General features: G+C 48.1%; 1 long non-coding RNA gene across 2 annotated transcripts in view; it reads left to right on the forward strand.

Moving 5' to 3' along the window:
* Nucleotides 1-906, forward strand: part of LOC144510156 (uncharacterized) — a 183,053-nt gene extending 182,147 nt beyond the window's left edge. For both annotated transcript variants that reach the window (XR_013500578.1, XR_013500579.1), the window contains exon 4: nt 828-906. This is a non-coding gene — a long non-coding RNA (uncharacterized LOC144510156). The remainder of the gene's footprint in view (nt 1-827) is intronic.
* Nucleotides 907-72,089: the final 71,183 nt, after the last annotated feature.

Here is a 72,089-nt window from a genome sequence, read left to right on the forward strand (position 1 = left end):
TGACCTCAGACTTTTGTATCTTTTTCCCGACGGAAGAAGGTGGAAGAGAGAATGTCCGGGGTGCGTGGGGTCCTTAATTATGCTGGCTGCTTTCCCGAGGCAGCGGGAAGTGTAGACGGCGCCAATGGATGGGAGGCTGGTTTGAGTGATGGATTGGGCTACGCTCACAATCCTTTGTAGTTTCTTGCAGTCTTGGGCAGAGCAGGAACAAAGAACAAAGCAAATTACAGCACAGGGACAGGCCCTTCGGCCCTCCAAGCCTGCACCGACCATGCTGCCCGACTGAACTAAAACCCCCTACCCTTCCGGGGACCCTATCCCTCTATCCCCATCCTATTCATGTATTTGTCCAGACACCCCTTAAAAGTCACTATCGTGTCTGCTTCCACTACCTCCCCCGGCAGCGAGTTCCAGGCACCCACCATCCTCTGTGTAAAAAACGTATCTCATACATCCATACAGTCCAAAGATGTGCGGGTTAGGTTGATTGGCCAGGTTAAAAATTGCCCCTTAGAGTTCTGAGATGCGTAGGTTAGCGGGATTAGCGGGTAAATATGTGGGGGCAGGGCCTGGGTGGGATTGTGGTCAGTGCAGACTCGATGGGCCGAATGGCCTCCTTCTGCACTGTAGGGTTTCTATGATTCTATGATGATCTCCTTTAGACCTTGCCCCTCGCATCTTAAATCAATGCCCCCTACTAACTGAGGAGCCACACCAAGCTGTGATACATCCTGAAAGGATGCTTTCCTGGTGCATCTGTAAAAACTGTTCGAATATTTGCCCTTTCTATTAATTATGTCCAATTCCCCTGATCCTTTTTTTTCCAGGCGTGGGGTAGCAAAGGCAATGCTGGATAAATGCCGCCAGGGACACCTTGGAGAGAATTGTAACGGAGGCACACGGACTTTTGAAGTCAAGGTCTTTCCGTTTTGTCATCCAGAGTATGTCTGAAGCTAACCTTGACCCAGGCAAGCGATGCCAAACTTTCCTTTTGATGAGCCCTTGTATTTGAAGCCCTGAGTACATGTCGCTTGCAGGAAATTGTCTTACATCTTTCATAGCTGCAGATACTTCCTTTAAGTGCTTCATGCAATATTGTTGCCTGGAAGTTAAACTCCTTTGACAATAACAGAACAAGACAGCAAAAGGTTTAAGTACAAAAGGAAGGCAGGCAGCATGACTTCCCAATGCGCCGACAGAATGTGTAAGCAATCTGAACAGAAATACTGTCAAATCTGGACTGAATAATTAATGTACCTGCCAATGCAAAGTAAATGCATGTTACAACTGAGGGGTGTGGGAATCTTCTGTGTTTCACCCATGGAATTCTGGAAGGTAAGAGTTGAGATGAAGCACAACAGGACCAATGTCCTTGACCCGCTCCCCACCCCCTTTAATTTTTTCTGACCCATGAGAGAGGGGTGACTCTTATTGGCCAGAGCTGTCAACGATGCCATGTTTTCCCCGTGGCTCGGATGATCTAATGGATCTCTGGGCTCTCATCCAAGCCTCATTATGTATTCTTGGTGAACAGCCCGGATACCTGAAACACCAGAGCCCCAGGGGAACAAATTGCTTGATTGACAACTTTTGAGTCTCTGATCTCTTCTGTCAATTTCACCGTGTTTTTAGGCAGGGAAGATAGGGATGCGGACCGTGTAGAGGCCAAAACTCTTTAATTTAGGAAGGTGTCTGGTGTCTGCACAGGCTTGGTGGGCTGAAGGGCCTGTTCCTATGCTGCACTGTTCTTTGTTCTTTATTTACTCAAGATAAAGCGGTTTCAAGTGCTTGCACTGTCAGCTGCTGTGTTCCGACTACCATGGCAACTTCCTTTGGAACTATTTGGTGGGAGGTTTGCTCTGCATCTAGTTTGTGCTTGATGAAGGAGTGCACCTCCATTCTCCATCTAGCCCATGCTGTACCTGACCCAACATGTCACTGTCACCTCAGCTGAAGGAGACTTACATGGAGGTTCATCATGCAGAATCATTCAAAATTCTATTTTGATTTTGAGGAGGAACACATGTGCCGGAACAATGATATTTTGAAGCCTGGGGGTAAGTTGTGCCTCACCTGTTCACCATTTTTCTGCAGTGCTCAGTTTTTTTTTCCCCCGTGTGAATTTACTCTTTTTAATAAATCCAGCTGGTAATTTAGCCTGATTTACATGGAATGCTTTTCCAGCATCAGAGAGGCTTGTCCTACAAGGAGGTATACTGAATCCAGTCACTCCACATCATGGATACAAGTTAACCGTTAATATGCTGCTTGCATGATTTTTTTTGGAGGTGGTAGTGGCAGCTGCTCATTGGTCCAATCTTCAGATGGGGTCAGCGGGGTGATGAGTGGAAAGGTTAGAATCAGGCTGGGGATACTGATACTGAGGCTGATACTCCTTTCCTTTGACAATTTGTTCCTGTGATGCTGCTGTACCATTAAGGAATGTTTTTTTTAAATCATGTTCTCTGCAGTTAAACAGCTTTGTGTTTTTTTCATTATTGCCGGGCTGTCTGGTTACAACTCTTTTTATTGATGATTCAATGGCTTAAATAGGCTTTTGTTTATTTTTACTCTGGGCCTCAGGTAATTTCTGGGATCTTTCATGACCTTGCACTGTTATGGGGAAGATTGATTGACAAGTCAAGGTCAGGTGGTTCCTCCCCAGAAAAATCTAAGGATTCATTTTCAGTTTTATTTAGAAGAGGGTGGACATCAAACTGGAAAGCAGCATTTCTCTCTCCCTCTCCTTGGTTTTGGGAATTCTGCTGTTAGCTGGAAGCAAGGTTCCTGGCCTTCCTGGAGCAGAAAACCTGCTGTTGGTGGTTGAGTCTCTCTCTTTTGGTAAGTTGTTCTGACTCCAAGCTTGTCTGTTTGTGTCTCAAGAGAACTGCAGTGTCCACCCAAAGGACTAAGTTCCAACATCACATGAGCATTTGTATTTTCTGTGTTAAACCTGTGGCATGGGTTTCGGGTAGGGAGGTTTGTTTGATTGGAACTGAAATAACTCCACGGAGGCGAAAGTCCCGTCACCAAGCTTCTTTATTTACAATCTATAACCAATATACAAAGCTAGTACTCCCGGTAGCTTCCTGCTATGGCAGGCTGAGAGACTGACACAGCTGCTTTAAATAGGGAGCATGAGGCTCCCTGATTTGGACCATCAATTAGGAGGTAGTTCGTACTCTAACAAGCCAACCTCATTCGTTGGCTGAAGTCGTCACAGGAACTTTTCATGTACTTGTCAAGTTTATACAATATCATGGTTGTTTTGTTCTTGTTTGTAATTGGTAAAAGCTATTGCTAATTTTCTTTCTATACATGTTAACTGTATTCTTAAATAACCTTAAAAGCTCCCGAGTGGGTCAGTTGAATCCTACCTGAAGTGAAGCATCTCATGCTCACCCTATCCAGATTCAAATTGTAAAACTTATGATCCAGGTGGACTTCATAAAACACTTTGGAGTTTCTGACCTGAGTTATAACAATTGGGGCACTTTAGCGGGATTGAAGTCAACAGTTCTTGATTGATTTGGGAATATTAGACTCAAAGACAATGAGTGGACGGTATATTTGTGTTTTCTTTTCAGGCCCTGTACTCAGGGTTAAATAGGGAGTGCCTTGTGGAATAATGGCTCTTTCAGAGGCTAAGAAGTTTCTGGGTGTGGAAGGAGGCACGCAAGGTGGTTTACAAAAGATGACTAAAACCAAGCTTTTGGGAGTTGGCAGAAAACGTTGCAGTTGACATTACCTGACGGCGTAAGGAAAGGGGGAGATAATTGTGGTGATAGCTCAGCATTTAGAATCGTCAGAATCATTGGAAATGGCGAGAATTCAATTGTGAATGAAACAGCTTGAACGTGAACGAGAATTAAAGCAACTTGAATTTGAAATAAAGGAGAGAGAGAGAGACAGAGAGTAGCGAAAGAAAGGGAGGCCATTGTAACTGAAAAGGCCAGAGAAAGGGAGGAAAAAAAAGCACAAGAAATGCAACTGCTTGACTTGCAGACAAGGGATAAAGAAAGGGAAAGGACAGCCCCAGCAGAAGAGAGAGAAAAAGAGAGAGAAATTGAACTTCGGAAACTGGCAATAAAAAGTGAATGTCAGTTTAAAATGGCGGGGGTAAAAGGAAGAGTACAGGTTGAATATAGTGATGAGGGAAAGGAACAAACCAAGAGCTTCATAGTCAAAGGCTTGGTGGGGATCTATTTAGATATGTCCCAGCGTTCTGCAGAGTGCACACTCCTTGAGTGTGAATGTGGGTGGTGAATAGAAGCTGCCTTTCCATTTGTAGTGAAGCAGATCTCCTCCGGCCTGGACATTTCAGGAGAGGTCCTTGTGTGGCAGCATTGGCTTCACCCCACACTCTCTCTCTTTCTCTCTCTCCCTTCCGTCCATCTCACCAGTTTAGGGTTGCCAAGATCACTAACTTCAGCAGGAGTCCCACTGGAAAATTGAGCTCGGATCCAGGAAGCAACCCAGGGTCTTGGCATGAGTTCCCGCTCTAGTCAATTCACTTTCCAGTTGTGTATGTGGAAGGCAATGCCGCATGTACACATATGGACATAAATATACATGTACACACATAAATGGGTCATTTTCTGGTTGGCAAGATGTACCAGTGATGTGCCACAGTCCATCAGTGATCTGATCTCACTTTTTACAATGTGTTTAGATGTCTTAGTTGAAGAGACCAAAGGTCTAGTTGCTAAATTGGCCAATGCTACAAAGATAGGCAGGAGAGTAAATTGTGAAGAAGACATAAGGAGGCAACAAAGGGATGTAGAAAGGTGAAGTGAATGCGCGAAGATCTGGGGTACAGAGTGGGGAAAATGTGAAACTGTCCGTTTTGGCAGGAAGAGTGAAAAAGAGGCATATTATCTCAATGGTGAGAGACTGCAGAGCTCTGAGATGCAGAGGGATCTGGGCGTCCAAGTGCATGAATCGTCGAGGGTACAGTAAGTAATGAGGGAAGCGAATAGAATGTTATAATTTATTGCCGGGGGGTGGGGGGGGATTGAATACAAAAGTAAGGCGGTTATGCTTCAGTTATACAGGGTTTAGTTGAGACCATCGCCGGAATTCTACCGCCTCACCCGTCATGGATTCGGAGTGGGCGAGGGGTGGACAAATCTCTGTTAACCTCGGGTGGGAATTACCAGTCTCGCACAAGCAAGGCTGGAAAATCCTGCCCCATATCTGGAGTACTGCGTACAGTGCTGCTTGTTTAAGGAAGAATGTAAATGTGTTGGAAACACTTCAGAGGAGGTTCACAATATCTGGATTGGGCTGGTCGTCCAGTGAGGAAGGTTGGACAGGCTGGGCTTGTATCTGTTCGGGTTTAGAAGAGTAAGAGGCGATTTAGTGAAATGTATGCAACAGGGTGGATGTGGGAAGGATGTTTCCTCTTGTTGGAGAACCTCGAACTCGGGGGTCACCATTTAAAAATAAAGGGTCGGGCTGTACGGTCGGTGCAGGCTTGGAGGGCCGAAGGGCCTGTCCCTGTGCTGTAATTTTCTTTGTTCTGTTGTGGGGAAATCACCACTCGGAGTCAGATTTAAAGATTCAACATGCAGTTTATTGGACAAAACTTTGGGAGAAGCGCTGGGCTCTCCGCAGTGCATGCAGTCACCTTCTCAACTTTAAAATGGCAGCTGAGCTTCTTTTATACATTTTCAAATCGTGGACAAGTGCAGACATTAGCAGTTAGCACATCGTTATACATTTAGGAGAGTAGACAAGTACGGAACTTAGCAGTTATCACATCATTATACATTTATGCTCCCCCATCAACGACTGATCTCGTTACCAAAACTCATTGTTTTGGTTTTGCTTTATCTCAAGCTAAGGTGATCATCTGGGCCTCAAGGTCTGATTTATTTCCTGTAGTAATTAGACACTTACAGGATTTAGCTCGTTGTGCAATGTCTGTGCCTAAGTCAGCACATCTTAATGTCTTTTCACAGAGTCCATTTTGTGCCAGGTAACCACCTTGTATCTTTTATTTTCCAGTTTACTCCAAAAGATCAAGGAGTGAACTAATAGAGATGTAAGAGATGATTAAGTTTTATTCTATTTAAGACAGAGGTATGGATAATTTTTTTTCTTTCAGTGGGTCATGAGTCTCTGGAACTTTCTGACTAAAAAGGTGATGGAAGCACAGTCCTTGGGTGGGATTTTCTCATCCCGCCCACCATGGTAATTGTAGTGGGTGGGGAGCAGGCCATGCAAAGGTCGTTGACCTCGGGCGGGAATTTTTGACCTTGTGGGGTGAGCCCAGCTGGAAAATCTCACCCTTCGAGCCAGATAGATTCTTGATAAGACCATAAGACATTGGAGCATAAGAACATAAGAACATAAGAAATAGGAGCAGGAGTAGGCCATCTAGCCCCTCGAGCCTGCCCCGCCATTCAACAAGATCATGGCTGATCTGAAGCGAATCAGTTCCACTTACCCGCCTGCTCCCCATAACCCTTAATTCCCTTATCGATCAGAAAACTATCTACCCGTGATTTAAACATATTCAACGAGGTAGCCTCCACCACTTTAATGGGCAGAGAATTCCAGAGATTCACTACCCTCTGAGAGAAGAAGTTCCCTCTGAACTCTGTTCTGAACCGGCCCCCACTTATTTTGAGGCTAAGACCTCTAGTTCTGGTTTCCCTTCTAAGTGGAAAGAATCTCTCTACCTCTACCCTATCCAGCCCCTTCATTATCTTATATGTCTCGATAAAACCACCCCTCAGCCTTCTAAACTCCAACGAGTACAGACCCAATCTGCTCAATCTCTCCTCATAAGCTACACCCCTCATCTCCGGTATCAACCTGGTGAACCTTCTCTGCACTCCCTCCAAGGCCAATACATCCTTTCGCAAATAAGGGGACCAAAACTGCACACACACTACTCCAGTTGCAGCCTCACCAGTGCCTTGTATAGTTGCAGCAAGACCTCCCTGCTTTTATATTCTATCCCCCTCGCGATAAAGGCCAACATTCCATTCGCCTTCTTGATCACCTGCTGCACTGCAGACTGAGTTTTTGCGATTCATGCACAAGGACCCCCAGGTCCCTCTGCACAGTAGCATGATGTAATTTTTCTCCATTTAAATAATATTCCAATTCACTATTATTTCTTCCAAAGTGGATAACCTCACATTTGCCAACGTTATATTCCATCTGCCAGATCCTCGCCCACTCGCTCAGCCTATCCAAATCTCTCTGCAGACTTTCCGCATCCTCCACGCAATTCGCTTTCCCACTCATCTTCGTGTCATCAGCAAACTTTGATACCCTACACTTGGTCCCCTCCTCCAGATCATCTATTTAAATGGTAAACAGTTGAGGCCCCAGCACCGATCCCTGCGGCACGCCACAGGCCACCAACTGCCAACCAGAAAAGCACCCATTTATTCCAACTCTCTGCTTCCTGTTGGATAGCCAATCCCCAATCCACGCCAACACCTTACCCCCAACTCCGTGTACCCCAATCTTCTGCAGCAACCTTTTGTGAGGCACCTTATCGAACGCCTTCTGGAAATCTAAAAACACCACATCCACCGGTTCCCCTCTGTCAACCGCACTAGTCACATCTTCATAAAAATCCAGTAAATTCGTCAAACACGACTTTCCCTTCATGAATCCATGCTGCGTCTGCTTGATCGAACCATTCTTATCCAGGTGCTCTGCTATTTCCTCTTTAATGATGGACTCCAGCATCTTCCCAACTACGGACGTTAAGCTAACCGGCCTGTAGTTACCCGCCTTTTGTCTACTTCCTTTTTTAAACAGCGGCGCGTTACAGTAGCTGTTTTCCAATCAGCGGGCTCGAGGGGCCGATTGGCCTTCTCCTGCCCCCTCATTCACGCGACAAATCTTTTCACTGACAAATAATGTAACATTCGGGGAGTACGCCAATTGCCGAACTGTGTTTCATGACTGCTTTAGTCTTAAAGTCTTGAACATTTGACATCCGCTCATCAGTTACCTAGTTGCTGAAACGGCGGGGGGTTAAATCGAATAGTGACATTTAATTCTGAGCAGTCTCTTTAATATCGCTGGTGTGACCATGGAGACTGTGCGAGGCTGAGGAACGGAATTATAACTTTGCATGGCCTTCAGAACAAATTGAAAACATGTATCTATCTGTCGCCCCCCCCCCCCACCTCCCCACCATCCTCGCCAATCGAGTTGATTTGTATCGTTGGAAAAGTGTCAGGTGTGATTCTTTGCCTTCCAGCACCATTCTCTTGAAATCTCTTGTGACTCCATTGAAACCTACTTTCCAGACAAAAGCCGCTCTTCAAAAGGTCACGACAAGGATTTTAATTTAACCTCGGCTGTTTATGCGATGCTGAAGATCTGGCGCATGATTAAGTGGCTAATATTCTTTGTGTACTTTCTCTGTAATCATCTAAAAAAAAAGGCCAACGATGCTCAGAAATGACAAGCGGCGGTTTCCTTGACAAAACGAGTGCTGACATCTCCAGATTGCTCAAAGCCCCGGGTTGCGACAGTTGTGACTTTGAATGACTTTTAACGTCCGTCTTCTCAAAACATGCCCCCCCCGCCACCCCCCACCCCTCCCGTCTTTATTCATGCCTCTGGATATTCAAGTGGCGCTCAGAGTCTTTGGCCGGAATTTTGCCGGCACGCCAGCCTCGATTCCGGGGGCGGGTGAACGGCATTCTCCCGTTGGCCTCGGGCGCGATCGTACGAACCTCGGCTCAGTTGCAATGCCTGATGCGGATGAAGGAAGGAACATAGCGACGCCGCACCCCCTGCCCCAGCTCCACCCGCCCCCCTCCCCCCCAACCTCACCCCATCCCCTCGCAATTCTCCATCGTGAGCCAAGTACCGACAGACATCACAACTGCGGTGCGCAGATAAGTTACCCCAACCTTTGCACATCAAGCAAGCGGTTATTTATTTAGGGCGGCACGGTGGCACAGTGGGTTAGCACTGCTGCCTCACAGCTCCAGGGACCCGGGTTCGATTCTCGGCTCGGGTCACTGGCTGTGTGGAGTCTGCACGTTCTCCCCGTGTCTGCCTGGGTTTCCTCCGGGTGCTCCGGTTTCCTCCCACACTCCAAAGCTGTGCAGGTTAGGTGCATTAGCCGTGCTAAATTGCCCCTTAGTGTCCTGGGATGTGTAGGTCAGAGGGATTAGCGGGGTAAATATGTGGGGTGACGGGGATAGGGCCTGGGTGGGATTGTTGTCAGTGCAGACTTGATGGGCCGAATGGCCTCCTTCTGCACTGTGGGGATTCTATGATTTATCCATTCCAAAGAATGGTTTTAGTGGCTGTCCACAACTGGGTGTGATAATCCCCCCCCAGGACTGACATAGGGAATCCCTGATTGACCTCCTAGTTGGACTCATACAATACGAGTTCCCATGGTAATAGGTACTTTTCTAACCAGGAGGAATTCGTATCCTGAGTCCTTTATGAAGCAGACCCTGGAGCGGGTCCATTATTCTATCATCCCGGATGGAACTTGTGTACGTGTACCACAGGCTTGTGGTTTAACTTTTACTTGGTCAGATTGTTCCTTCCTGAGTTGCTACACCGGGCAAGTTGGCCAACAGCTCAGAGATGGGTTGCATGCTACCTGTTGCGCCAACTGCAGTTTGAGTTGCCTTGACCTTTGAGGTGAAACATTGGCCCACTTGCAGAGTTCTCTCGCCACTTCTCAAGATGCTGTCCACAGAAGCGGTGGAACATTTGGCAAAGTGGGTTAGCGCTGCTGCCTCACAGCGCCGGGGGGCCCGGATTCCATTCCCGGCTCGGGTCACTGTCTGTGCGGAGTCTGCACGTTGTCTGCGTGGGTTTCCTCCGGGTGCTCCGGTTTCCTCCCGCAGTCCGAAAGACGTGCTGGTTAGGGTGCATTGGCCATTCTAAATTCTCCCTCAGTGTTACCCGAACAGGCGCCGGAGAGTGGCGACTAGGGGGATTTTCACAGTAACTTCATTGCAGTGTTAATGTAAGCCACTTGTGACACAAATAAATAAACTTTAACATTGAGGTCAATGATTCTTCTGACAATTGTCATTCCCATTTTCTGATTGCTTCTGTGGCCTATTTTTATGTTGTGCCTCTGTGATTGTGTGAAAGCACTCGGTCCTAGGAATATGTCTATCCTATTGGGCGCTGTGTTATTTTTCAATCATGGGGGATCCCTGTTCTAATTTAACAAGGCACTGTCAGTTGCTGTGAATCCCATGCCCACTCTGTGGGAACAATTTCAACCCACTTTTTTCGCACATTATGAGGAGCTGACTGCACTGTACCTAAAATTAAACATGTATCAGCCTGAAAAGCACAGGAAGTAGTCTCACAACACCACGTTAAAGTCCAACAGGTTTATTTGGTAGCACGAGCTTTTGGAGCGCCGCTCCTTCACTCACCTGACGATGAAGGAGCGGCGCTCCGAAAGCTCATGCTATCAGATAAACCTGTTGGACTTTAACCTGGTGTTGTGAGACTACTTATTGTGCCCACCCTAGTCCAACGCCGGCAACTCCACATCAAGCCTAAAAAGCACCAAGTTCCGGTTTGATGATGTGATGCTTGCTGCAGCGTCCATAGAAATATAACCACTTCCATTGAAATGGACACAATGACTGTATGCAGACAGGGCCATCAAACATACAAAATGTAGCATTGGGCCACGATCTTCGGGGAGGGTGTCAAAGGAATGTCTTAAAGAAAGGGTAAGGAAGAATCTGTGCCGCCTCTTTACCAGCCCTCCTGCCCCCAGAGCCAATTTCCATTTGCTTACTTTTCGAACGCCCCCATTGAATCTCCTCTGAGCCTTCTCTGCTCTAAAGAATCCCAGCCGCTCTGGATCTCCACTGCATCACTGAAGTCCGTCACATCTGATACCGTATTGGGTAAATCTCCCTCTTGCATCCTGTCTCCTTCACAAAGTGAGAAGAACATGATTGCTTGGGTGAGGTGCCACGGCCTGCCAGTGAACATGGAACTTATCTCCGCTGTGGATGAAGGGGTGAATCAGAGACTCACAGAATCCCTACAGTGCAGAAGGAGGCCATTCGGCCCATCAAGTCTGCACTGACCACAATCCCACCCAGGCCCTATCCCCATAACCCCGTGCATTTACCCTGTTAGTCCCCCTGACACCAAGGGGCAATGTGGCAAGGCCAATCCACCTAACCAGCACACCTTTAGACTGTGGGAGGAAACCAGAGCACCCGGAGGAAACCCACGCAGACGTGAGGAGAACGTGCAGACTCCACACAGACAGTGACCCAAGGCCAGAATTGAACCCGGGTCCCTGGCGCTGCGAGGCAGCAGTGCTAACCACATGTGCCACCGTGCCGCCCGGGAGGGAGGAAATTGGAGAAGGTACAATCTGCGTGTGGAACAGTGTCTGAAGCCAGTCTCCTGATACTGTGTGCATTTTGTTTTAAAACTACATGCATGACCTGCAGGATTCTGGGGAGCAGGCTGTTATATAGTGTCTCCCTCGGCCAGTGATATGAGTGGCACTGAAGTGGCGTGGATCAATACCGTGATATTCTGAGCCCTGAGCATTGTTCCCAATTCTTGATGTCAATGGAGTGGAACTTAATAAAATCACTGCAGGGAGAAAACTATACAAAGTGCACGAATAATGGATGAATGAACAGTATCGGTCAGAGCACAGATATCTTCATCAGGAGACCTGAGGTTTGTATGGAACCTCAGCTGAATATAAACCTTACTTTGTCCTTATGATAGGAACTCCAAGGGTGGGACTCCTGTGGGTGGATTCTCTCGATCGTTCATTGTAACTTCCATGAAAGATAATGTGAGGTGTAAGTTACAGAGATAGAATCTCTCAGCGCAAAAAGGAGGCCATTCAGCCCATCAGTCTGTTGGCAGATCTTTGAAAGAACTGTCCAGTGGGCGGCACGGTGACACAGTGGTTAGCATTGCTGCCTCACAGCGCCAGGAGCCCGGGTTCGATTCCCGGATTGGGCGGAGACTGCGCGTTCTCCCCGTGTCTGCGTGGGTTTCCTCCGGGTGCTCCGGTTTCCTCCTACAGTCTGGAAGATGTGCTGGTTAGGTGCATTGGCCGTGCTAAATTCTCCCTCAGTGTACCCGAACAGGCGCCGGAGTGTGGCAACTAGGGGATTTTCATAGTGTTAATGTAAGCCTACCTGTGACACTAATAAATAAACTTGAAACTTCAATGAGCTTTACCCCCTTGTTCTTTCCTCATAATTCTGCATTTTGATTTTCATTTTCAATTTCAGGATCTTCTGGTTCAGAGGCAGGGATTCTAACCCACTGCACCACAAGACCATCTTCTCTAAAAGAATATGCTTGCCAATTCAGCAAGTGTTTAACTATTTAAGTGCTGTGACTGTTAAAAAACACATACAGACAGGTTTCCAACTCACTCTGCATAGACCATGGGAGCGTTCCACTCTGCTCATTCATGCATGTGCTCTACCCAAACGCAGGTCCGTGGCTCAGTGCTTGTTGATGCTTCCCGTTCCTCAGACATTTCCACAGCTGTGGTGCCTTTCAATCTCAAGGCACAGAACAAGGAGGCAGGTCCCAAGCCTGCCTCGGAGCCTCGAACCCACGCTGTTGGCACCCTTCTGAACCAGGTGCTAGCCAACTGAGCTAAACCGACCCCAGTCCCGTTCTATGTGACTCATTCTGGCTTTTTCTTTATTCATTCATGGGACATGGGTGCCACTGTCGCCCATTGGGAAGTAGCCCATTGCCCTTGAGAGGTTGGTGGTGAGCTGCCTTCTTGACCCAAGGCGGGAATTGAACCCGGGTCCATGGCGCTGTGAGGCAGCAGTGCTAACCACTGTGCCATCCTGCCGCCCTAAAGGGAGGGAATTCCAGGATTTTGACCCAGCGACTGTGAAGGAATGGCGATATATTTCCAAGTCAGGATGTTGAGTGGCTTGGAGGGGAGCTTGCAGGTGGTGGTGGTCCCATGTATCTGTTGCCCTGCATTCAAGTGACCTTGGGTTTGGAAGGTGCTGTCTAAGGGTCTTTGGTGAATTTCAAGTGTCAAATTGCTGCTGCAGGAGTGTAGCATTTTTATCTCATTGTCCCAGAACTCGAGTTTCTGTTTCTAACAACCTGTGCCGACGTACCTTCCCAAAATGTCTGGTGCTGCTCCTGAGCCAGGTACCTGCTGTGGCTCTTGTTGAGATGTTGGGTGTTTTGTAGTTTATCTGGTGGCATAATATCTGCTGTGGAGGTTTCCTTCTATCCATAGGTAACTCTGGTCTAACAAGGCTGGGTTCCTTCAAAGCTTCTTTATTTACACTACAGTGAGCTAGAAATCATACAATCCCTACAGTGCAGAAGGAGGCCATTCGGCCCATCGAATCTGCACCGACAACAATCCCACCCCAGACCCTATCCCCGTAACCCCACACATTTACCCCGCTAATCCCTCTAACCTACGTATCCTGGGACACCAAGGGGCAATTTAGCACAGCCAATCCACCTAACCTACACATCTTTGGGAGGAAACCGGAGCACCCGGAGGAAACCCACGCAGACATGGGGACAACGTGCAGACTCCAAACAGACAGTGACCCAAGCTGGGAATCGAACTGAGGTCTCTGAAGCTGTGAGGCAGCAGTGCCAACCCACTGTGCCACCGTGGTCTTGAGAACAGACCATTCCATCAGCTCTCCACAGTCTTTCTTGTACATGATAGCTGATGTCACTGTTCTGTCACGATACACATCACAATCTCATTGCCACAACTACCAACTCATTATATTACATTGGCCGCACTCACCTGATCAATTCCTGGTTTTGATGCTGCAGAGCTGAGATCTGGCTGGAATAGAACCTGGTTCTGGCCCCCACAGAGATGTCAGAGCTTGGGTTGACAGGGTCAGGAAGTACCTCTCTTGAGATCTGACCACAGGGCTGAGCTCTTCATGGTGGCTGAGAGGGAACTGTGGTCATTATTGCGGTGTAAAAGTGACGCACAGCAAGCAGACACCAGGAGGGCAGAGGAAGCCCTCCAAGGACACCTCTCAAAGTCTCCCTAACAAAGTGTACCAAAAGCCCAACAACAGGGAATCCCTGGTCCAAGGCTTGCCAGAGGTGGAGGAAAGGAAGGAGCTGAACACCTCGAGGTTCATCAACAAGAGCAAGCTGAAGCCAAGAGCCAACAGCGAAAAGAGCGCGTGGCACCCCACCCACCCCTTCCTCCTTTGGCCCCACCTGTGACAGAGACTGTAATCTACAAACTGGACTCCCCAGTCACCTGAGAACGTGGACACAAGCCACCCTCGACTCTGAGGGACTGCCTGAGAAGAAGAAGAACCTGACACAAGCTAAACCAGGATGTTGCCTGGTCTCGAGGGTGCCGGCTATGAGGAGAGGTTAAATAAACTAGGATTGTTTTCACTGGAAAGACAGAGGCTGAGGGGCGACCTGATAGAGGTCTACAAAATGATGAGAGGCACAGACAGGATGGATAGTCAGAGGCTTTTTCCAAAGGTGGAAGTGTCAATTACAAGGGGGCACAGGTTCAAGGTGAGAGGGAGAAAGTTTAAGGGAGATGTGCGGGGGGGGAAGTTTTTCACGCAGAGAGTGGTAGGTGCCTGGAACACGCTGCCAGAGGAGGTGGTGGAAGCAGGAACATTAGTGACATTTAAGAGGCATCTGGATGGGTCCATGAATAGGGAGGGAATAGAGAGATACGGACTGAGTAAGGGCAGAAGGGTTTTATTTTAGTTTAGTTGGGGCATCATGATCGGCAGGGGCTTGGAGGGCTGTTCCTGTTATGTTCCTTTCTTTAATTACAGCAAATTACTGTGGATGCTGGAATCTGAAACCAAAAAAGAAAATGCTGGAAAATCTCAGCAGGTCTGGCAGCGTCTGTAAGGAGAGAAAAGAGCTGACGTTTCGAGTCCAGATGATCCTTTGTCAAAGCTAAAAGATATAGAAAGTGGGAGATATTTGTACTGTGGGGTGAGGGGATGGAAGATGAGTCATAGCCACAGCAACAAGGGGAAAAGGCTGCTAATGGCAGCCCATCGAGAGAATAGAAGGTACTTTTCTATGTTTGTTGTTCTTTGATCTTGGGGGTTTGAAGGAATTAGGTGCGAAAGAGCTACGCAACCCAAGCTTTCGCCTTAACTGCCATTCTGCAAAATACGCAACTTTCGTCTTTTAGCCTAACCAGCTGCAGGTGTAGAAATGTACTCATCACCCAGGAGCCACAAAGGGACCCGATAATCTGCCTAAACATCTGTAGTTCAGAAAATCAGAGCTGTTTCTCTCGGAGATAATATTTCCCCTGCAGTGATTTCTCTTCCTATAACACCGCGCTTACACTTTAAACCCAAAGGGTCTGAAGTGGGTTGGATTATTCCAACATCTGCACTCCAGCCCTTGCTTTGTCAAACAGCCAGAGCTGAATTCGCCCGGTTCCGCAGTGTCAGCTTGGCGGCAGAGGCTGGGATCCAGGGAAATAGCGGCGGCACAATTCCACAGAAATATTTGGGAGGCGCGGCAGCAGCTGTGTTGCCCCGGCAGGGAGCTAGCAGGGGCACCCCAGGCTGAATGGCCTGCTACCACCACTCCACAATCCTGCGACTCCTTCTCAGTCAGGGTGGAAAGACACACCCAGCTCCAACAACCTTCAAGAAGATCCCTGTCGACCCTTTAAAGTTTATTTATTAGTGTCACAAGTCGGCTTACATTAACACTGCAATGAAGTTACTGTGAAATTCCCCAAATCACCACACTCCGGTGCCTGTTCGGGTCAATGCACCCTAACCAGCACATCTTTCAGAATGCGGGAGGAAACCGGAGCACCCGGAGGAAACCCACGCAGACACGAGGAGAATGTGCAAACTCCACACAGACAGTGACTCAAGCCGGGAATCGAACCCAAGTCCCTGGCGCTGTGAAGCAGCAGTGCTAACCACTGTGCTACTGTGCCGCCCTCGTCCTCCCTGTCCTCATCCGAATTCTTCCCCCTTCATCAAAAAATGAACCCTGGTCACCCCCAACAGAAGTTTGCAGATGACATAAAGGTTGGTGGATTTGCGGATAGCGATGAGGACCATCAGAGGATACAGCAGGATATAGATCAGTTGGAGACTTGGGCGGAGAAATGGAAGATGGAGTTTAATCCCGACAAATGTGAGGTCATGCATTTTGGAAGGTCTAATACAGATAGGAAATATACAGTAAATGGCAGAACCCTTAAGAGTATTGATAGGCAGAGGGATCTGGGTGTACAGGTACACAGGTCACTGAAAGTGGCAACGCAGGTGGAGAAGGTAGTCAAGAAGGCATACGGCATGCTTGCCTTTATCGGCCGGGTACTGAGTTTAAAAATTGGCAAATCATGTTGCAGTTTTATAGATCCTTAGTTAGGCCGCACTTGGAATATAGTGTTCAATTCTGGTCACCACACTACCAAAGGATGTGTGGAGGCTTTGGAGAGGGTACAGAAAAGATTTACCAGGATGTTGCCTGGTATAGAGGCCAAGAGGAGAGGTTGGAGAAACTTGGTTTGTTCTCACTGGAACGACGGAGGTTGAGGGGCGATCTGATAGAAGTCTACAAGATTATGAGGGGCATGGACAGAGTGGATAGTCAGAAGCTTTTTCCCAGGATGGAAGTGTCAATTGCTAGGGGGCACAGGTTTAAGGTGCGAGGGGCAAGGTTTAAAGGAGATGTACGAGGCAAGTTGTTTACATAGAGGGTGGTGGGTGCCTAGTACTCGCTGCCGGGGGAAGTAGTGATGATGGTGACTTTTAAGGGGCATAGAAATCATAGAAACCTGACAGTGCAGAAGGAGGCCATTCGGCCCATCGAGTCTGCACCGACCACAATCCCACCCAGGCCCTACCTCCACATATTTTACCCACTAATCCCTCGAACCTACTCATCCCAGGACTCTAAGGGGCAATTTTGTTTTAACCTGGCCAATCAACCTAACCCGCACATCTTTGGACTGTGGGAGGAAACCGGAGCACCCGGAGGAAACCCATGCAGACACGAGGAGAATGTGCAAACTCCACACAGACAGTGACCCGAGCCGGGAATCGAACCCTGGAGCTGTGAAGCAGCAGTGCTAACCAGTGTGCTACCATGCCGCCCAGGCATCTTTACAAATACATGAATAATATGGGAATGAAGGGAAATGGTCCCCGGAAGGGGAGGGGGTTTTAGTTCAATCGGGCAGCATGGTCGGTGCAGGCTTGGAGGGCCAAAGGGCCTGTTCCTATGCTGTAATTTTCTTTATTCTTTGTTCAGTCAGAACTGTGCGGCCTGGCAAGGGGGAATTTTTATTTATTCATTCATAGGACATGGGCGTCACTGCCTGGCCAACATTTACTGCCAATCCCTAGTTGCGCTTGGAACTGAGTGGCTAGCTAGGCCATTTCGGAAGGCAGTTGAGAGTCAACCACATTGCTGTGGCTCTGGAGTCACATGTAGGCCAGACCAGGTAAGGATGGCAGATTTCCTTCCCGAAAGGACTTTAGTGAACCAGATGGTTTTTCCGACAATCGACAATGGTTTCATGGTCATAAGTCGATTCTTAATTTCAGATACATTTTTTTTTATTGAATTCAAATTCCACCATCTGCCATGGCGAGATTCGAACACAGGTCCTCAGAACATTAACTGAATTTCTGGATTAATAGCTTGGCGATAATACCAATAGGCCGTCACCTCCCCTTGAATCAAGAACAACAGAAAGGTTCGGGGCGGGGGGGCGGTGTAGGGGAAGGATAGTCCCTTTCAGGGACATTCTCTGAGGGAGGAGTCATGCGACCCACCAGTCCAACCAGGAATGGAGTTGGGAATTCACCGGGACATGTCAGGACTTGCCCCGACAGTTGGACCCTCGAGTTGAGTGCGGAAAGACCGTTTAAAGCACTCTGCAAATAGTTGTTTGCATTTGTGTTAAGTCGTTGCATTTTATAAGTTAACTGGCGGAGCCAATCATTGGAGCTATTGGGGTGGGGAGGATACCCCAGACCCCATAGCCAAGACAGCTGAATGCAAGCCCACCATTGGCAGTGCGATTAGAAGGTGTCTCAGATGGCAAGAAAACCAGTTTCCGCCCCTCCATCGCAGCCTATCTTTGAGATGTGGCAGGTTCCGGGTGCACTGAGTTGCACTAACCCCTTCCCGCAGAGATTGCGACATCAGAGGCCCCTGAAGCACAGGGAACGATCCAGTGAAAGGAACGCACACATTTCAAAGGGAATGTTCCGAAGTTTTCAGTGCTGAACAACTCCGCTCCGAGAAGGAAAGAAAGAGGCTTTAACAATCTGAAACTCTGCTGTCTTCACCTGCCAATTTTACTGAGCGAACGCTCCTTTTATCCCTGCTTTATCACACTGGGAAATCAAGGAATGTTTGATTTCTGACTCAAATTCACAAATTGGTAACTCAGACCCGCCAATCCTCGTAAATTGGTTGGAATTCTCAACGTGTTTGAGAGGGTGACCTGTTAGTAAAATTGCTCAGGGAGTTGCAACTTGACTGACAGATGGTTGGAGCACCTGTTCCAGCTAACTTATCAACACAGCCACGCAGGAAAGGAAAATGTTGAATTTATTTAATGATTGTAGAGTGTCCAGCAGAGCTCCAGGTCCACCCTTTCAAACACTCTCGCTGCTGCACTCGGGAAAGAACAGCAGCCGATAACGCCGTGCGTCTCATCATGGCATTGCCACGGGCTCCAAGGAAATTTGATGCGGAGCGTTAGGCTCAGGGGACAGCACTGGGGATTTTCATTCATCCACCAAGCTGAAAGGAACCTTCCATTTGTCAGTCACCTGAACCCCCCCTAAGCCTCCTAAAGCTTCCACTGTGCCTGAAACCTTGGACAACAGTATCAGCCGTGTCCGCCGACCCACTTGTTGCAGCTGGGGTGCACAAAAATCAAAGGGGTACGCCAAGGTGCTCATGTTCAGTGACAGATGATCAGAAGCTCGGTCAACGAGGGAGGCTTTCAAGGAGCGTCCTCAGAGCGGTTTCGGGAGGGAGTTCCAGAGCTTAGACCCGAGGCGGCAGAAGGCCCGGCCGCCAATGGCGGGCGATTATAGCCCAGTCCATCACTCAAACCAGCCTCCCATCCATTGACTCTGTCTACACTTTCCGCTGCCTCGGAAAAGCAGCCAGCATAATTAGGGATCCCACGCACCCCCGGACATGCTCTCTCCCACCTTCTTCCATCGGGAAAAAGATACAAAAGTCTGAGATCACGTACCAACCGACTCAAGAACAGCTTCTTCCCTGCTGCCATCAGACTTTAGAATGGACCTACCTCATATTAAGTTGATCTTTCTCGACGCCCTAGCTATGACTGCAACACTATTTTCTGCACTCTCTCCTTTCCTTCTCTATGAACGGTATGCTTTGTCTGTATAGCACGCAAGAAGCAATACTTTTTACTGTATACTCATACATGTGGCAATAATAAATCAAATCAAATCAAAATCGAAGATTAAAATCGGACGAAGACAAGAGGTGAGAATGGGAGGAGCGCAGAGATCAGAGTCATGCTGAGGAGAAGACAGAGATAGGGAGGGTGGGGTGGAGGCATGGTCATGGAGGCAAGGAAGAATGAGGCCAGAATGTTACCACCATTCGCGCCAGCGGGGTTTTCCCATTCCGCTGCAGTGAACGGAGATCCAACTGGGCCCCAAATTCTCTGATCTCACTGCAGTGGTGTGGCGTGAATGGTAAGATAGCACCCTGAGAGTTTTAAACCGGGCGGCAGGGTAAGTATGAATGTGGGTCAGCACCGGTGAATGAAACGGTCCTGATGCGAGTTGAGATGAGGGCTGGAGAGTTCACATCAGAGTCCCTGCAGTGCAGAAGGAGCCTATTCTGCCCATTGAGTCTGTAGCGACTCTCCAACAGACCATCTTACCCAGGCCCTATCCCTGTAGCCCCACACATTTACCCCGTTAATCTCTCTAACCTGTACATCTTGAGACACTAAGAGGCAGTTTAGCATGGCCAATCCACCTAACCAGCACGTCTTTGGACTGTGATGGGTGAGAGTGTGTGAGAATTCTGAGACTGGGAGTAAGGCAGACAAGGCTTTCACCAACTCACTCCCGCCAACCCCTTCCACAGCCTCTTGTTTCTGGGGCTCTCAGTCCACTCTCCCTCCATTAAAAAAAGCCTCTTTCTCACCAGAAAACCCACTGTCGCTGGTGTGCACTGCATCTCCAATCACATAAGAACTAGGAGCAGGAATAGGTCATCTGGCCCCTCGAGCCTGCTCCACCATTCAATAAAATCATGGACTTAGCTCCACTTACCCGCCCGCTCAACATAACCCTTAATTCAATTACTGTTCAAAAATCTATCTATCTTTGCCTCAAAAACATTCAACGAGGTAGACTCAACTGCTTTGCTGGGCAGGAAATTCCACAGATTCACAACCCTTTGGGTGAAGAAGTTTCTCCTCAACTCAGTCCTAAGTCTGCTCCCCATTATTTTGAGGCTATGCCCCCTAGTTCTAGTTTCACCCGCCATTGGAAACAACCTCCCTGCTTCTATCTTATCTATTCCCTTCATAATCTTATATATTTCTATAAGACCCCCCTCATTCTTCTAAATTCCAATGAGTTTAGTCCCAGTCTACTCAGTCTCTCCTCATAAGCCAACCCTCTCAACTCCGGAATCAACCTTGTGAATCTCCTCTGCACCCCCTCCAGTGCCAGTATATCCTTTCATAGGCTGAGCCTGTCAGCAGCAAGAGAGAGGAATGTCCCAAGATCGAAGAAAGACCCCAAGATTTAATTTGATTTATTATTGTCACATGTCATGGAGTCATAGAGGTTTACAGAATGGAAACAGGCCCTTCAGCCCAACTTGTCCATGCCACCCTTTTTTTTAAAACCCCGAAGCTATTCCCAATTGCCTGCATTTGGCCCATATCCCTCTATACCCAGCTTACTCATGTAACTGTTTAAACGCTTTTTAAAAGACAAAATTGTACCCACCTCTACTACTACCTCTGACAGCTTGTTCCAGACACTCACCACCCTCTGTGTGAAAAAATTGCCCCTCTGGATCCTTTTGTATCTCTCCCCTCTCACCTTAAACCTATGTCTTCTAGTTTTAGACGCCTCCATCTTTGGGAAAAGATGTTGACTATCTAGCTGATCTGTGCCCCTCATTATTTTATAGACCTCTATAAGATCACCCCTCAGCCTCCTACGATCCCGAGAAAAAAGCCCCAGTCTATCCAGCCTCTCCTTATAACTCAAACCATCAAGTCCCGGTAGCATCCTAGTAAATCTTTTCTGCACTCTTTCTAGTTTAATAATATCCTTTCTATAATAGGGTGACCAGAACTGTACACAGTATTCCAAGTATTGGGATACAGTGAAAAGCATTATTTCTTGCACGCTATACAGACAAACATAATGTTCATAGAATACATCGGAGAGAAGGAAAGGAGAGGGTGCAGGATATAATGCGACAGTCATAGCTAGGGTGTCAAGAGAGATCAACGTAATGTATGGTAGGTCCATACAAAAGGGACCTTCCACTACAATCTATCAGTTTGGCTGTCATTTTGAATACAGAGAGAGGCTTCGGGGAGGGTCCGCGACCTGTCCCTCCATCACCTGCAGTGACCAGAGAGGTGTGTGGTGCCCCACTTTTCATGATGCAGTCGGCTGCACAGATTCTGCCCGACCCAGCTGAGGTTGCCCCGTCTCTCGACAAACTAATCATCTCTTCCTCATTGTGCATTCTTCTCGAGTTTGCACCAGCGATCGCTGGTAGTTTCAGGCTTGCATAGAACTTCATTAAGGCTGCTCTAACAAGGCACCATAGCAACAGCTTTGACACAAAGCCTCCAGTTCTCCTGGTGAAGCAGGCTTCGCAACAAGGATGGTGAGGAGCTCCAAGACCAAATGAGGCCTCATTATCTTCGCACATTGATTTGAGCCGAGTGAAAAAAAGCTTTCCTTCAACATTGGCAACAATTGGTCAACCCGCCCTCACAAAGCTGCCTCCTTGAAATAATGTTGTGGGTCAGAGATTTTAACAGCTGCACCACGATGCCAGACGTTAGAAAGACTGTATCTCCTTCGTTGCAGTGCTATTGCACACAGAGGTTCAAAGTAACACACAACAGTTTTATTGAGGGCTGCTCAGAATAGGAACTAAGCAGCAGCCTGTGACGCACCCTAATGACATCACCATCAAATTGTGCGATCAGCTCTGAAAGCAATCATGCAACCACTTAAATATGTAATGGGTATTGACAGGTCTTTCAGCTTGAGCATCCTGATGTGTTCTTCTGGTGACATTTACAGCACATAAACAGGCCATTCGGCCTTATCGGTCCATGCTGGCTTTCCCTTAAATGTGTCTGGACTGTCATGATATTGGAAAGATTGTGAGATTGGACTCCAGTATTAGCTATAATACGGTGCACTCTTTACTTCATTGGTTCACCTAACCTGAGAGTCAGGGCTCAGATAGTACATGTAAATGTAAACCACACCCAGGCTGCAGGCCTGCAATTGTGCACCTAGTCTGTTCCTAATAAAGTTAGTTTGCAATAATTATATTGGTCATCCTGCAACATAAAAACACAACAGGTACGATTGGCCTCAGCCATTCTCTGTCATAGTGTGCCCTGCATTCTCACCTCTCCCTTGGATGAAGCTATGAGGTTCACCCTTTTTTGATTTGATTTGATTTATTATTGTCACATGTATTAACATATAGTGAAAAGTATTGTTTCTTGCGCGCTATACAGACAAAGCATACCGTTCATAGAGAAGGAAAGGAGAGAGTGCAGAATGTAGTGTTACAGTCATAGCCAGGATGTAGAGAAAGATCAACTTAATGCAAGCTAAGTCCATTCAAAACTCTGACAGCAGCAGGGAAGAAGCTGTTCTTGAGTCGGTTGGTACGTGACCTCAGACTTTTATATCTTTTTCCCGATGGAAGAAGGTGGAAGAGAGAATGTCCGGGGTGCGTGGGGTCCTTAATTATGCTGGCTGCTTTGCCAAGGCATAGTCAATGGATGGGAGGCTGGATTGCGTGATGGATTGGGCTACATTCACGATCTTTTGTAGTTCCTTTCCGGTCTTAGGCAGAGCAGGAGCCATACCAAGCTGTGATACAACCAGAAAGAATGCTTTCTATGGTGCATCTGTAAAAGTTGGTGAGAGTCGTAGCTGACATGCCGAATTTCCTTAGTCTTCTGAGAAAGTAGAAGCGTTGGTGGGCTTTCTTAACTATAGTGTCGGCATGGGGGGGACCAGGACAGGTTGTTGGTGATCTGGACACCTGAAAACTTGAAGCTCTCGACCCTTTCTACTTCATCCCCGTTGATGTAGACAGAGCCTGGGTGGGATTGTGGTCGGTGCAGACTCGATGGGTCGAATGGTCTCCTTCTGCACTGTAGGGATTCTATGATTCTATACCCAAACATGAGTTGTGTGCTTGTGTTGACCAGGATGTGGTTTGGCACTGACCTTGTCAGCCATGCCTCAGTGGGTTGCACTCTCGCCTCCAGTTGTGGGTTCAAGGCCCACTCCTGGAACTTGAGTATGAACGTTTGGGCTTACGCTGCAGTGCAGTACAGAGGGAGCACTGCCTTGTTGGAGGTGCTGGCAATCAGATAAAACAGGAAACCAATGCCCCAACTGTAGGGCTGTCGTAAAAGAGGTGCAAAAGGAACTATGTTAAAGGAGAACATTGGAGCACGCTCCAGTGTCATTTTTATTCAAGTATTGCATTCGTCACTTGCGACCACTCCTTATATTCTGCCAAGAGTCCCTTCCTATTTAATATTGCACTCTGTGTTTCTGATTTCTCTCCTCTACATTTGAGGGTCCTCACTTCTTAACCTTTCCATAAATGACTAAATTGTCCTTCTGTGCATTTGAGGTTGGACAGTGAATCCCACTCCAGGCACTGGCTGTTATCTTACTGCAGTACAGAGGGAGTGCTGCACTGTCAGAGGTGCTGGTTTTCAGAACCGCTGAACCAAGACACTTGCCGGAATTTTGCCACCTCGCCTGTGCGAGGCTCGTAAGATCCTGCCCAAGGCTAACGGAGAATGCCGTTCTGCGAGCCTCACCCGCCCCGATTCTGGAGCGGACAAGGCTGTAAAATTCCGGCCACGGCCTGTCTTACCTCTCACGTGGGCGCCAAAGATCCCATGGTAGTCTTTTGCAGAAGACCAGAGCGGCACGGTGGCACAGTGGTCAGCACTACAGCCTCACAGCCCCAGGTTCGATTCTCAGTCTTGGGTCACTGTCTGTGCAGAGTCTGCACATTCTCCCCGTGTCTGCATGGGTTTCCTCCGGGTGCTCCCGATTCCTCCCACAGTCCTAAAGACTGTGCTGGTTAGGGTGCGTTGGCCAGGCTCAATTCCCCCTCAGTGTTACCCAAACAGGCGCCGGAGTGTGGCGACGAGGGGATTTTCACAGTAACTTCATTGCAGTGTTAATGTGAGCCTACGTGTGACATTAACAAATTTAAAAAAAAACTTTCAGGTTGCTGGCCATGGGGTGGGTGGTTGGTCGAGGAGAAAAGAATTTCTGACACTTCATTTATCTGACTTGCCCAGAGCGGCCAACTCCTGCCATGGAAACCCGTAGCGCGTCAAGGCTGATGGATGCTGTGGCCAAGATCAAGCTTCTCCCACCTGAAAACAAGGACCTGAGAAGTGAGCTGGAGTTGTGTGGAGAGGCAGGAGAGGTGAAAGGCTAGCAGCAACTTATATATATATATAAACCCAGAGACTTGCACAGCAATTATATCATCACTTTTTGAACTATGTGTCCATTGGCTCCTGTGAAAGAATGTTTGCCAGTATTCCCTCGCAGGGAAGCTTGTAGATTAAGGGCCACAACTTTTATGTTTTACCGATATAATTGCTCATTTGACCTGATTGTTCCCTGCTCATGAAGGGAGTCTCCCAGACTTGATAAATCTCTACCGCATGGTCAAAAAGAAATGCCTTCGAAATGACTCTGAATAAACGCGCCGTCACGCGCAGTCTTGTCTCTCAAAAAAGTGCAGCGGCTTGGAGAAGGAGCCAATGACGGGATTCGTAAAGGACGGCACCGCAACTGAGGAGATGCGCCCATCAGAGAAGGCTGAACTGGCTGGGGCTCTATTTCTCCAGGGAAGAGTGGGGTGGCGAGCTGACCAAAAAAAAATTCTAACTGTCGAACAATTGTGAAAACGGGAGAGGATTGCACCCATTTTTGTGGGCGAGTTCCCAGGCACTTAAGAGAAAAGAAAAGAGGCACAATGTGATTCTCACCAGCAGGGGCAGTGGGCGGAGCCTGTTCATGTTGGGAAGCCAGCTGCTGAGCCATAGGGGCGCCATAGCACAGGCACCCCAATCCCCCAGTGCACTGGATACAAGTTGAGAAAGGATATACTGGCACTGGAGGGGGTTAGAGGAGATTCACTAGGTTGATTCCGGAGTTGAGAGGGTTGGCTTATGAGGAGAGACTGAGTAGACTGGGGCTATACTCATTGGAATTCAGAAGAATGAGGAGAAATCTTATAGGAATATATAAGATTATGAAGGGAATAGATAAGATAGAAGCAGGGAAGTTGTTTCCACTGGCGGGTGAAACTAGAACTAGGGGGCATGGCCTCAAAATAAGGGGAAGCAGATTTAGGACTGTGTTGAGGAGGAACTTCTTCACACAAAGGGTTGTGAATCTGTGGAATTCCCTGCCCAGTGAAGCAGTTGAGGCGACCTCATTGAATGTTTTTAAGGAAAGGATAGATAGATTTTTGAACAGTAAAGGAATTAAGGGTTATGGTGAGCGGGCGGGTAAGTGGAGCTGAGTCCATGAAAAGATCAGCCATGATCTTATTGAATGGCAGAACAGGCTCGAGGGGCCTGATGGCCTACTCCTGCTCCTAGTTCTTATGTTTTTATGTTCTCATCTGTCACATCCCCACCCCACCAACTCCCCCCCCCCCCCCCCCCCCCCCCACCCCCTCCCAATCTTCCCCCTGGACATCACCCACCCCCTCCGATTGCGCCCCCCCCACCCCGGACACATTAACCACCCCCCTTCCACACCTATCGATCGTCCCCCGGGTGTGAGACTGATTTCGCCGGTAGATCGCGGCTGGTAACATCGCGAGGGGCGAGAAACCAGGCGTGCAGCCGATTTTTCACCTCTCACCCGATCTGACCGGCTCGCCACGCTGATTCCCCCCGCTCCAGGTCCCATTGGTGAAGGGTGACCTTTCAGGTGATTGAAGGGCTCTGTGAGGGTAGAGGGAGAGGAAATGTTTCCACTTGTGGGAAACGGAGGTCACAAATAAATGAAGTAGTCATTGATGAATCCAGCAAGGAATTCAGGAGAAACCTCTTTTCCCAGAGAGTGGTGATGATGTGGAACCTTGTGGAGTTGTTGGGACAAATGGCACAGATACATTTCAGCGAAAGCTGGATAAACACGAGGTTCTTAACTCACAGCAAGTTTCATTCCCCTGTCTCCCCGGTGCTGGCGGGTCTACACGCACTCCTGATGACGCAAAGGGCGGGATTTTATGGCCTCGCTCTCCAAAACCGTAAAATCCTGCCCAAGGTCAATGGACCTTCCCATTGTCCGTCCCTCGCCCGCTCCGACTCCCGTGGCGGGCGGGGCAGTAAAATCCTGCCCAAGGTCAATGGACCTTCCCATTGTCCGTCCCTCGCCCGCTCCGACTCCCGTGGCGGGCGGGGCAGTAAAATCTTGCCCAAGGTCAATGGACCTTCCCATTGTCCGCCCCTCGCCCGCTCCGACTCCCGTGGCGGGCGGGGCAGTAAAATCCTGCCCAAGGTCAACGGACCTTCCCATTGTCTGTCCCTCGCCCGCTCCGATTCCCGTGGCGGGCGGGATGGTAAAATTCCGGCCAAAGTCTCAATTTTAAAATTCACATCTTTGTTTTCAAAGCCCTCTGTGGCCTTAGCCTGACACCCACCAATGCTTCACCACCCCCCACCCTTACCTCCCCCATAATCTCCTCTGATCCGCCCAAACCTCTGAGGTATCTACACTCTGCAGAGCTTGGCCTCTTGTCCATTCCCAATTATGAGTTGCTCCACCATTGCTGGCCGTGCCTTGGGTTGCCCCAAATTCTGGAATTCCTTCCCCTCAACTCTCCGTTTCCCTGCCCCGCTTGTCTCCTGTTGGACATTCCTTAAAACCTACCCCTCTAAACCAAGCCTCTTTTTTATCACACACACAAAATGCTGGAAAATCTCAGCAGGTCTGACGGCATCTGTGGGGAGAGAGAATAGAGCCAATGTTTCGAGTCTAAATGACCCTTTTTTTTTGCTCTTAGCTCTGACGAAGGGTCATCTAGACTCGAAACATTGGCTCTATTCTCTCTCTCCACAGATGCTGTCAGGCCTACTGAGATTTTCCAGCATTTTCTGTTTTTGTTTCAGATTCCAGTATCCACAGTATTTCGCTGAAGAACATAAGAAATAGGAGCAGGAGTAGGCCATCTAGCCCCTCGAGCGTGCTCCGCCATTCAATAAGATCATGGCTGATCTGATAGTGGTTTCGTTCCACTTCCCCACCTGATCCCTGTAGCCCTTAATTCCCTTATTGATCAGAAATCTATCTACCTGTGACTCAAACATATTTAACGAGGTAGCCTCCACTGCTTCAATGGGCGGAGAATTCCAGAGATTCACTACCCTCTGAGAGAAGAAGTTCCTCCTCAACTCTGTTCTAAACTGACTCCCCCTTATTTTGAGGCTGTGTCCTCTAGTTCTTGTTTCCTTTCTAAGTGGAAAGAATCTCTCTGTCTCTACCCTGTCGAGCCCCTTCATTATCTTATATGTCTCTATAAGATCTCCCCTCAGCCTTCTAAACTCCAACGAGTACAGGCCCAATCTACTCAATCTCTCCTCATAAGCTAACCCCCTCATCTCTGGTATCAACCTTATCCTGGTGAAACTTCTCTGTACTCCCTCCAAGGCCAATACATCCTTCCGCAAATAAGGGGACCAAAACTGCACACAGTACTCTAGTTGCGGCCTCACCAGTACCCTGTACAATTGCAGCAAGACGTCCCTGCTTTTATACTCCATCCCCTTCGTGATAAAGGCCAACATTCCGTTTGCCTTCTTGATTACCTGCTGCACCTGCAAACTGAGTTTTTGCGATTCATGCACAAGGACCCCCAGGTCCCTCTGCACAGTAGCATGTTGTAATTTTTCACCATTTAAATAATAGGCTAATAAAGGCTTTTAAGCCTTTTTTTATCATCTGGTCAAACATCACCTTATGTAGCTCACTGTCACGCCGTTCTATAATGCTCCTGTGTTGGGCCTTGGGATGTTTCTTGGTGGTGAAAGGCACTGTATAAATAAAAATTGTTGCTATGGAGAAAAAACAGAAAGACAGGCTGATAAGATGAGCTGAAGAATCATAGAAATGAGGAAAATAGGAACAGGAGTAGGCCATTCGGCCCTTTGAGCCTATTCTGTCATTCATTATGATCATGGCTGACCATCCAACTCAATAGCTTGTTCCTGTCTTCCCCCTGTATCCTTTGATCCATTTGGTTCCAAGAGCTATATCTAATTCCTTCTTGAAAACATTTGGGGGGGATTCTCCCATCCCGCTGCGTTAATTTTCCAGCGCAGCGGGGTGGGAGATTCTCGCAAGCGGGCATGCCCGTGATTCACGCATGCCCCTCGCCGGATTTTCGACGCCATCAGTTCTGCGCTGGAAACCAGCGGGAAGACATGTAAGTTATTTAAATTTTTATTTAAATGTAATTGGTGGGCCCAGGACAGAATTCTCCCACCCCCCCCTCCCCATCAGAGTGTTTCACTCCAGCGGGGTTTAGAGTAGCTCCCCACTTTTGGGGAACTAGTGGCCTGACCCTGCTGGAGTGAAGGGGGGTGGGGGCAATCAGGGCCCCCCCCCCCCGAAGGGGATCGGGAGCGGGGGCGGAGTGGTGCTCCCTGGGCATGGGCACCCTGGCAGTGCCCAAGGGGCAAAGTACTTATGTCCAGGGGGCACCTTAGCACTGCCCATCAGGCATGGGGTAATTCCGCCCACAAAAGTCTGAGGTCACGTACCAACCGACTCAAGAACAGCTTCCTCTTGCTGCCATCTGACTTTTAAATGGACCTACCTGATATTAAGCTGATCTTTCTCTACACCCTAGCTACAGCTGTATCATTACATTCTGCACCCTCTCCTTTCCTTCTCCCCTATGTACTCTATGAATGGTATGTTTTGTCTGCATAGCGCACAAAAAAAAATACTTTTCACTGTATATTAATACATGTGACAATAATAAATCAAGTTAAAAATCTTACGCACACAGACACACACACACGGGTCATTCTGTCTCTCACACACACACTCACTCACATACATACAGGCTCTCCCTCTCTCTCACACCAAATACGATATACAAGTTAGGTGGATTAGCCATAGTAAACCGTGGGTTTGCAGGGATAGGGTGAAGGGGAGGGCCTGGGTGGAATTCTCTTCCGGAAACTCTGGAAATGTGCAGGCTCAATTGGCCGAATAGCCTCCTGCCACACTGTCGGGATTCTATGATTCTAAGCTGTGGAGTTGCCGGCGTTGGACTCGGGTAAGCTCAGTAAGAAGTCTCCCAACACCAGGTTAAAGTCCAACAGGTTTATTTGGAATCACGAGCTTTCGGAACACTGCTCCTTCATCCTTCCCGAAAGGGCGTAAGTGAACCATCACCTGATGAAGGAGCGGCGCTCCAAAAGCTCGTGATTCCGAATAAACCTGTTGGACCTTAACCTGGTGTTGTGAGACTTCTTACTGTGCCCACCAAAATACAGTCACTCTCTCATTATCAACTCAAAGCGTTACCTCTGTTTCTCCCTCCAGAGATGCTGGCCGACCAGCTGAAAATTTTCAGCACTTTGGTGTTCCTTTATTGGTTTTATTTTGACTTCATTCCTCTGCCTGTTTAGCTTGGTTCATTCTGCTGACGCAGGACAGGGTGGGTCAAAGGGTCTTTCCGAGGGGGCTTTGCAACTCACAGCTCCGAGGATGTTGATGGATGATCTTCCCTCAGCTGACTCTGACCCCTGGACTGAACCCGTCACTGTGCAGCATCTTCCGGCATCCCTCGCTGCTCATCACACTATTTATACATGTCTATCCTGAGACTGCTGCTATTTGCAGCGAGCCTTTTGCTGGGGAATGTCACTGGGGAAGTTGTCCAAAGGCCATCGCTTGGATCAGGAGAATCAGTTCAGCTCTCAACATTTGTGCCAACACATCTCGGCAGAGGAGCACAACGTGGGTTGTGTTTTGACACTTCCTTTGTTTCTTTACTCATTCGTGGGACATGGGCATCGCTGGCTGGGCCAGCATTAATTGCCCATAGCTGGTTGCCCTTTGGTAGTCGAAAGCCAACCACATTGCTGTGGCTCTGGAGTCGCATGTCAGCCATGGCCCCCCCCCCCCCCCCCCCCCCGCCATCCCCCATTCTTCCCAATGGCCTTGGACTGCCCAACGCAATAGGGGGAGGCGATGGCCTAGTGGTATTATGGCTAAACTATTAATCCAGAAACTCAGCTAATGTTCTGGGGACCGGGGTTCGAATCCAGCCCTGGCGAATTTGAATTCCATGAAAATAAATCTGGAATTAAGAATCTACTGATGACCGTGAAACCATTATCGATTGTCGGAAAAACCCATCTGGTTCACTCATGTCCTTTCGGGAAGGAAATCTGCCATCCTTACCTGGTCTGGCCTACATGTGACTCCAGAGTCACATCAATGTGGTTGACTCTCAACTGCCCTCTGAACCAGGGCAACTAGGGATGGGCAATGAATGCAGGCCCAGCCAGCGATGCCCACGTCCCATGAATGAATAAAAGGACATCTCAGTTCGGTGTTATTGGCTGAATTGGGGTTGGCCCTCTGGCCTTGGCTGAGAGGAGATAAGTAAAGGCCCAAAATTATTTTTCAGCGTCTGCAGCTCGCATTCATGTCCAGCGCCTTGGAGACAGGGAAAAAAACTCCACCCCTGATCACTTCACGGAACATTCCCAAACAAGACTTGACGTCAAGCGACAGAACATCCCAACATTTTCAGGAGCGTCTTGAAAGCTGGGGGAACAAAAGCGGCTCCGGGAGGCTCGGGCCAGGGGAACCTCGAGCCTCACCAGCCGAAATAAGGAGGAGTTAAATTTCGGGGACGGGGGAGAGGCAGGAATTGCAGGAGTACAGAGATGTGGGGCGGGTGGGGGGAGGTGCGGTGGTTGTGGGGCTGGAGGAGATTACACAGAGAGAAGGATTGGCAATAAATTAAGGGATTTGAATTTTCAAAAGATGAGAATTTTAAAATGGACAGGTTGCATTGAAAATAGAAGCAGGAGTAGGCCATTCGGCCCCTCAAGCCTGCTCCGCCATTCATTTTGATCATGATGTGGAGCTGCCAGTGTTGGATTGGGGTAGGCACAGTAAGTAGACTCACAACACCAGGTTAAAGTCCGACAGGTTTATTTGGTAATATTTTGGTCGTGGCTGATCATCAAATTCAATATCCTGATCCCTTTCCTCCCCATATCCATTGATCCCTTTAGCCCCAAGAGCTATATCTCATTTCTTCTTGAAATCAGACAATGTTTTGACCTCAACTACTTTCTGTGGTAGTGAATTCCACACATTCCCTACCCTCTGGGTGAGGAAATTTCTCCTCACCTCAGTTCTAAAATGTTTACCCCTTATCCTCAAACTATGACCCCTAGTTCTGGACTCCCCCACCATTGGGAATATTATTTCTGAATCTACCCTGTCTAATCCTGTTAGAATTTTATAAGTTTCTATGAGATCCCCTTTCACTCTTCGAAACTCCAGTGAATATAATCATAACCGACTTAGTCTCTCCTCGTATGACAAACCTGCCATCCCAGGAATCAGCCTGGCAAACCTTTGCTGCACTCCCTCTATAGCAAGGACATCCTTCCTCAGATAAGGACACCAAAACTGCACACAATACTCCAGGTGTGGCCTCACCAACGCCCTATGCAATTGTAGTAAACCACCCAACCCCTATACTCAAATCCTCTCGCTATGAAGGCCAACACATCATTTGCCTTCTTTATTGCCTGCTGTAGCTGCGCGCTTACTTTCAGCGACTGGTGCACGAGGACTCCAAGAGTATCCACCTCTCAAATAATAATCTATTTTCACGTGACAGACCTGCCATCCCAGGAATCAGCCGAGCAAACCTTTGCTGCACTCCCTCTGTAACAAGATGTTGAGAGGTATAGATCGGGTGGATTCTCAGAGGCTTTTTCCCAGGGCTGAAATGGCTGCTACGGGAGGACACAGGTTTAAGGTGCTGGGGAGTAGGTACAGAGGAGATGTCAGGGGTAAGTTTTTCACTCAGAGGGTGGTGGGTGAGTGGAATCGGCTGCCGTCAGTGGTGGTGGAGGCAAACTCGATAGGGTCTTTTAAGAGACTTCTGGATGAGTACATGGGACTTAATAGGATTGAGGGTCATAGGTAAGCCGATATATAGGCCTAGGTTGGTAGGGACATGACCGGTGCAACTTGTGGGCTGAAGGGCCTGTTTGTGCTGTAGTTTTTCTATGTTCTAACAAGTGTTATGAAGTGAGTGTAGGGAGGGGGATTTCCTCTCAGAGAACTAACACTCAACCACTCAAAGAGAAGTACCTCCCTTTCATAATCTATTTATAAGGTTTGTGAGAAATTGCCTACAGCAATTTTTAGTGGCTAAACTTAACATAACTGACGGAGACTCTCTCTTTAAAAGAAAGAAGTAACACTTTATTCTTCTAATAGTGAACAGGTTAACAAAACTATTAACAAACCGGATAAAACACCATTCCCATGGAATGCTGTTTCGATCATTAAAATTCCCACTTGTTAACAAAAAGCAAAATATAATTTTTAGTCACACTCAAAATGCAGTCACGTTTGTCAACTTTCCGAATATTCTTTTCTGCTGTGCTGACTTCTCCTGTGTTCCGTTGGTCCCTTTATGTCTGAGATGAGATGAGGCTTTCTTCAAGACATACATGTAGCTGTTACACAGTTGTCTGCGTCTGTCTCTCTCTCTCTCCCTCTCTCTAGCACGGTGGCACAGTGGTTAGCACCACTGCCTCACAGCGCCGGACCTGAATTCGTTTCCCAGCTTGGGTCACTGTCTGTGTGGTGTCTGCACGTTCTCCCCGTGTCTGCGTGGGTTTCCTCCGGGTGCTGCAGTTTCCTCCCACAGTCCAAACGACCGTGCTGGTTAGATGCATTGGCCATGCTAAATTCTCTCTCAGTGTATCTGAACAGGCACTGGAGTATGGCGACTAGGGGATTTTCACAGTAACTTCATTGCATTGTTAATGTAAGCCTACTTGTGACTAATAAATCAACTTTAAACTTTAGCTGCTGTCATCTGTGGTAGGTGCTGGCAGGTGGTCTTCTGGCAGTTTGGAGCGGCCTTTATACTCTCAATGTCAGACTAAAATTCGCACAATAGGATCGGTTTGCAAGTTATCAAAACATCAAATTCAAATGACTGTAAATTGGGAGAGGGGAGTGTGCAGAGGGACCTGGGTGTCCTTGTGCACCAGTCGCTGAAGGTAAGCCTGCAGGTGCAGCAGGCGGTAAAGAAGGCAAATGGTATGTTGGCCTTCATTGCGAGAGGTTTCGAGTACAGGAGCAGGGATGTGTTGTTGCAATTATACAGGGCCTTGGTGAGGCCACACCTAGAGTATTGTGTACAGTTTTGGTCTCCTTTTCTGAGGAAGGATGTTCTTGCTCTCGAGGGAGTGCAGCGAAGGTTCACCAGGCTGATTCCGGGGATGGCGGGACTGATGTCTGAGGAGAGATTGACTAGGTTAGGATTGTTTTCACTGGAGTTCAGACGAATGAGGGGGGATCTCATGGAGACTTATAAAATTCTAACAGGACCAGACAGGGTAGATGCAGGGAGGATATTCCCGATGGTGGGGGAGTCCAGAACCAGGGGTCACAGTCTGAGGATTCAGGATAGACCATTTAGGACGGAGGTGAGGAGACATTTCTTCACCCAAAGAGTGGTGAGCCTGTGGAATTCATTACCACAGGAAGTAGTTGATGCCAAAACATTGAATGCATTCAAGAAGCGGCAGGATATAGCACTTGGGGGGAATGGGATCAAAGGTTATGGGGGGAAAGCAGGATTAGGCCATTGAGTTGGATGATCAGCCATGATCTTAATGAATGGCGGAACAGGCTCGAAGGACTCCGATCTTCTATGTTTTGTGTGTAAATCCGATAGGCTGCTGCTATTCAAATGCCCATTTTAAACTGATGGGTTAAAATTCAAAGCCAACCTGTTACCTTGACAGCATTGACTGCTGAACCGAGCAATGGATTGTTTCGCTTCTATGCTCGCTGAAACAGACAATTTTACAACCCTTCACATGTTTCAAGTATTTCTAATTTTACAAACGCGAACTTCACATCACAAGGACGTCCTTCCTCAGATAATGCTGTGTCACCGAGCACCTCTTGTCGCCTGTCCCTGACCACTTGACAGCCAATGAGTGCAGTCACTGCTCTCACGCAGCAGCTGCAGCAAGCTCCCACAAACAGTTCAATGTGATAATGACTCAGATAATCTGTCTGTCTGAGGAATAACTGCTGCCCACTGGGTCAAGGGTGAGAGCAGCCTTTGAATAGTTCCTCTCCGTAAGAAGACCATAAGACATAGGAGCAGAATTAGGCCACTCGGCCCATTGAGTCTGCTCCGCCATTCAATCATGGCTGATATTTTTCTCATCCCCATTCTCCTGCCTTTTCCCCATAACCCCTGATACCCTTATTAATCAAGAGCCTATCTGTCTCTGTCTTAAAGACACTCAATGACCTGGCCTCCACAGCCTTCTGCGGCAAAGAGTTCCACAGATTCACCACTCTCTGGCTGAAGAAATTCCTCCTCATCTCTGCTTTTGATGTTTTGTCCAAACTGACGACACTGCCAACAGCGCAGCGCCCTCTCAGTTGCTGCTCTGAGAGTGTCAGGCCGGATCCCGGCCTCAGGAGTGGGGCTGGAGCTAATTAGCGTTCAATTTGCAGAGCTGGCACTTGAAGCAGCCCCACTGCGGGGACTGTGACTCAGATGTCAGAGTGCTGCCACTGACTCAGGGCTAACACCTGCGGAGCTGGGGGGCGTCACGCTGTTACCTGACTCCCGTCCAGTTGCTTCCTGCTGAGGAATGTCAGCAGAGGGAGGCCTTTGGCGGCCTTGACAGCCTGCCTTTGCCCCGCACCGTGCCCCAGGGGAGGTGGGGAGGGAGGGGCTTCATGAGCAGAATGCCGCGGGCAGTTTCCAGCATGAGTCGGGAATCTGGCAAATAAAAAGGAGACTGCAAAACAACGCCAGGTTGTTTTGGCAGAAGACAGTTCCCAGCTTATCTCTGAACGCTCATCTGGAGCTCGGCCACGTTGAAGCATTAATTGCATTCTTCCTTCCCTCATCAGCTGCTGAAGTGGGTGGCACGGTGGTTAGCACTGCTGCCTCACAGCGCCATGGACCCGGGTTCAATTCCCGGCTTGGGTCACTGTCTGTGTGGAGTTTGCACATTCTCCCCGTGTCTGCGTGGGTTTCCTCCGGGTGCTCCGGTTTGTAAAGGGTTGATGTGTTATTTTCCTCAGAAGCACTGAGGGGCAGGCACCTGATTCTGGAGCAGAAGGCAAGGGCAATTTTTTTTTTTAAGTTTATTTATTAGTGTCACAGGTTGGCTTACATTAACACTGCAATGAAGTTACAATGAAATCGCCTAGTCGCCACACTCTGGCGCCTGTTCGGGTAACACTGAGCGAGAATTTAGCACGGCCCATGCACCTGACCGTCGTTCGGACTGTGGGAGGAAACCGGAGCACCCGGAGGAAACCCACGCAGACACGGGGAGAACGTGCAGACTCCACACAGACAGTGACCCAAGCCGGGAATCGAACCTGGGTCCCTGGCGCTGTGAGGCAGCAGTGCTAACCACTGTGCCCCCGTGCCACCCATGCTTGTCATGTCCTGTCAGAATAGATACGTGCAGCAGCGGCGAAGCCTGATGGGTCGTGTGTGCAACGGAGGGATGGAAGATTCAGGGATCATTTCAATGAGCACAGATCTAGGAGGCCTTGTCTATCCCACACCTGACCCAAAGTTACAGGGCAACATGGTGGCACAGTGATTAACACTGCTGCCTCACAGCCCCAGGGAACCAGGTTCGATTCTGGTCTAGGGTGACTGTCTGTGTGGAGTCTGCACGTTCTCCCCGTGTCTGTGTGGGTTTCCTCCGAGTGCTCCAGTTTCCTCCCACAGTCCAAAGAGGTGCAGGTTAGGTGCATTGACCAAGCTAAATTACCACAGATCATAGAATCCTACAGTGCATTCGGCCCATCGAGTCTGCACCGACCACAATCCCACCCAGGCCCTATCCCCATAACCCCATGCATTTATCCGAGCTAGTCCCCCGACACTAAGAGACAACTGAGCATGGCCAATCCACCTAACTTGCTCCTGGTTGGAACAAGGTAAAATGCCATTCCTGATTGCTACCCAGCTACCTCTGATTGGCAGTCAGTAAGCATCAGTGAGTGTCCAGTGAGAGGATTGGACCATGCTTGGCAATGATTCTTTATAACCTGCCAGCACTCACTGACTGAGACACGCACATGAAGGGTTGTCATTTGCCAAAGGTCCTCGATTATTCACGCCAAGCGCCTGTGCTTTACAGTGGACAGTCAGCATTCGAACCCAGCCACAATGAATCGCAACAGCCCAGAAAGAGGCCACTGAGTCCATGTCTGCTTTCTGCAGTTCTGGAATACAGACCGCCAGTCACCTCGCTTGTGAAAGTTAACTGCGGGACACGTGTCGATCTTTGAAGGTGGCAGGACAATATTGAGGGAGTAGTCAACAAAGTACATGGGACCTTGGGCTTCATCGATAGAGATATTGAATACAAAAGCAGCAAAGTGAAGCTGATCCATTACAACACTCTGATTCGGCCACAGCCATGTTTAATTGGATTCAAGTCAATTGGGGAAGTTCAAACTAAGGCACAAAGCCTTCCCTTGCCAAGAGAGTTCACTGGCTTCTTCCAGCGCCAAGCTCCTTGCCCACACCCATTGTCCCAGTTATTCTCTATTGATATGTATTCAAACACCATCATCTGTTTGCCTTCACAATGTGACTGACACCGACAAACCTCAAGACAGATAAGAATTGACAAGTTGGAGTATTGTGCCCAAGTTCTGGTCATAGAGTCATAGAGGTTTACAGCATGGAAACAGGCCCTTCGGCCCAACTCGTCCAAGCCGCCCTTTTTTTAAAAAATCCGAAGCTAGTCCCAATTGCCCATTTTTGGCCCATATCCCCCTATACCCATCATACCCATGTAACTGTCTAAATGCTTTTTAAAAGACAAAATTGTACCCGCCTCTACTACTACCTCTTGCAGCTCGTTCCAGACACATCACCACCCTCTGTGTGAAAAAATTGCTCCTCTGGACACTTTTGTATCTCTCCCCTCTCACCTTAAACCGATGCCCTCTAGTTTTAGACTCCCCTACCTTTGGGAAAAGATATTGACTGTCTAACTGATCTATGCCCCTCATTATTTTATAGACCTCTATAAGATCACCCCTCAGCCTCCTACGCCCCAGAGAAAAAAAGTCCCAGTCTATTGAGCCTCTCCTTATAACTCAAACCATCAAGTCCCAGTCACCAGACCTTAGGACGAGTGTGAGGGAGAGAAATATTTTGACATTATTAGTGAGTGGCAATGATGAACCTTTCGAAAAAGCTGCAAGAAAACCTCATGAAGCTAAATCCAATCCTTCTCTTTCCAGTCGAGTGGGCACTGAGCTGACACAGCTGAGCTTTCAAAGTATGTGCTGAGTTATTGCTTCCCTGTAGTGTTGTCTCCGGTCGGACAAGAGGATTTGTGCTACATGCTGTGGGCCAGACAAAGTAATAGACAACTTGTAGCTCAGCACAACGACCCAGGGAACCTTTGCAAAACAAGTATTGCTGAAGTTTCTGCTCTCTCCACGACACATGGTGAGTGGCAAGAGGCAACAGAACGTACAGACTAACTATGGCAGCACATTGGTTAACACTGCTGTTTCACAGCGCCAGGAAGCAGGTTCAATTCTGGCCTCGGGTCACTGTCTGTGTGGAGCTTGCACGTTCTCCCCTTGTCTGCGTGGGTTTCCTTCGAGTGCTCCAGTTTCCTCTCACAGCCCAAAGACGCGCGGGTTAGGTGGATTTGCACGCTAAATTGTCCCTTCACATCAGGGGGATTAGCAGGGCAAATACATGGGGTGACAAGGATCGGGCCTGGGTGGGATTGCTGTCGGGGCAGGCTCGATGGACTGAATGGCCTCCTTTCAGCACTGTCGGGATTCCATGATTCTAGGGAGTTGGAACTATATCCCTGTCCCTTCAATGTGGCTGGGTCAAAATCCTGGAGCTCCCTCCCTGACAACACTCCCTCTTCTGCACCACAGGGACCGCAACAGTTCAAGAAGGCGGCTCACCCATCGCCTTCGCAAAGGGCCGTGAGGGAGAGGCAACAAGTGCCGGGCCCAGCCGGCAACGGCCCTGTCCGGGTAAACTAATGAATCAGAGCAGAACAATGTGACCCCACAACCAGGAGCCGCTGGCGTCAGTGGGACTTGACTGCACCCCCGTCGGGTTACAGGAGAAGGACCTTGAAGAGACCTTCAGCGGGGGAAAAGCCAGCAATTTTATGAATAATTGCATCTCGCGGCTCCTGTGTGCAGTTTTTGGAATCAATTTGTAAAGTCTGCCGCTGCCTGGAGCTAATCAGATCAGAATAATGATGACATCTATTTTGCTTCAGAGTAAGGATCGGAACAGGCCTCTCTGTCATCCTGTCTAATTGGGGGCAAAAGAACTATCACATTCTTTAAGTGGAATGACATCCCAAATTAAGTTTTTGTTTCTCTCGATTGTTTGTGAAGGAGTAATGGCTTTCCAATGCAACTATTGACAAAAAAAAAATGGCCATGAATATTTATGGCACCCTTTCTCCAGTTCCAATGAAAGTGCAGGAAAATTCAAATAATATTTATATCACTTTTGGGATTGACATCTCAAGTTTATGTTGCCGCAGCGGTGGTTCGCTGCTAGCTCCGGAATAAATAATCTTGAATCTATAGCTAAAACAAACTGCAATCTTTTTTCTCTGTCTCAGCCCCCCCCCCCCCCCCCCCACCCCGCCCCTCACCCTCCCCCGGAGTGATTTATGATACGACTCACCTTTTGTACTTCAGAATTTAGTGAATTTAGGATTCTACACCCTGACAACCAGAGAGAGAGGCAAAGCCACTTTTCGTTCACCTCCCTTAACCGTTCTCTTCTCCAGGGAACTGAGGCACATTGTTCTGGGATGCAGGCATCAAAAACATTGAGCCGGATTTTTAGACAGAGAAGCTTCCCGTGCCGATCAACCCACCGGGCAGACAGATCGCACGGTTACGTCCGTTTCCAAAGCCTGGTTTTATTTTCCGTCTGATGTTCTTTGATGTTTTGTTTGTTGTTGCAGCCAGACATAGACAGAGAACGTAGACATAGAACGTAGAACAGTGCAGAAGGAGGCCATTCGGCCCAACGGGTCTGCGCCGACCGCAAGCCCATCCCGGCCCTTTCCCCATAACCCGACCCTAGCTAGTCCCCCCCCCTGATACTCAGGGGAAATTTAACATGGCCAATCCACCCAACTTGCACATCTTTGGACTGTGGGAGGAAACCGGAGCACCGGGAGGAAACCCACGCAGACACGGGGAGAATGTGCAAACTCCACACAGACAGTGACCCAAGCGGGGAATCGAACCCGGGTCCCTGGCGCTGTGAGGCAGCAGTGCTGACCACCGCGCCACCGTGCCGCCACTCCAGCTGATTGTCTGTATGTACGTTCTCCCCGTGTCTGCATGCGTTTCCTCTGAGTGTTCCGATTTCCTCCCACAGCCCAAAAAGGTGTGGGTTAGGTGGATTCGTCACTCTGTGACGAAGCCACGGAGAGGTTTAAGGTGATATATCAAAGTCTGCAGCTACAGGACTCCGACTTATCAAGGCCAGTCACCAAGGCCAGTCGGAATTCAGAAATACACAAACAGTTATAGTTTCAAATTCGATTGCAAGTAAGTAACATATACCAATAAGGGCAAAGGAATTATCTCTATCCACTCATGGTTATTGATTAAGGTTACGTCATGCATACATAAGGGTATAGTGTCCAATTATAACTTGTGTACGTTATATCATCAAGAAATGATAGCTCTATCTCTGACCAATGGTATATATCAACCTCCCTTTCATTGTTCCTTGTTCTAATGGGCAAACAGGAGCTAAAGCTGCATAGATTAAATGGTCAATTAAATGGTCCTTCACTCTTATCTGGGTCTGCTTTAATCAAGACCTGAGGTTTTCACATCGCTTTCCCTGTGTGACTGAGATACAGCTTGCAGCTTATGTGATTGTTAAACTTGTGTGATTATTCACCCTTTCATTCCGGATGTGGTCACCGTAGGCAATAACATGGGGAGCTCCCCTCCGCGCCAAGCGTGGCTGATCAGGGGACTCCTGCATTCCTGCTGCCTGCCGTAGATTTATTGGAAAGATTTACAGGTCGATAGTTAGTGCCAGGGTGACCGACGAATCCTGGAGTGGGACTCAAGCCCCCTGCTCCTGGCTAAGAGACGGGGACATTACCCACAGCACCACAAGACCACCTTGATCATTTTTACCTCCTCAAGCAACAGTAGGACTGGGTTGCACACGCTGCCCTCACCAGCAATGCTCACGTCCACACGCAAATAATAAAAAGATGATGGGTGCGATTTTACCACCGCGTTGTGCCTGATTTAAGTGTAAAGCGCTTAGCGTGACTGGTGCCGGTTTTCGTGACTGGTGCCATTATACGAGCGCCGCATTTCCGGCTCAGTCAGCCTCTCCCCAGAAATGGGCGGGAGGTAGGTTATTTGATTTGATTTATTATTGTCACATGTATTAACATACAGTGAAAAGTATTGTTTCTTGCGCACCATACAGACAAAGCATACCGTTCATAGAGAAGGAAAGGAGACAGTGCAGGATGCAGTGTTGCAGTCATAGCTAGGGTGTAGAGAAAGATCAACTTAATGCAAGGTAAGTCCATTCAAAAGTCTGATGGCAGCAGGGAAGAAGCTGTTCTTGAGTCGGTTGGTACATGTCGTCAAGGTTAATAGATGTAAATTTATTTAAATGTTATTTAACATCTGCTTAGTGAGCCCAGCGCTCAGTCGTCTGGGCCCGCCCACCTTTATGACCTCGCCGGGAAAGGTTCACACCGGCAAGGGATAGACATAATCCCCATGAACAGGAAGCAGTCGACTTAGCCTCATCGTGGAACTAGAGACCATTGAGGGCCCCCCCACCCCGGGGAGGCCGAGGGCAAGGGGGAGGTGCTCCTTGGGCAGTGCCACCCTGGCACCTGGGCAATGCTCACCGGACAGCGCCGGGAGCGGGACCAATGGGGAGGGATCAGCAGGGGAGGGGCCAATGTGGGTGGGGCTAATGGGGAGGGGGTTAATGAGGGCAAGAGCCCAATGCCTCTCTGCAGGGATCAGTGTTGGGGGGGGGGAGGAGAGGGAGGGGGAGGGAGAGAGGGCCCGCTGTCATTCTGCAGGGATCAGTGGGGGGCGGAGGGAGGGTGAGGAGCCCACTGTCACTCTGCAGTGATCGGTGGGGGCAGGGCGGTGGGTCCACGTGCAGTGGGAGGAGGGCTGCAGGTCCACGATCGGTAGGGGGTACGGGGTCCACGATCAGTCTGGGCGGCAACTCGGGGGGGAGGGGGGGGGTCAGTGGAGGCTGTATCTCGGGCCACGGGCCCCTGTGGTTGCAGGGGGCGGGTGGGGGGGGGGGGTGTTGCTTCAGGCAATCTGCAGTAGCAGGGGCCTCTTAGCTCTCCCTTGTCTGTCAGACCCCTGCTACTGCTAATGAGCACGTGCAGCATCAGAGGCCTGCACATGCGCACTACCTCCCTCTGCAGGGTTTTGGGTGTGTTAAGCCCCGCCCACCGGCTTCTGCAGCGAGCAACAGGTTTGCTGATATTTTTGCAGGCAGGGTGCGTATGGGGGGATGGCCTGAAAACACGCCCAAAAGACGGATCTGACACTCGCCCAGTTTCAAGTCCACCCAGCGCTTAGAAAAAAATTGGTGAAATCGCCCCCAATGAGCATTGCTGGAAAAAGACATTTTGTCAAACTTTCTATCTTGCATTCATCAGGACACTCCTGAGAATACCAATGTCAGGGAAAATAGCAACTTTATACTGCCTAAGAAGAGGGTAATTGTTTGGCAATTCGACTCTGGTTGATCAAGATATTGCCACGGAAAATACACCAGTTGATGGTGACTGACAGTTAACTACCAAGCATTGTTTGAAATTTAAACCAGGCAGCTCGACTCTGATTGGTCAAGGTATTGTTTTGTGGAATTAACCAGCAAATGGCTATACTTAGTTTGTTTAGCTGAAACAAATGCAATATGTGTACCTGTCCTTTCTGTCTGCAAAGAACAGGGTGCTGTGTATTCATACATGCAGCTTCCAGTACGTACAAGTGCACCACACTGCGAACCAGACTGACAATCTTAAGTTGGTCGCCAGTGTAATTTTTATCACGCTGAGGATTTTCTGACAAATGTTGTCCATTCTTTACAAACAGAAATAACAGGTACACATATTGCTCCTGATTCAGCTGAACCAAATAAGTGATAGATATTTGCTGGTTCATAACATGGGACAATGCCTTGACCAGTCAGCATCAAGCTGCCTGGTTTAAACCTTAAACAATTCTTGACAGTTAACTGTCAGCCACCGTCAACTTGTACATTATCCATGGCAACACCTCCATCAATCAGAGCCCACTTGCCAATCGCTCAGCCCCCAAAATATCTCTTTTCAGCAATTAGATAACAGTAATTTCCCTCCTTTTTTTGTCCCATCAGTAGTCGAAATTGCTCTTTGTGGTTAGAGCAGCAGTTTAGTGTCTAAAGAAATCCCAGTAAACACGGTGGCACAGTGGTTAGCACTGCTGCCTGACAGCGCCAGGGACCCGGGTTCGATTCCCGGCTCGGGTCACTGTCTGTGCGGAGTCTGCACCTTCTCCCCGTGTCTGCGTGGGTTTCCTCCGGGTGCTCCGGTTTCCTCCCACAGTCCGAAAGATGTGCGGGTTAGGTGGATTGATCATGCTAAATTGCCACTTAGTGTCAGGGTGACTAGCTGGGGTAAATGCGTGGGGTTACGGGGATCGGGGTTGGGTGGGATTGTGGTCGGTGCAGACTCGATGGGCCGAATGGCCTCCTTCTGCACTGTAGGGATTCTACGGCTCTATGACCTGCTCAGATGTTAACTCAAATTCGCCTGCTCCTTACGTTGTGGTCCCAAAATGTGCTTTCAAGCTCTCTTGAGGCTTGGGGAGTAATGATGAAATGGTAATTGACACCAGGAATTATTTGTCAGGAGCAATTAATTAGAGGTAAAATGGAGTAAAGCTTACGCTGTGCAACGTAACCTTTGAGTTAGAGGGAGGAGAATTCTTGTGCTTGTGAGAGCTGATCTCTTCCAAACTGTGTCAGCATAAACCCAGTATTTACAATGCAGAGCATTCAGCTGACGTGACTGAATCTTGCACAGATACTGGTGTGCTTAAACTGACCTCTAATCTGACTCTTCCTTGCAGATAATGAGGTGTGATTATCTGCAGTTGCTGAGCAGGGTGGTTTTATTAACGTGTCAAAACGCAGGAAGCTGCCCAAGCGAATACAATTTTTGGCTGTTTTGACTTTTATGCCTTGCCGTTCCTGACTGCCCCTCGTGAGATCTCTTCAGACCTCTGCTCCGAGCGGAAAAAAAAGATTGATGATGGGATCGAAAGGCGACGCGAGTTAAGTGCAAAAGGCCATCAATTGCACCTTGCCGAAAGAAAAAGGTGACCAGAGGTCGCGCCGCGCTTGCTCTGCCGCCTTGGGTCTTATTTGGGAGTGCGTTGGTAGCTCTCATTGGCCGAGAGCATGGCAGTGAGTCAACACGCAGGAACATTGTGGGGTCTCATAGAATCCTACAGTGCAGAAGGAGGCCATTCGGCCCATCGAGTCTGCACTGACCACAATCTCACCCGGGCCCTATCCCCATAAGCCCATGTATTTACCCCAGCTAGTCCCTCTGACACGAAGGGGCAATTTAGCCTGATCTTTGTCTTCGAAGAAAACTCTGTCGAAAAAAGTGAAGTCCTTGGCCAACGCGGAGTTATCATTCCTCTTGTCTCTCCTCCCTCCTCTGCTGAAGGTGTTGACAGCTACGTTTCCACAGCCCATTGAGTGTGCTTCACACACGGCCTTCAGTGACCGAATGGTTGTGGGCTCTTCACACGGTGAGGGTACTAACCACTGTTCGGGCGCACATATGGAAGGCGCCCATTTTACAGAGAGAACTTATGGGGAGGTGGTAGCGTAGTGGTATTGTCCTTGGACTATTAATCCAGGGACCCAGGGTAATGCTCTGGGGACCCAGGTTCGAATCCCACCACTTCAGATGGTTGAACTTGAATTCAATAAAAATCTGGAATTGAAAGTCCAGTGATGACCGTGAAACCATTGTCGATTGTCATAAATACCCATCTGGTTCACTAATGCCCTTTCGGGAAGGAAATCTGCCATCCTTACCCAGTCAGGCCTACATGTGACTCCAGAGCCATAGCAATGTGGTTGATTCTCAACTGCCCTCAGGGGTGGACAATAAGCGCCGGCCCAGGGAGCGATGCCCACATCCCATGAACAAATAAAAAAAACCTGGACCCAGGAAATAGACATAGAATCATAGAATCCCTGCAGGAGGCTATTCGACCCATCAGGTCTGCACCAACTCTCCAACAGAGCATCTTACCGAGACCCTTACCCTGCTCTATCCCCTTAACCCATTTACCCCACTAGTTACACACCTTAGGACACAAAGGGGTAATTTAACATGGCCAGTGCACCTAACCTGCACATCTCTGCACAGCATTGCTTTTGGGCCAGGAGGAGAAACAATGAGGGGCAGGAAAGCCTTGAAAAGATCAACCAAAACCCTTGGATTCAAGTTGGAACCCTTGTTGGCAACCAAATTTTAACTCCATCCACACCTGAAAAACATGTGGGATTGTACCCACACACCGAATGGACGGGCAAGAAAAGGCCACCCAACCCTCTCCCCCCCCCCCCCCCCCCCCCCTGCCCCCCCAGGTTAAAAAAGATAGCAGACGACAACAACTTTTTTTTTTCGTCATGGGATGTGGGCGTTGCTGGTTGGGCCAGCATTTATTGTCCACCCCTGAGGGCATTCAAGGGTCAACCACATTGCTGTGGGTCTGGAGTCACATGTAGGCCAGACCAGGTAAGGAGGCAGATTTCCTTCCCTAAAGGACATTAGTGACCCAGATGGGTTTTACAACAATTGATAATAGTTTCATGGTCATCAGTAGATTCTTAATTCCAGACATTTTTTTTGAAACCATTGTTGATTGTTGCAAAAACCCATCTGGTTCACTGATGTCCTTTAGGGAAGGAAATCTGCCATCCTTACCTGGTCTGGCCTACATGTGACTCCAGAGCCACAGCAATATGGTTGACTCTCAACTTCCATCTGAATGAGGACAACCAGGATGGGCAATAAATGCTGGCCAGCCAGTGATGCCCATCAAATGAATAAAATAAGGAGATTATGAGGTCAGATGTCAAAAAAAACTGGTCAAAGTGGTAGGCTTTAACGAGTGTCTCAAAGGAAGAAGGTGAGGTAGAGAGGCAGAGAGTTATAGGGGTGGAATTCCAGTTTGAGGGTGAGATAACTAAAAGCATGGCCACCAGTGATGAAGCACGCCCAAGAGGCCAGAATTAGAGGAGTATCAATATCTCGGAAGGTTGCAGGACCAGGGAATGACATGCACCAGTGACAAAGACATTGATCTTCAACATGGTGCAACCTCAGTCACAAGTGAAGGGCTGGTCCCGGTCCCTGTTGAAGATGTGAGGAGCATCAAGACCAAACCAGCACACCATTTGCCAAGAAGGAAGTGCGTCATGCGATTCATCTTTACTTTCTCAATGCATTCAGCAAAGCAGAGATACACAGCTCTGTAGCTCTCTTGTCTAAAAGCTTTGTCGAAATGTTCTCAAGTGCCTTGTCTGAATAAATAAAACCCACAGTGTGTTTACGCAATCCCTGGTGAGCAATCGGTGTCTTGATATCATCATAAAAACATGACACATACCGACACACAATGTGTTCTCCAGATGCATGACCTTCCTCACTGCCTCTCTTAACATAGGAATTAGGAGCAGAAGTAGGCAACTCAGCCCTTCCAGTCTGCTCCGCCATTCAATCAGATCATGGCTGATCTCTCCCTGCTCTCAAATCCACCTCCCCACCCTGTTCCCCATATCCTTTTAACCCTCTTTTTAATCAGAAATATATCTATCTCCTTCTTGACACCATTCAATGATTCAGACTCCACCGTGCTATGGGGCAGCGAGTTCCACAAATTCACCACCCTCTGTGAAAAGTGCTTCCTCCTCATCTCAGTGTTAAATCTACCGCCTCTCAATCTATACCTATGACCTCTTGTTCTAGATTGCCCCAGAAGGGGAAACATTTGGTCTACATTTCCTTTACCAATCCTTTTTAGTATTTTATATACCTCGATCATATCCTCTCTCATCCTTCTAAACTCCAGCGAGTACAAGCCCAAACTGGTTTATCTCTCCTCATACGTCAACCCTTTCATCCCCTGAATTAATCTGATGAACCTCCGCCTCCAATGGCACCACATCCTTCCTCAAATAAGAAGACCAAAACTGGACACAATTCTCCAGATGTGGTCACACCAACACCCTGTACAATTACAATTCTTCAACGATTTTCTCCTTTTTGGTAAAAGGAGAACCTCATTCCTCCGGAAGGCAGTGAAGGGCGGGAACCACCGTCATGGGCCGGATCTCAAACAATGACGAGACAGAGTACAGGAAAGAGATAGAGAATCTGGTGAACTGGTGCAGCAACAATAATCTCTCCCTCAATGTCAACAAAATGAAGGAGATTGTCATTGACTTCAGGAAGCATAAAGGAGAACATGCCCCTGTCTACATCAATGGGGACAAAGTAGAAATGGTCGAGTTTTTAGGTGTCCAGATCATCAACAACCTGTCCTGGTCCCCCCATGCCGTCATTATAGCTCAGAAAGCCCACCAATGCCTCTACTTTCTCAGAAGACTAAGGAAATTTGGTATGTCCACCACGACTTTCACCAACTTTTATAGATGCACCATAGAAAGCATTCTTTCTGGTTGTATCACAGCTTGGTATGGCTCCTGCTCTGCCCAAGACCGCAAGAAACTACCAAGAGTCGTGAATGTAGCCCAATCCATCACTCAAACCAGCCTCCCAGCCATTGACACTGTCTACACTTCCCGCTGCCTCAGAAAAGCAGCCAGCATAATCAAGGACACCCACACACCCTGGACATTCTCTCTTCCATCTTCCTCTGTCGGGAAAAAGATACAAAAGTCTGAGGTCACATACCAACCGACTCAAGAACAGCTTCTTCCCTGCTGCTGTCGGACTTTTGAATGGACCGACCTTGCATTAAGTTGATCTTTCTCTACATCCTAGCTATGACTGTAACACTACATTCTGCACTCTCATGTTTCCTTCTCTATGAACGGTATGCTTTGTTTGTATAGCGTGCAAGAAACAGTACATTTCACCGTTTACTAATACACGTGGCAATAATATATCAAATTAAATCAAAAAGGAAATCCAATTGATTCCCCCTTTTCCAAAGCCCAGGAGGCTCGGAGCTGAATGTGATGTATGTCCAGGGCGCATGGGGTCCTTAATTATGCTGGCTGCTTTCCCGAGGCAGCCTCGGGAAAGCAGCCAGCATAATTAAGGACCCCATGCACCCTGGACCCCATGGAGAATTGTGTCCAGTTTTGGTCTCCTTATTTGAGGAAGGATGTGGTGCCATTGGAGGCGGAGGTTCGTCAGATTAATTCAGGGGATGAAAGGGTTGACGTATGAGGAGAGATAAACCAGTTTGGGCTTGTACTCGCTGGAGTTTAGAAGGATGAGAGAGGATATGATCGAGGTATATAAAATAATAAAAAGGATTGGTAAAGGAAATGTAGACCAAATGTTTCCCCTTCTGGGGCAAGGTGTAGACAGAGTCAATGGATGGGAGGCTGTGTTGAGTGATGGACTGGGCTATCACTTACGACCCTTTGTAGTTCCTTGCGGTCTTGGGCAGAGCAAGAGCCCATACCAAGCTGCGATACAACCAGAAAGCTCACAGCACATAATGATCCTGGAACTGAGCTATTCCCTCCCCCTGTGCCAATTGAGTAAGTTATTAACCTGGAGAAACCCATTTGATCATGCAAAGTTAATTTAGCCAGGGGAAGTGGAAAAATGAGACTGTTTTTCTCCTCCTTTCATGAAGTAAAGTCGAATTATTAAACAGAATGGCAATTTCAAAGTGAGATTGGCCTGCAGAAATTCTCCAGAATGCTCCTAAATTGTTTCTTCCAACAGATAAATTAGCTGCCTAACACTGAGATTGTATGAGTTAACAGGATTTAGGCATTAACATACTAATTTGACACTTTATCGGAATGGATTATGCAGATAAGAAATATGTTGCAAGGAAACTATTGTGTTGCTCGAAGCAGTTTCACTGTTATAACCCAACAGTGAGAAGGATAGATTCCACAACCAAAGCCGGTGCACACACAAAAAAATCAGACCATTCAGGCATGTGTAAGCCGCTTAAAGATAATTATCTGATGCAGGGAAAATGTATCCTGGATGATTGATGATTCCCTTCCTTTCCCATGCCGTTCTGCGTGCTTGCAGACATGAGGCTGATGACATTCATTAAGGAACATTAATTTGTTGGGCCTTTTGACATTTGTTTGGGGTGCCTCTCTTCGAAAATGACCCATGGCAACAGGAATTAGGAATACGCTACTGCAATGCAAATAAACAGCCCTCCTCACTGAAATTCGTGGACTCAAGATTTTGGCATTGTTGTTGTAGGATGTTAGTCCTGTTTACAAAGAACAAAGAGAACAAAGAACAAAGAAAATTACAGCACAGGAACAGGCCCTTCAGCCCTCCAAGCCTGCACTGACCATGCTGCCCAACTTAACTAAAACCCCCTACGCTTCCGGGACCATATCCCTCTATTCCCATCCTATTCATGTATTTGTCAAGACGCCCCTTAAAAGTCACTACCGTATCCGCTTCCACTACTTCCCCCGGCAACGAGTTCCAGGCACCCACCACTAAAAAATCTGTCTCGTACATCTCCTTTAAACCTTGCCCCTCGCACCTCAAACCAATTCCCCTCCTGGGAAAAAGCTTCTGACTATCCACTCTGTCCATGCCCCTCATAACCTTGTAGACTTCTATCAAGTCTCCCCTCAACCTCCGTCGCTCCAGTGAGAACAAATCAAGTCTCTCCAACCTCTCCTCATAGCTAATGCCCTCCATACCAGGCAACATCCTGGTAAATCTTTTCTATACCCTCTCCGAAGCCTTCTGATAGTGTGGCGACCAGAATTGAACACTATATTCCAAGTGTGGCCTCACTAAGGTTCTATAAAGCATCAACATGACTTGCCAATTTTTAAACTCAATACCCCGGCCGATGAAGGCAAGCATGCCGTATGCCTTCTTGACTACCTTCTCCACCTGCATTGCCACTTTCAGTGACCTGTGTACCTGTACACCCAGATCCCTTTGCCTATCAATACTCCGAAGGGTTCTGCCATTTACTGTATATTTCCTATCTGTATTAGACCTTCCAAAATGCATGACCTCACATTTGTCCGTATTAAATGCCATCTGCCATCTCTCCGCCCAAGTCTCCAACTGATCTATGTCCTGCTGTATCCTCTGATGGTCCTCATCGCGATCCGCAAATCCACCAACCTTTGTGTCGTCCGCAAACTTACTAATCAATCCAGTTACATTTTCCTCCAAAACATTTATATATATTACAAACAGCAAAGGTCCCAGCACTGATCCCTGAGGAACACTACTTGTCACAGCCCTCCATTCAGAAACGCACCCTCTGTCTTCTTTGACTGAGCCAATTTTGTATCCACCTTGCCAGCTCACCTCTGATCCCATGCGACTTCACCTTCTGCACCAGTCTGCCATGAGGGACCTTGTCAAAGGCCTTACTGAAGTCCATGTGGACAACATCCACTGCCCTACCCTCATCAATCATCTTCGTCACTTGCTACAAAAACTTGATCAAGTTCGTGATACACGACAGTTGGATACAGTAAACCATCCTCCAGTCATGTCTGCTTAACCTGTAATGTACCAGCCAAAGAAGCGCTTGACAAAACATTACAGAGGGAGCTTTACTCTGTATCTAACCCCGTGCTGTAGCTGTCCTGGGAGTGTTTGATGGGGGACAGTGTAGAGGGAGCTTTACTCTGTATCTCACCCCGTGCTGTACCTGTCCTGGGAGTGTTTGATGGGGACAGTGTAGAGGGAGCTTTACTCTGTATGTAACCCTGTACTGTACCTGTCCTGGGAGTGTTTGATGGGACAGTGTAGAGGGAGCTTTACTCTGTATCTAACCCAGTGCTGCACTTGTCCTGGGAGTTTTTGATGGGGACAGTGTAGAGGGAGCTTTACTCTGTATCTAACCCTGTGCTGTGCCTGCCCTGGGAGGGTTTGATAGGGGACAATGAAGAGGGAGTTTTACTCTGTATCTAACACCGTGCTCTACCTATCCTGGGAGTGTTTGATGGGGATAGTGTAGAGGGAGCTTTCTCTGTATCTAAACCAGTGCTGCACTTGTCCTGGGAGTGTTTGATGGGGACAGTGCAGAGAGAAATGTACTCTGTATCTAACCCCGTGCTGTACCTGTCCTGGGAGTGTTTGATGGGACAGTATAGAGGGAGCTTTACTCTGGACCTAACCCCGTGCTGTACCTGTCTTGGGAGTGTTTGATGGGGACAGCGTAGAAGGAGCTTTACTCTGTATCTAACCCTGTGCTGTGCCTGCCCTGGGAGGGTTTGATAGGGGACAATGAAGAGGGAGTTTTACTCTGTATCTAACACCGTGCTCTACCTATCCTGGGAGTGTTTGATAGGGATAGTGCAGAGAGAGCTTTACTCTCTATCTAACCCCCTTACTCTACTTGCCCTGGGAGTGTTTGATGGGGACTGTGTAGAGGACTTTATTCTCTATCTAACCTCGTGCTGTATCTGTCCTTGGAGTGTTGGTTGGCGACAGTGTGGAGGGAGCTTTTCTCTATATCTAACACCATGTTGTACTTGTCCTAGGAGTGTTTGATGGGACAATGTAGAGGGAGCTTTATTCTGTTCCTAACCCCGTGCTATACCTGTCCTGGGAGTGTTGGATGGGGACAGTGTGAAGGGAGTTTTACTCCGTATCTAACCCCGTGTTGTGCCTGTCCTGGGAGTGTTTGATGGGGACAGTGTAGAGGGAGCTTTACTCTGTATCTAACCCCCTTACTACCTGCCTAACCTAGAAGCTTTTGACAGGACAAGGATCAAGGCGATTTTAACCTCCATTGAAACATGTGATGTGCCTGGTTCCTATTTGAGTAAGAAGTTTAACAACACCAGGTTAAAGTCCAACAGGTTTATTTGGTAGCAAAAGCCACACAAGCTTTCGAGGCTCTGAGCCCCTTCTTCAGGTGAGTGGGAATTCTGTTCACAAACAGAACTTATAAGACACAGACTCAATTTACATGAATAATGGTTGGAATGCGAATACTTACAACTAATCCAGTCTTTAAGAAACAAAACAATGGGAGTGGAGAGAGCATCAAGACAGGCTAAAAAGATGTGTATTGTCTCCAGACAAGACAGCCAGTGAAACTGGGATAGGGATGTTTTGCTGCAATTGTATAGGGCATTGGTGAGGCCACATCTCGAGATTTGGTGTTTTTATCTGAGGAAGGATGTCTTTGCTATAGATGGAGTACAGCAAAGGTTTAGCAGGCTGATTCCTGGGATGGCAGGTCTGTCATTTGAGGAGAGACTAAATTGGTTAGGTTTCTATTCACTGGAGTTTAGAAGAGTGAGAGAGGACCTCATAGAAAACGTATAAAATTCTAACAGGATTAGACAGGGTAGATTCAGAAAGAATGTTCCTGATGGCTGGGGAGTCCAGAACTAGGGATCATAGTTTGAGGATTAAGGGGTAAACCTTTTAGAACTGAGGTGAGGAGAAATTTCTTCACCCAGAGGATGGTGAATGTGTGGAATTCACTATCATAGAAAGTAGTTGAGGCCAAAACATTGTCTGATTTCAAGAAGAAATTAGATTTAGCTCTTGGGCTAAAGGGATCAAGGGATATGAGGGGGAAGGGCGGTGGGGGGAGTCAGGATATTGAATTTGATGATCAGCCATGATCAAAATGAATGGTGGAGCAGGCTCGAAGGGCCGAATGGCCTACTCCTGCTTCTAGTTTCTATGTTTCTATAAGGTTTGACTTGGAAATGCAGAGGGATGTTTGCGATGGGTCTGACCCATATCATACCTGACCTGAGGTCCTCTGACCCTGGCACTGATGAGGACAAGTTGAGTCCATTTTCTTTCCCAGGTAGAGAGCTGTGAAGAGATTGAATAAGCTGCAGAGAAACATACATTATCCCTCCAGCACACAATTAAATCTTACATCTTCAACACTTGGATCTGGTTCAAAACAATCTTGCAGTCATTAAAAATTATTAAAATCTTAACATTTTAAACTTTTCTGTTGACAGAAACAGATTGAAAATATTAATTTGCATGTAATAAAATTTGCTGTAATTTTGTAAACATGAGAAATTGCTTTTTTTTGTGAAAACCCATGCATAATTACCAAGTTTTTTGCTTCTAACCATGGTCACATGCACAATTTCCACCCAATAACCAATGAACTGGTCAGACTTTCACACATAATCAAGAACCCCACGCACCCCAGACATTCTCTCTTCCACCTTCTTCCGTCAGATACGAAAGTCTGAGGTCACGTACCAACCGTCTCAAGAACAGCTTCTTCCCTGCTGCCGTCAGACTTTTGAATGGACCTACCTTATCAAGTTGATCTTTCTCTGCAACCCAGCTATGACTGTAGTTCATAAGATATAGGAATAGAATTAGTGCATTCGGCCCATCGAGTCCGCTCCGCCATTCGATCATGGCTGACATGTTCCTCATCCCCATTTTCCTGCCTTCCCCCATAACCTTTCAACCCATTACCAATTAAAAATCTGTCCAATTCCTCCTTAAATTTACTCACTGCCCCAGCATCCACCGCACTTTGGGGTAGCAAATTCCTGTAACATTATATTCTACACCCTCTCCTTTCCTTCTCTCCTATGTACTCCATGAACGGTATGCTTTGCCTGTATAGCATGCAAAAAACAATACTTTACATTGTTTTGATTTATTATTGTCACATGTATTAACATACAGTGAAAAGTATTGTTTCTTGCGCACGATACAGACAAGGTCATAGAAACCATAGAATCATAGAAACCCTACAGTACAGAAAGAGGCCATTCGGCCCATCGAATCTGCACTGACCACAATCCCACCCAGACCCTACCCCCATATCCCTACATATTTTACCCACCAATCTCTCTAATCTACGCATCCCAGGACACTAAGGGGCAATTTTAGCATGGCCAATCAACCTAACCCGCATATCTTTGGACTGTGGGAGGAAACCAGAGCACCCGGAGGAAACCTACGCAGACACGGGGAGAATGTGCAAACTCCACACAGACAGTGGCCCAAGCCGGGAATCGAACCCAGGTCCCTGGAGCTGTGAAGCAGCTGTGCTAACCACTGTGCTACCGTGCCGCCCCTTCATAGAGAAGGAAAGGAGAGAGTGCAGAATGTAGTGTTACAGTCATAGCTAGTGTGTCGAGAAAGATCAGCTTAATACAAGGTAGGTCCATTCAGACGTCTGATGGCAGCAAGGAAGAAGCTGTTCTTGAATCACTTGGTACATGACCTCAGACTTTTGGGGTGCGGGGGGTCCTTGATTATGCTGGCTGCTTTTCCGAGGCAGCGGGAAATGTGGACAGTGTCAGTGGGTGGGAGCCTGGTTTGCGTGATGGGACTGGGCTTTGTTCATGACCGTTTGTAGTTTCTTGCGGTCTTGGACAGAGCAGGAGCCATACCGATCAGAAAGAATGCTTTCTATGGTACATCTGAAGAAGTTGGTGAGAATCGTAGTGGACATGCCAAATTTCCTTAGTCTTGTGAGAAAGTAGAGGCATTGGTGGGCTTTCTTAACTAGAGTGTTAGCATGGGGAGACCAGGACAGGTTGTGATCTGGACACCTAAAAACTTGAAGCTCTCGACCATTTCTACTTGATCCCCATCCCAATATGTGTGACAACAATAAGTCAAATCGCTGAGGTGCATTGCCTCTGAGTTCATGGAAAGCAGCATTGTTCCTGATATCCAGGGTGAATTTTACTATGGAGTAGGTGAGATGGAGTTCCCGATAAAGGCACAAGCATTTCCAGTTGAGTTGGAGCATGAATTGGATCCACTGTTTGGAAAGGGCTTGAATTTATGTAGCTCCTGTCCAGGGTGATTGCTTGTCAAGGAAGTATTTTTCAAGTCTCGTGACTGTTGTAATGCCGGAAGCATGGCAGCCATTTTATGCACAGCAAGATCCCAGAAACAGCAATGAGGAAACAAATGACCAGGAAATCTATTTCAGTGAGGTTTAAAGTTTATTTATTAGTGTCACAAGTAGGCTTACATTAACAATGAAGTTACTGTGAAAATCCCCTAGTCGCCAAACTCTGGCACCTGTTCGGGTACACTGAAGGAGAATTTAGCACGGCCAATGCACCTAACCAGCACGTCTTTCAGACTGTGGGAGGGAACCAGAGCACCCGGAGGAAACCCAAGCAGACACGGGGAGAGCGTGCAGACTCCACACTGACCCAAGCAGGGAATCGAACCCGGGTCCCTGGCATTGTGAGGCTGTAGTGCTAACCACTGTGCCATCAAGCTGCCCATGACGTTGATGGAGGGGTTAATGTTGGCCTGGACACTGCGGAGATCCTACCTGCTCTTCTTCTATATAGGGAGCTTTCAAGTTCACCTGGAAGTTAAGATGAGGACTCAGCATAGCAGCTGGTGCAAGGAACTGCCAACCTGGAGCCAGCACTCAAGCCTGCGGAGCGGGACGTGAACCTGCCACTTGCTGACTGAGAGACAAGAGGGTGGGCCACACATAAAGGTGGTTCTATTCTGCCATGGTTCCTGTCTCAGCCGAACCTCTGAAGGAATGTTCCATGCCCTTCACTGGCAATGTAATAGCGACCTTCTTGGGCCCTCAAGCGGTTGATTTAACAGCCATCTGAATTGGCAAGCCACTCAGTTCAAGGGCAATTAGGGATGGGCAAGAAATTGCTGGCCCAGCCAATGATGCCCACATCACAAGGGGAAAACAATTAGACTGTTGAACTAGCATTGGATTAAGGGACACTGCACTGTATTGACTGGTCCCAGTCATTTTCAGTTTACAGGCTGTGATGTTGAAACAGAGACAGTTCTTGTGTGTAGACTTGGTCTGATAGTGGAGTGTGGGAGAGAGCAAATAGACTTCACAGAGGGCAAGCAAAATTATCGCTTTAGAAAGGCAGCGTTGACTTTCAGCTCATGGTATTCATTGTTGTCTGACGCACTTCGAGATGGATGGTGCAAAGGTATATTCAGATGCTTATTCTGGAGACACGTGACAGTGCAATCATCCTGCTTCTGGGGTGATCATACTCCAATGGGCGGCACGGTGGTTAGCACTGCTGCCTCACAGCCCCAGGGGCCTGGGTTCAATTCCCGGCCCAGGTCACTGTCTGTGTGGAGTCTGCACATTCTCCCCCGTGTCTGCGTGGGTTTCCTCCGGGTGCTCCGGTTTGCTCCCACAGTCCAAAGATTTACGGGTTAGGTGCATTGGCCGTGCTAAATTGCCCCTTAGTGTCCCGGGATGCATAGGTTAAAGAGATTAGCGGGGTAAATATGTGGGGTTACGGGGATAGGGCCTGGGTGGGATTGTGGTCGGTGCAGACTCGATGGGCCGAATGGCCTCCTTCTGCATGGTAGGGATTCTATAGATTCTGTGATTCTATCAAAGCCTCACTTCCTCAGAGGCGCTTTATCTGACCAGGTGGCCAAGGACAACTTCCCCGGTACTTCCTCGAGCCTGTGCCTTGAGAACCCAAGAGAGCAGTGATGATGGAAGTTCAAGATGAAGAAATGTACATGCCTCCATTCGTCTCATTGGCTGGCAGCCAGTAACAGATCAGTCAAAGAGCTTGGTTGAGTCGGTTCCCTTCTTGTCAGACAACCCGGTCTACCTGGACACAACACAGCTATTTTGTTGTTCAGAGTCATGAGAAAGTCTTCTCCCAATTTCAATATACATTTGTTCTGTCTCCTGTTGTCACAAATGTGAGGTGATGCGATTTGGAAGGTCTACTGCAGAAGGAAAGTATACAGTAAATGGTAGAGCCCTTAAAAATATTAGTATACAGAGAGATTGCAGCGTGTAGATCCACAGTTCCCTGAAGGTGGCAACTCAGGTGGACAAGATGGTCAAGAAGGCGTACGGCATGCTGGCCTTCATCGGTCGGGGCATTAAGTATTGGAATTGGAGAATCAAGTTGCAGATGTATAAGACTTTGGTTAGGCTGCATTTGGAGTATTGTGTACAATTCTGGTCGCCACACCACCGGAAGGATGTTGATGCATTGGAAAGGGTGAAGAAGAGATTTACCAGGATGTTTCCTGGTTTGGAGGATATGGACAGGTTGAGCAAACTTGGATTGTTTTCATTGGAGTGTCGGAGGATGAGGGGGGACCTGATAGAGGTTTACAAGATTAAGGCAGGCTGAGTGGACAGTCAGAGTCAGAGTTTTTTTCCCAGGGTCGAAGGGTCAATTACTCAGGGGCATAGGTTGAGAGTGAGAGGGGGAAGTTTGAAAGAGATGTAGGGGGCAAGTTTTTCACACGGAGAGTGGTGAGTGCCTGGAACGCGCTGCCGGAGGAGGTGGTGGAAGCAGATTCTGGAACAACATTCAAGAGGCATCTGGATAGATACATGAATAGGCAGGGAATAGAGGGATATGGACCACGTAGAGGCAAAAACATATTAGATTAGAGAGGTATCTGTGTCGGCACAGACTTGGTGAGCCGAGGAGCCTGTTCCTGAGCTGTACTGTTCTTTGTTCTTTGCCACGAACCATGCTGGTGTTATCTGTAAGGATGCCTGAACGTGAGACACCAGCTCATGGTTGTATATGTTATTGTGTTTGAAGTGGTGTGAGGAGTCACGTGAAACTACTTGTGAGAAGAAGCAACCCAGTCGTAGCATGCCAATTACTGGAGGTTATTTATTAACTGAAAGAAAAGACAAGAACAGGACTATCATTCTATAAGACACATAAACACTGGAGCAATACACATGCACACAGTTTTATCTGGAAACTGTTCCAAACTATACCCCTGATACCTGGACTCAGTAAGACTCCCCCATACAACATCTATTTTAAACAAATCTAAAAGTTAAATCCAGCTTATAGTTACCATTCAATACAAGGAGGATGATCCAGTCTAGGAAGACTGGTTTGCTGAAGATAGTTAAAGTGCTTTTAGGAAGGTTTCTGCAATAAGTTAGCTGTGAGACTTTGAAAAGGACCTCTGCTATTAGCTGGCTTGCTGTTAGATGTTAGCCTGGCCTTCCTGAGAAATGCTAAACTGCTGGCCTTCCCGTCAGATGTTTAACTGGCTTGTCTGCAAGAGTTGACAATCATACGCCTGGCTCCCTTTGATTCTGCCCACCATAACTTGGGCTGTCTGTCTTTCCATTATTCCTGACTCTCAAAAATTAATATCTGTATACCTCCGCTTGATCTCTCAGTCACCTCGGTAAACTGCTTCCTGAGGTTAGAGCTATTTACCTCTGATCTTATCTCGACGTCCGCTAATCTCATTACTGGGAAAAGGACGTATCTCATCAGCCCCTTTGAATGTGGGCTGCTGGCAGATTCTCCTTTGTTGCTTGGTAGATTACATCCCACCATTCCCTTTGTTAATTCTGGGCCTTGTTACAAATCCATGACACTGTTCCAACAGTTTTTCTGAGTGAACGCTTTGTATTGTGAATGTTCGGTAGCCCGTTGATCACAGAAGTTTGTTCCGTCCCAGTGCTAGTACCGTCAGGGCAGATAATCGTGTCTGACCCAGTCAATGAACTTCTTGGGCAGTCCTTCATGATCGAGGGTAACTTGCTGCCACTCTGGTTTGACTGGTTGTTAGATGGTTGCAAAGTTCAGTGTGCAACCTGCAGGCTCTGCCACCTGTGGGGCAGGTGGTGCTGTGAGGCTCAGGAAGATGAGTTGCTTGTGCACTCTCCCTGACGACTCTGAAAATTCAGCATGTCCGCAATGACTCTCACCAATTATGACAGATGCACCAAAGAAAGCATCCTTTCCAGATGTATCACAGCTTGGTATGGCTCCTGCTCTGACCAAGACCACGTGAAACTACAACGAGTCGTTGACGTAGCCCAGTCCATCACGCAAACCAGCCTCCCATCCATTGACTCTGTCTACACTTCCTGCTGCCTCAGCAAAGCAGCCAGCATAATCAAGGACCCCGGACATTCTCTCTTCCACCTTCTTCCATCGGGAAAAAGATACAATGGTCTGAGATCACGTACCAACCGACTCAAGAACAGTTTCTTCCCTGCTGTCATCAGACTTTTAAATGGACCTTTCGTATATTAAGTTGATCTTTCTCTTCACCCTATCTGTGACTGTAGCACTATATTCTGCACCCTCTCCTTTCTTTCTCCCCTGTGTACTCTATGAACTGCATGTTTTGTCTGTATGGCGCGCAAGACGCAATACTTTTCACTGTATACCCAATGCATGGTACGATAATGAATCAAATCAAATCGTTTCCTCCTCTGCGTACCCCTGACAAAGTCCCTTTGCCTTCCCAAATGTTAACGGACAATAGAGGGGTGACTGGGTGGCGAGTTTGGTTTGGGGACCTCAGGATTCAGGCTGCTCCTGCGAGCTGGTTATAAAGCTAGCCGTCTGCCTACCTCCACGGCTGACAATAAGGCTGTTCAGCGAAGTGGGTTTTGACAGCCTGAGCCTGACTCTTGCAAGTACGTGTTCCCCATAACATATTACCCTGAATCCGGCACTTTGATGAGCGGTGGCACGGAGAGAGGCCACGGTGCGGGAAATGGAAAAGACGTCAAACTTCCCTGCCGAGGCTTGGGCTGAAGCACGTAGCTGAGGGATTGAGTGGAAATTGCTTCGTTCGATTGCTTTTGAACTGAAGGTGGGGAACTGTGGGGGGAAAATGAAACAAAACATTGCTTGCATTATCTGTGATGATTCAGAAACGGACACAACTGAGCGCTGTCTGACAGCAAGAAAATAGATAGATATGTTTTTAATCCCCACTCTCCCCTATCGACATGCATGAGACATCACTCATCAGTCCATTCTCTAAATCCTATCTGCATTTCTTATCCTTTCTGTTCTGCAACATCCCCCGCCATCCACCTGCCCCACTGCCCCCCCCCTCCCCCACCGCCCCTCCACCCCCACAGGAATAGAGTTCCAATTCTTGCTACCCAGCCACACTGAACTCTTGACACTTTTGTGTTGTGTTTCTCGATCCCCAAGGCTTTAAATTTATTCTGGCCAAGCTCTCTTCAAGCTTGTGACCCTTAACATCTGTCAGACAAGATGACAGAGAGACCTTAAAACCTCCTGCCAGGGATAAGTTTATGTCCGACTCCCAGGGGCACAGGACAGTCGAAGAAACCTGTAAAGGGGAATTGCATAAGTCCTCCGAAATAAATCCTTCGCAGCAGAACACCACTTCAAGCCGCAAACCCATTATTTGTGAATTAAACGTGACCCGCCAAGGTACCATTTCAGGCTCTCTGCGAGTCGCGTTTCCGCAGGCAGGGGTTGCAGCTGCATTGTGGGATGAAGGTACGCGAACCAAGATGGTCCCAGGTTCCACCATGCTGGGCTCTCTCCCCCCACCCCACCAGCCGCCACCCACCCTTCGTTATCTCAGGCAACTATTAATCCAGAAACTCAGCCCATGTTCTGGGGACCCGGGTTCGAATCCCGTCACGGCAGATGGTGGAATTTGAATTCAATAAAAACATATTTGGAATTAGGAACCTACTGATGACGATGAAATCATTGTGGATTGTTGGAAAAACTCATCTGGTTCACTAATATCCCTTTAGGGAAGGAAATCTGCCATCCTTAACCGGTCTGGCCAAGGGAAGGAGGGACCAGGTTATTGAATTCGATGATCAGCCATGATCGTAATGAATGGTGGAGCAGGATCGAAGGGCCGAATGGCCTACTCCTGCTTCTAGTTTCTATGTTTCTACATGTGACTGCAGAGCCACAGCAATGTGGTTGACTCTCAACTGCCCTCCAAGGACTATTAGGGATGGGCAATAAATGCTGGCCAGCCAGCGACACCCATGTCCCACGAGTGAATAAAAAATACCTCCTTTGAGTACAGGCAGGGGAACAAAACATTAGACTGATTGACTGTGTAGGGCGTCACGGCCAGCTTGAATCCCATCCCTCCCCTGATGGCCATGTGTCTGCAGTTTGCATCAGTTTCCGATCGCTTATGAAGTGCAAATCAGGCAGGATGGTGGCTTAAGACTTAGGAGCAGGGGTAGGCCATTCAGTCCATCAGATTCAGCTTCGGAACTGCACTCCAGTCAGTCAAGACCGCAGCCCTGGGGCCACCAGCGTTTGCATTGCTGAGTTTCACAGCATGAGTGTGAGGGAGTCCCAGTTTGAAATATTACGGACAAAGAAATTATCAAAAGTAGGCATTTCCCATTGTGAATTCGTGACTAACTAAAACAAGCCTTGCTTTTCCAGTGTGTCAGGCAGGATGCAAGGGGTGATGGAAGCGTGCTGTGGACAGAAAGGATCCATGATCCTTTGTTATGACTTCAATAACCTGGGACAGGGACTTAAACACATTGGAGAAAGCAGTTGAGGCTACCTCATTGAATGTTTTCAAGGCAAGGATAGACAAATTTTTGAACAGTAAAGGAATTAAGGGTTATGGTGAGCGGGCGGGTAAGTGGAGCTGAGTCCACGAAAAGATCAGCCATGATCTTACTGAATGGCGGAGCAGGCTCGAGGGGCCAGATGGCCAACTCCTAATTCTTATATTTTTATGAAGGATCAGATAGAAACTGAGGGGAGATGCTTTCACCCAGAGGGTGGTGGTTGTGGGAGAGGTGGTGGGGATGGAGGGGAGGGATGCACGGTGGGGTAGGGGGGGTCTCTCTGCTTCAAAGATTGGTCAAGAAACCTCAACGTATTGAAACAGCACTTGGAGTTGCAGTTGGAGCATCAAAACTACAGATGTAGAGCTGCAAAGAGGGATTGGGGTAGGTATTTATTATACAACTGGTGCAAACACCAACAGCATGATGGCCTCCTTCTGGGTCAATGTCTTATCCATTCCATTGTTGAGGATAAGAGAAACAGGCGATGGGTATTCATTATCCTTTAGCACAAATCAATAGGGGATGGCTGGGACACTGGCTGAAGTGGGAGAAGAGCTGTGAGCCTGAGAATGTTAATAAACCTTCACAGTTGGTCTTAGTTTCTACTTCACCAACCAGCTGAGATCCTGTCAACATTCTGTGCCACAAATGTCTGTTGTCTCCAATCGATTCAGACTATTCAGCTGAGGTCCACATAACCTCAGAAGAGGCCATTCACTCCATCAGGCCTCCACCGACTCTCTGACAGAGTGTCTTCCCCAGGCCCCTTCCTATCCCCGTAACCCCACACATTTACCCTGTTAATGCCCTGATGCTAAGAGTCAATTTAGCATGGCCAATCCACCTAACCCGCACATCTTTGGAGTGTGGGAGGAAACCGGAGCACCCGGAGGAAACCCACGCAGACACGGGGAGGATGTGCAAACTCCACACAAACAGTCACCCGAGGTCGGAATCGAACCCAGGTCCCTGGTGTTGTGCGGCAGCAGTGCTGACCACTATGCCACCGTGCTGCCCGTGTGTGGGGACCCCATGGTAATTTCTCCCTTGTAGCCTGGAGGCAAACAATAGCAGTTGAGTTGTCACCTTGCTGGAGTGGAAACCCTGGAATCTTGTTGCCCTGTCTGCCTTCCAATTGCGGGAGGGGGGCTTGTCCACTCGGTCACTTTTCCTGCCCAAGACTCAACACCTACCTTTGGTTCTCATCCCTTCCCAATAGAAACAAGCGATCCAGTGATTCCTCTGCCTGTGTCGAACCTGTTCACAAAGGTGGGATGTTCAAAGCAAGTTCCTCCAACAGCAGGTGATCAGCAATTTATCATAGATCATAGAACCCTACAATGCAGAAAGAGGCCATTCGGCCCATCAAGTCTGCACCGACCACAATCCCACCCAGTCTCTACCCCCATATCCCTACATATTTTATCCACTCATCCCTCTAACCTGCGCATCTCAGGACTCTAAGGGGCAATTGTTTTTAGCATGGCCAATCAACCTAATCCGCACATCTTTGGACTGTGGGAGGAAACCGGAGCACCCGGAGGAAACCCACGCAGACACGAGGAGAATGTGCAAACTCCACACAGACAGTGACCCAAGCCGGGAATCGAACCCAGGTCCCTGGAGCTGTGAGGCAGCCGTGCCAACCACTGTGCTACCGTGCCGAAAAAAACACACCCAAAGCAAACGTTTGGCCACAGGCACACATCACTGAAACAAAACGCCACAGCAAAATGAACAAGCAGCCGTTCGGGGACTGAATGTATTTTGGAACTTGCACGCCTGTGAGCTCCCAAAAGCATTTTGTGACAGGAGCATTCATCATCTCAAGGATTACAGTAGTGAAGGAAAAGGCTGATATGGTGACCCACTGTCTCAGGGCAGTGAAGAATGGTTAAGAAGGGACAGCACGGTGGCACAGTGGTTAGCACGGCTGCCTCACAGTGCCAGGGACCCGGGTTCGATTCCCGGCTTGGGTCACTGTTTGTGCGGAGTCTGCACCTTCTCCCCGTGTCTGCGTGGGTTTCCTTCGGGTGCTCCGGTTTTCTCCCACACTCCAAGAATGTGCAGGTTAGGCGGATTGGCCATGCTAAGTTGACTCTGAGTGTTCCAAGATGTGTAGATTGGAGGAATCAGCCGTGGTAAACTCGCGGGGTTACGGAGATAGAGAAGGGGGAGCGAGCTTGGGTAAGATATCCTGTCATATCATAGAATCGTAGAATCTAAAGTGCAGAAGGAGGCCATTTGGCCCATCGAGCCTGCACCGACAACAATCCCACCCAGTCCCTATCCCTGTAACCCCTTATATTTACCCCGTTAATCCCCCTGATACTAAGGAGCAATTGAACATGGCCAATCAACCTAACCTGCACATCTCTGGACTGTGGGAGGAAACCGGAGCACCCGGAGGAAACCCAAATCCTGAGTAAGGTACCCTGTTAGAGAGTCAGTACTGGGTAAGATACTCTGTCAGAGAGTCAGTGCAGACCCGATGGGCTGAATGGCCTCTTTTCTGCACTGTAGGGATTCTGTGAAATATTGTGAAGAGATGTGATCTATCCTCCTCCTCTAACCAAAAAAAAAAGTCAGCAGGAGAACCACAAGCTAGGGAAAGGTGAGTTGAGATTCTTTTATCTTTTTACATGTATAAAGGCAGTATGGCAGCTTGGGCAGTGGTATGCTCCTCCTGCCAGATGTGGGCAATTAGGGAGCAATCTAGTCTCCCTGACAACTTTGTCTGCAGGAAGTGTGTCCAGTTGCAGCTCCTCATGGCCCGCATTGTTCAGTTAGAACGGCAGGTGGATGCACTGTGGAGCACACAGGAGACAGAGAGTGGGATAGACACTAGTTACAGGGAGGTAGTCACAGCACAGGTTCAGTCAAGTAGATGGGTGACCGCCAGGAGAAGCAGGCAGGTAGTGCAGGAGTCTCCTGTGCCTATTTCCCTTTCAAACAGGCATACCGTCTTGGATAGTGTTGAGGGGGATAGACTGTCAGGGGGAGATACCAGCAGCAGCCAGGCCTGTGGCACCACAGCTGGTTCTGCTGTGGGGCAGGGTCGGGCAAAGAGCAAGCGAGCAGTAGTAATAGGGGACTCGCTAGTTCGAGGCACGGACAGGCATTTCTGTGGCTGCAATTGCGACTCCAGGATGGTGTGTTGCCTCCCGGGTGCCAGGATCAAGGACGTCTCTGAGCGATTGCAGGACATTCTTAAGGGGGAGGGTGAGCAGCCAGAGGACGTTGTACATATTGGTACCAATGACATAGGTGGGAAAAGGGATGAGGTCCTGAAGTGTGAATATAGAGTTAGGCAGAAGGCTAAAGTGCAGGACCTCGATTTCAGGACTACTACCGGTGCCACGTGCTAGTGAGAGTAGGAATAGGAGGATTAGACAGATGAATGTGTGGCTTGAGAACTGGTGCAGGGGGACAGGGATTTAGATTTTTGGATCATTGGGATCTTTTCTGGGGAGGGGCTGACCTGTTCAAGAGGGATGGGTTACACCTGAACTGGAGGGGGTCTAACATCCTGGCGGGGAGATTTGCTAGAGCCACTCGGGAGGGTTTAAACTAGTTTGGCAGGGGGGTGGGATCCAAAGCAGCAGGGAGACGGAAGAGAAGTTTGAGGACAGCACAGAAGTTAAAGAGAGCACATTAAGTAGTAAAGGCAGTGTCAGTAATCCTAGTACCAGACAGATCAGGCAAAAGCAAGACAGAGAGCAAGGGAAGTCCAGATTGAACTGCATTTATTTCAATGCAAGAGGCCTGACGGGCAAGGCAGATGAACTCAGGGTATGGATGGGTACGTGGGACTGGGATATTATAGCAATTACTGAAACATGGCTAAGGGAGGGACAGGACTGGCAGCTCAATGTTCCAGGGTACAGATGCTATAGGAAAGATAGAACAGGAGGTAAGAGAGGAAGGGGAGTTGCACTTTTGATGAGGGAAAACATCACGGCCGTGCTGAGAGGGGATATATCCGAGGGTTCGCCCACTGAGTCTATATGGGGAGAACTGAGAAATAAGAAGGGGGAAATCACTTTGATAGGGTTGTACTATAGGCCCCCAAATAGTCGGCGGGAAATTGAGGAGCAAATATGTAAGGAGATTACAGATAGCTCCAAGAAAAATAGGGTGGTAATAGTCGGAGATTTTAACTTTCCTAACATTGACTGGGACAGCCATAGTATTAGAGGGTTGGATGGCGAGAAATTTGTTGAGTGTATTCAGGAGGAATTTCTCATTCAGTATGTGGATGGCCCGACTCGAGAGGGGGCAAAACGTGACCTCCTCTAGGGAAGTAAGGAAGGGCAGGTGACAGAAGTATTAGTGAGGGGTCACTTTGGGACCAGTGACCATAAGTCTATTAGTTTTGAGATAGCTGTGGAGAATGATAGGTCTGGTCCAAAAGTTAAAATTCTAAATTGGGGCAAGGCCAATTTTGATGGTATCAGGCAGGAACTTTCAAAAGTTAATTGGGGGAGTCTGTGGGAAGGCAAAGGGACGTCTGGTAAGTGGCAGGCTTTCAAAAATATGTTAACAGGGTTCAAGATAAACACATTTCTCTTAGAGTGAAGGACAAGGCTGGCAGAATTGGGAACCCTGGATGACTCGGGATATTGAGGCCCTGGTCAAGAAGAAGAAGGAGGCACATGACTTGCATAGGTAGCTGGGATCAAGTGAATCCCTTGAAGAGTATAGCGGGTGTAGGAGTAGAATTAAGAGAGAAATCAGGAGGACAAAAAAGAAATAAATAGTGATGTATTGAGGAGTGTACATATTACAGAGAAAGAGGTGCTGGAAGTCTTAAAGCGCATCAAGGTAGATGAATCCCCGGGGCCTGGTGAAGTATATCCCAGGCCATTGTGGGAGGCTAGGGAGGAAATTGCGGGTCCCCTAGCCGAGATATTTGAATCATCGATAGTCACGGGTGACATGCCTGAAGATTGGAGATTGGCAAAAGTTGTGCCTTTGTTTAAAAAGGGCTGCAGGGAAAAGCCTGGGAACTACAGGCCAGTGAGCCTCACATCTGTGGTGGGTAAATTGTTGGAAGGTATTTTGAGAGACAGGATCTGCAGGGATTTAGAGAGGCAAGGACTGATTAGGGACAGTCAGCATGGCTTTGTGAGTGGAAAATCATGTCTCACAAATTTGATTGAGTTTTTTGAAGGGTTAACAAAGAAGGTAGATGAGGGCAGTGCAGTTGATGTTGTCTACATGGACTTTAGCAAGGCTTTTGACAAGGTACCTACTGCATGGTAGGTTGTTGCATAAGGTTAAATCTCACGGGATCCAGGGTGAGATATCTAAATGGATACAAAATTGGCTTCTGTCGGGGTGGTTGTAGAGAGTTGTTTTTCAAACTGGAGGCCAGTGACCAGTGGTGTGCCTCAGGGATCAGTGCTGGGCCCACTGTTATTTGTCATTTATATTAATGATTTGGATGAGAATATAGGAGGCATGGTTAGTAAGTTTGCAGATGATACCAAGATTGGTGGCATAGTTGACAGTGAAGAAAGTTATCTCCAATTGCAACGGGATCTTGATCAATTGGGCCAGTGGGCTGACGAATGGCAGATGGAGTTTAATTTAGATAAATGCGAAATGATGCATTTTGGTAGATTGAATCAGGGCAGGACTTACTCAGTTCATGGTAGGGCGTTGGGGAGAGTTACAGAACAAAGAGATCTAGGGGTACATGTTCGTAGCTCCTTGAAAGTGGAGTCACAGGTGGACAGATTGGTGAAGAAGGCATTCAGCATGGTTGGTTTCATCGGTCAGAACATTGAATACAGGAGTTAGGACGTCTTGTTGAAGTTGTACAAGACATTGGTAAACCCACACTTGGAATACTGTGTACATTTCTGGTCATCCTATTATAGAAAGGATATTATTAAACTAGAAAGAGTGCAGAAAATATTTACTAGGATGCTACCCGGACTTGATGGTTTGAGTTATAAGGAGAGGCTGGATTGACTGGGACTTTTTTCTCTGGAGCGTAGGAGGCTGAGGGGTGATCTTATAGAGGTCTATAAAACAATGAGGGGCACGGATCAGTCAGATAGTCAATATCTTTTCCCAAAGGTCGAGGAGTCTAAAACTAGAGGGCATAGGTTTAAGGTGAGAGGGGAGAGATACAAAAGTGTCCAGAGGGGCAATTCTTTCACACAGAGGGTGGTGAGTGTCTGGAACAAGCTGCCAGAGGTAGTAGTAGAGGCGGGTACAATTTTATCTTTTATAAAGCGTTTAGACAGTTACATGGGTAAGATGGGTACAGAGGGATATGGGCCAAATGCGGGCAATTGGGATTATCTTCGAGTTTTAACAAAAAAGGGCGGCATGGACAAGTTGGGCCGAAGGGCCTGTTTCCATGCTGTCAACCTCTATGACTCTATCCCACATGACCCATATGCTGAGGAAAACTGAGGACGTTATTTATTCCCCGCCTCTTTTGGTCTTTTCCATGCTTGCTTCCTTAATGCAAAGGGAACCGACCGATGCAGTAATTTATGCCAGTGATGTTTTACTTTCAATGCTCACTATTAACCAGTGCCTGCAACGTGCATTTATGTTGAGGAGGCCAAGTGTGGATACAGTTTCGATCGATGGGCATTTACTTTGACTCTTTGTGGACTCCACACCTCCTGAATGTCAATGATCAATCCCTCTGAGACTTGCAACAGATAAAAGACAAGATAACTGGGTGGCACGGTGGCACTGTGGGTTAGCACTGCTGCCTCACAGCACCAGGAACCCAGATTCGATTCGGGCCTCGGGTCACTGTCTGTGTGGAGCTTTCACATTCTCCCCCTGTCTGCTTGGGTTTCCTCCGGGTACTCCGGTTTCCTCCCGCACTCCAAGAATGTGCGGGTTCGGTGGATTGGCCATGCTAAATTGCCCCTTGGTGTCAGGGGGACTAACGCAGATAAATGCATGGGGTTATGGGGATAGGGCCTGGGTGGGATTGTGCTCGGTGCAGGCTCGATGGGCCGAATGGCCTCCTTCTGCACTGTAGGGATTCTATGATTCTAAGAGAATTGTGCTACTGTTGTGTCATCAGTAGACTGAATGAGTTGTCAATAGGACAGCACAGCATGTCAAAGTCTGGGCTCTCCAGTTTCCAAGCTCAATCTCTATTGATCCTGCACGCAGAGTCTAATCAATGTCATTGATAATCTCACTGAAAGGATGAACTCTTTAGTATCAGAGGGCACACCATATTTAACGATGACCTTTGCACTTGTTTGGAGCCCTTAGCTTGCCTGGAGTGAAGAGCTTCTTGAGCGAAGGAAAATAAACTGGGCCGGGAATTCTGATCAGTGGAAGTGTTGCCATGGGAGATGCAACAGGGAATACTGTCCCATGCATGCAATCTCCATGGCAACAACCCTACCAATCAGAGTCCGCTTGCCAACCAATCAACAGCCGATTCTCGTGCGACCTACATTGTTCTCCGCCTTGTGAGATTTGGCATTCTTATGAATCTGTCCTGATGAGTGCAAACTGAGAAGCTTCAACAGCATGTCTCTTTTTTTCAGCACCCCTCGAGTTCTAGGGGGGGGGGGGTCAAGTGGTTATTTTGTGATGCATTTTGAATAATAACCAGACTTCCTCAGGGAAGGATGTGAGAAGAGGTTGGAACCCTCAGTACTGCCTTGTCCCTCAGGGGTGCCGTTTCAGACCCTCCTTTGCAATCTTTCTTAAAACTGTCCTCAACCACCGAATCCATACAGGATTCACCCAAGATGCGGCAGTGACCTACACCGATTTGCATTTGACATCATCGGTGTAGGTCACTGAGTTCATGATGATGTTTCCCAGAAACACCCTCAGGATTCCGGAAACTTTCTCGTAGATCAGGGCGGAGATGCCCTTGACACCCCCCCCCCCCCCCCCCCATGGTGAGCCAGGCGCCAAATGGCCGGCTTGGTGATGTTGATGTTGATAGCGGGGCACTCTGCGGGTGCCGCTTGGCTCCGGTTTTGCACGGTCCCTTACTTGCCTTTCCCCCTACCCAACATGATCTGCACTGAGCGATTGCTGGGGAGGGAGTATGGGAGACATTGGGTGAGATCTCCCAACCCTCGCTGCCAGATCTTCCAGCCCCACCAAAGGCAAACCCCACCACCCCCCCACCCCCCTCCCCCCTGCAGCAGGTTCCCCAGCAGAGGGACGGGCGAGCCGCACCAAATGCTGGGGACACACCAGCGGGACTGGAAGATCCCACTGGCGGCCAATAGCCAGCCATCTCCGCTGGCTGGAAAAATGCTGTGGAGAGTTTGGGGGAAGTGTGGCAGGGTAGAAACATAGAAACTAGCAGCAGGAGGAGGCCATTCGGCCCTTCTAGCTGGCTCCCCTGTTCATCTTGATCATGGCTGATCATCGAATTCAATATCCTGCTTCCCCCCCATATCCCTTGATCCCTTTAGCCCCAAGAGCTATATCTAATTGCTTCTTAAAATCAGACAATGTTTTGGCCTCAACTACTTTCTGTGATAGTGAATTCCACACATTCACCACCCTCTGGGTGAAGAAATTTCTCCTCACCTCAGTTCTAAAAGGTTTACCTCCTTATCCTCAAACTTTGACCCCTAGTTCTGGATTGGAAAATCGCTGTTGTAACCCCACTGTTCAAGAAGGGAACAAGAAAAAAGATGGAAAATTATAGGCCAATTAGCCTAACCTCAGTTGTTGGCAAAATTCTAGAATCCATCGTTAAGGATGAGATTTCTAAATTCTTGGAAGTGCAGGGTCGGATTAAGACAAGTCAGCATGGATTTAGTAAGGGGAGGTCGTGCCTGACAAACCTGTTAGAGTTCTTTGAAGAGATAACAAATAGGTTAGACCAAGGAGAGCCAATGGATGTTATCTATCTTGACTTCCAAAAGGCCTTTGACAAGGTGCCTCACGGGAGACTGCTGAGTAAAATAAGGGCCCATGGTATTCGAGGCAAGGTACTAACATGGATTGACGATTGGCTGTCAGACAGAAGGCAGAGAGTTGGGATAAAAGGTTCTTTCTCAGAATGGCAACCGGTGACAAGTGGTGTCCCGCAGGGTTCAGTGTTGGGGCCACAGCTGTTCTCTTTATATATTAACGATCTAGATGACGGGACTGGGAGCATTCTGGCCAAGTTTGCCGATGATACAAAGATAGGTGGAGGGGCAGGTAGTATTGAGGAGGTGGGGAGGCTGCAGAAAGATTTAGACAGTTTAGGAGAGTGGTCCAAGAAGTGGCTGATGAAATTCAACGTGGGCAAGTGCGAGGTCGTACACTTTGGAAAAAAGAATAGAGGCATGGACTATTTTCTAAACGGTGACAAAATTCATAATGCTAAAGTGCAAAGGGACTTGGGAGTCCTAGTCCAGGATTCTCTAAAGGTAAACTTGCAGGTTGAGTCCGTAATTAAGAAAGCAAATGTAATGTTGTCATTTATCTCAAGAGGCTTGGAATACAAAAGCAGGGATGTACTTCTGAGGCTTTATAAAGCACTGGTTAGGCCCCATTTGGAGTACTGTGAGCAATTTTGGGCCCCACACCTCAGGAAGGACATACTGGCACTGGAGCGGGTCCAGCGGAGATTCACACGGATGATCCCAGGAATGGTAGGCCTGACATACGATGAACGTCTGAGGATCGTGGGATTATATTCATTGGAGTTTAGGAGGTTGAGGGGAGATCTGATAGAAACTTACAAGATAATGAACGGCTTAGATAGGATGGACGTAGGGAAGTTGTTTCCATTAACAGGGGAGACTAGGACGCGGGGGCACAGCCTTAGAATAAAAGGGAGTCACTTTAGAACAGAGATGAGGAGAAATTTCTTCAGCCAGAGAGTGGTGGGTCTGTGGAATTCATTGCCACAGAGGGCTGTGGAGGCCGAGACGTTGAGCGTCTTCAAGACAGAAATTGATAAATTCTTGATTTCTCGAGGAATTAAGGGCTATGGGGAGAGAGCGGGTAAATGGAGTTGAAATCAACCATGATTGAATGGTGGAGTGGACTCGATGGGCCGAATGGCCTTACTTCCGCTCCTATGTCTTATGGTCTTATGGTCTTATGGACTCCCCAATCATCGGGAACATCCTTTCTGAATCTACCCTGTCTAACCCTGTTAGAATTTCATAAGTTTCTAAGAGATCCCCTCTTCTGAACTCCAGTGAATATAATCCTCACTGACTTAGTCTCTCCTCATATGACAGACCTGCCATCCCAGGAATCTGCCTGGTAAACCTTTGCTGTACTCCCTCTATCGCAGGGACATCCTTCCTCAGATAAGGACACCAAAACTGCACGCTGTACTCCAGGTATGGCCTCACCAACGTCCTATACAATTGCAGCGAAACATCCCTCTCCCTGTACTCAAATCTTCTCGCGATGGGTAGGTGGAGAGGGCAGAAAAATGTCACCCGTTATTTTTTTTTAATACGGGAACTGCAGCACATCTTGGGTCCACCTGCGAGAAGGAACAGCAGAAAACTGAGAAAGAATGCCGCGGGTCACTGACCCCGGCGACTGTCCGCTCGGGCACTGACCCTCCCCTGGTTGTTTCCCCCGCTGAGGGGAGACTGCGATTTCAGCCCTCCCACTCAAGACTGCTCCTGCACTGACCAGAATGTCAACAATTCCAGCAGGCAGCCAGCCGAACGTGCCTGGCATCCAGCAACACTTGCCTCCCCTCAATAAGCCGGTCCACGCTAAAAACACCATTAACCTTGAGAGAAGCGTTAAAGCAATCTAATGCATATTTTATGGTCCTCTGAATTTCCGAGGGCCTTTTCCTCCCTTGCCTTGTCGGGTCGGATATTTCTGCAGTTATTTCCTTTAGGCGAGGGCTCGGAATGAAATGAAATCTGGTATATTTTATTAATGTCTGCGCATTGTTTTTTTTCCCCC

This window comes from Mustelus asterias, chromosome 22, assembly GCF_964213995.1.
Source record: "Mustelus asterias chromosome 22, sMusAst1.hap1.1, whole genome shotgun sequence".
NCBI classification, from domain to species: Eukaryota; Metazoa; Chordata; class Chondrichthyes; order Carcharhiniformes; family Triakidae; genus Mustelus; species Mustelus asterias.